The sequence below is a fragment of the Sminthopsis crassicaudata genome, chromosome 6, assembly GCF_048593235.1.
Source record: "Sminthopsis crassicaudata isolate SCR6 chromosome 6, ASM4859323v1, whole genome shotgun sequence".
Classification (NCBI taxonomy): domain Eukaryota; kingdom Metazoa; phylum Chordata; class Mammalia; order Dasyuromorphia; family Dasyuridae; genus Sminthopsis; species Sminthopsis crassicaudata.
The window spans coordinates 90,467,907-90,539,995 of record NC_133622.1 but is presented as its reverse complement, the minus strand read 5'-3'; positions in this window follow the sequence as shown (position 1 = coordinate 90,539,995).

Genomic DNA, 72,089 nt, shown 5'->3' with positions numbered 1-72,089 from the left:
TATTTCATGCTTTCTAGATTGTTTCTGCAGGAGATTCTATATCAGTCTTTTCATTGACTCTTTTTCTGTTTAATTGAATAGACCAAATAACTCATTTCTTCAATATCACGAAGACATTCCTATGTAGGCTTTAATAATCTGATCTACTCAGGTTTGATTTTCCCTCCAATCATGCTGAACACACTTTGAGTATATCTTCTCTTCTTGGGCAGCTCTTGTCCACAACTTTCTGTATCTCTCCATAAAGTGGTTCAACCTAATGTGCTGGAGTCCTTATATACATCTTTTGACATTTTGTCAACATCATTGGTACATGCAAAGTATCCACTATTATTTCTTGCTTTCCCTATATGACCATACTGCCTCTCTTTTTCTAGCCCTATATCTTTGTGGTAATATCCTTTTTACCCTTTCCTCTATGCAATTCTTTCTTGGAAATACATTGCAAGATACATGTGCAACATGCATCTCTCAATGACTTTTCTTTGACTCACAATTTTAATTCTTCAGAGACTCTGATATTATTTAACCCTAAATGGTATGCTGGCAAATGATTAATAGCCAATACTCCAAAAAAATAATGATGATGATTATGATACCCACAAAACACAGTTTTAAGTTTGATCTGCATTTTAACATATTCTTCATCACTTTCTCTTTTTTTTTCCTTTTTTGGGTTTTTTTTTTTTTTATTAAAGCTTTGTATTTGCAAAACATATGCATGAGCAATTTTTCAACATTGACCCTTGTAAAGCCTTCTGTTCCAAATTATCCTCTCCTTCCCCCCACCCCATTCCCCAGATGGTCCAATACATGTTAAATATGTTTAAATATATGTTATAACCAATATATGTATATAGATGTGTATGCATATATATATATATATACATATATATTTATTTATTTATACAGTTATCCTGCTGCACAAAAAAATGGATTAAGAAGAAAAAAAACTTGGAAAGAAAACAAAATGCAAGCAAATAACAACAGAAAGAGTGAGAGTGCTATGTTGTAGACTCCATCACTTTCTTACGTCTAGAAATCAAAAGAAAAATAAATCTAGCCCTGATTTGTAACACTTGCTGATTTCTGAGGAGCAAATACTCATACAGAATATTTAACAATTAATTGGAGAGTGATCTTGATTTGGCTCCAGTACATTCCCTCAATAAACCCTCTAGCTCTTCATTTTTTATAAGTGTGATAAATAATTAGCAATTATCTTATTGGGATTTTTTTCTGAAAATGCTTATTAGGAGCACTCAATATGAGACAGTCATGTGTCCCATGAAATGATTCTTTTGTTGCCATGAAATGAATAATCAAACCAACTCCTTTACTTACTTCCCCAAAGATCAATGGCTATCTTTTCAGTGACTTGTATCTTCCTTCTATCTTTTGGGTTCAGCAACAGCATCAATATTGTTATAATTCACTTCCTCCAGAAGCATACCCATTCATAGTCACTGAACAAGGATCCTACATTTAGAGTGACAAAATACATCTAAATGACATGAAAACTGTTATTAACATTCCCTGACCCCTTCCTACCACTCTGCTATAGTAACTGCCTAAATGAAAGGTGGTAGCATAGGGCTAAGAATCATTGGGTATTTTCTATGTTTCATTAATTACCAGTTCCAAATAAATGATCACCAAGTGGCCAAGCTACTAGTGATTATCTGATTATAAGAATAATCTATTGCTGTCTGTTCTCAAGGTCTTTCCAGAATATTAGAATTTGCTAAGGAAGGTAAGAGAAAGAAAGGAAAGGGGAAGGAAAAGAAGGATAAAATATTATTAAATGCCTACTGTTTGCCAGACACTGTGCTAAGTACTTCATAAATTTATCTCAATTAATTCTTGAGGGCAAGGACTGTTATTTTAATCTTTTTATCATTGGTCTTTTGCCCAATGTTTTGCATGTAGTACAAACTTAATATATCTGTTGATTTAAACTGGAGTGGATGATTCCGATCTATAAAATTTTCACAATATTCTAAATTAGTATTAATTGAAGATATCGACAACTGCATATGTTCCACAATTTTTTTTAAAAAGGCACTGAATTTTCTGGTTTCCAAAGTTTTATATTTACCTCATTCTCTATATCCTTTGACTGAATGAATGTTTGCCATTTCATGTGGTAGTTCTGACATTAGGTAGACAGAATCCTAATCAGTTATGTCTTCCATTCTTGGAGCCTTACATGACTTTTTCTTCTACTACTATAAAAAGAATTCTGTATCTATTCTTTGCATTTAATCACTTGCTATTCCTTTCCCAAGGAAACTTTCAACTTCAAAAGGTTCAATTTCATCCACCTTTATCTCCTCACTTATATTTCATATAAAGAAAGTAGAAATGGTGAACATAAAGATTCAAACCTAGTGAACAAGCAAATAGAATATAGGCAGGGAATCAATGAAACAGAGGTAAAAGGCATTAAGATGATCCCATATACCTCAAATAAGATGCAGTATTATGGGCAAGGGAAGGCTGGAGACAGGATGACAAAGAATGACAAAATAAGGACAAAAACTTTAATTTAAAAAGAAAAGAATCCATGAAAATAAAGAATATTGTTTGCTTAGAATAAATTACACTAAAAGGGTCTTGTAAGTAGTTTTCTCACTCCTTGAAAATGTTTTTAAAAATAAAATAAGATAGCCAGAGCAGGTTAATGTTCAGTACATCACATTAGAAATCAATCCATCAAAAAGCATTTATACAGTGATTTCAATGTTCCACAAACAAAGCTAAATCTGAGAATGCAAAGAAAAAACAAAAATAGGCCTTGCCCTCAGGAACTTACATTCTAAAAGGAGTAACATATGACACCATGTTTTTGGAAGATAACCTTAGTGGGAAAACCACTAATAGCTAAGAGCACCAACAAAAGGTGGCATCTGAATTGAGTCTTGAAGGTAGCTAGAGATACTAAGAGACAAAAGGGAAAAGGAAGAGCTTTGAAGACATTAATGAATGAATGAAGCATTTATTAAGCATTTATTATGCACAGAACTGAGTTAAGATCTACAGATATGAAGAGAAAAGCAAGACAGTCTCTGCTCTTAAGGCGCTTATATTCCAAGAGGTGAGAGACTACATGGAGCTCTAAATAAGATAGAAAAGCCCCAGGATGTGTTGCAAAGCCAATGGCAAGTCCTCTTATTTAGTATGACTCTCATTAAATCATAACAGTTTTGGATGTTGTACCATTTTGTACCATTTGACAGGGTGAAAAACTGGTGGCAAGAATTTACTTTTCTGGACCTTCAGTGGTTGTGGCTGTCGCACCTGCAGAAGCAATTGCCAGGCATAGTGATTGCATCCAAAGAGGATGACTGAGGTCACAGGCCATGAAGCAAAATCATTCCTAAGGTCCTTGAATCTAGGGATCTGGGCTGTTTCAATTCAAAATCTGAAGGGTCAGGGTGATCATGGTGGTGGTGATGGATTTTTCTAGCACATGCTGTCTTTTGCCTCTCTCAGAGTGCTCTGGTACTTCAGCTAGACTGGCTTACCTTTCCTATTAGCGTCAGTTTGTTGGCATTGGTAGGGATGACAGGCCTCTTCTCCCCAGGAATTGTTTCCCTGGATGATAACTCTGAAAGCTGAGCTGGAAAAACAGGACCAGTGGTCTTGGAGGTACCACCACTGCCAAGGCTCTTGTGCCTGATGATTAGTGGTAGTTGGTCAATTGGAGTTGTATAAGATGCTTGACACATGCTGCCTTTCCTCTCTCTCCCAGGATATTCTCCTGCTTCAGCCAGGCAGATTTGCCTGACACAGAGAATAGTTGGTACAAAGAAACCAAGATAGGAAATAGAGTTGGACATAAGGAAGAGCAAGAAAACCAATATAAACCATAAAGTGTATGGAAGGGAGTAATCTTTTAAAAAAAAGCTGAAAATAGTTATATTAAACTTAGAATGACAAATAAATAAGTTTATATTTCATCCCAGAGATAACACAGAGCCACTGAAATCTTATCGAGTAGGGAATAGGGACAACTACATAGTCAGACCTACACTCTAGTAGACTTTGAGATTAGGACATGGAGACTCTATCTTTTGTTTATTGCTATTTTGCTTTGTATAAGCTACTTCACTGCTCTAGGTCCCAATTTCCTTATCTGTAAATAAAAAGATTAGACTACAGGATTGCTAAGGTTTCATCCACTTCAAAAATGTGGTGATTCTCTAAGACAGGACGCCAGAAAGCAGATCTAAAGAAGAATAGCTTCCGAGTGAAAATGAGCTTGTGATTTTGTCTCAAGAAGATTGTGTCATTTTTTTACAGTTCAATTCCCCCTTCTCTATAAGACCTAATTTGGAGATATTTTCCCACAAGTCTATATCTCATGGAGTTTCAGGTTATGGTGGAAGAGTGAATTGAGAAAGGCCAGAGAATATTTCTTTCCATCTGGGCTCAAAGACTATATATCATAGTACAAAGCACATCTGTGTGATCTGCCAGGAGTTAGTTATATTTCCAAGATATCACAATAAGAATGATTCTCCTTTAGTAGTCACAAAAATTACCAACAAGTGGAGAGTAAACCAACAAGTGGAGAGTAAACATACCTTCTGGTCAGCAGACAAAAAAACAGTTAAAAACAATGCTATGAATCATATGACCGTCTAGTTGTACTTGTTTGCAGATGACATTGTGATGAACTCATAATCATAACTCATAAATAGCATGTATTAGTCAAAAAAGTTTGGTCTAACTACTCTCACAATTAGATGAATAATCTATAAAACTCATCCACTGTATGTACATATGTAAATATATATATATATAGAGAGAGAGAGAGAGATGTCTGTATACATATATATGAGTACATATAAAACATGAATACATATAAACACATATACAGACATATACAGACATATATCATTTTATTGAATTTTGCTTTATTGCACTTTGAAAATATCATGGGGTTTTTTTAGTTGTGATTGCTGCTGCTGTTTTGGGATTTTTTTGCAGATGGAAAGTTTTTAGCAAACCTGAATCAAGGAAATCTTTTGGCACTATTTTTTTCCAACAGCAAACTTCTTATATCATATTTCTATGTTTATTTTAATAATTCTCACAATATTTCACATCTTTTCAGTAATTTCATATCTGATTATTACATCGTTGTTTGGATTTAACTAATAAATATCACGTGGATTCTGACTGTTCCACTGTCCAACCGTTCCCTGTCTCTCTTCCTCTTTTTGGGCCTTCCTGTTCCCTGAGATGCAACATATTGAAATTAGGTCAGTTAATAGCCCTACAATGGCCTCTAAGTGTTCAAGTGAAATAAATAGTCATGATGATGCACTAAATTTCAGTGCTGTCTTATTTTAAGAAATTACCCCAGTCTCCCCAGCCTTCAGCAATCACCCCCTGATCAGTCAGCAGCTATCAATATCAATGCAAAACCTTCCATCAACAAAAATATTGACTTGATTAAGGTTCAGGTGGTTATGGGTATTTTTAGAAATAAAGTATTTTTAAATTGAGGCATGTACTTCTTAAGGCATAATACTATTGTATATATTTAGTAGTTTACAATATAACATAAAGATGCCTTTTAAACATACTGGGAAACCAAAAAGTTCATGTGAATCACTTTATTACTATATTTACCTTATTTCAGTAGTCTAGAACTGAACCCATAATATTTCTGAGATATGTACATGAATATGTACACATTGGATAAACACTGTAAATAGACAAGAAGTTAAGACCAGAACTGAAAAGGAAGTAAAAAGAAGGCTGATTGCTTCTGGGAAATTACAAAGTATTTTTTTAATGGCACTAAGTTTCTCCTCGGAACAAAAGTAATCTTTTTAAAACAATTTAAAACAATATTCTTCCAATGACTGATGTTGATGAATGGCTTTTAAAGAATGAAAATTGAAGATCATGCAAAAAGCAACTGGTATATGAGTAGGAAATCTGACTGAGCCATGGAACTTTACAAAAGAGGAATAATGCAGAAGAATCACTATAAAGGATGTCATCAGAAAGACAACAACTTTTTAAAAAATAAATTAATCATGTTACAGGAATGAGGACAATCTGATGGATATGCAGCAGATTCCATATAGCCACTTAATGTTAAAAGAATGCAAAGATACAGTTTTAATCTTATCTGATTAACTTCATGTGATGGAATTGAGAGGTCATCGATAAAAAATACAGAGGATGTTCAGTGGTCAGCATCATAGAAGATGGTGCCTATATCAATGAAAACACAATTTTATTGAAATTCAGAAGAATTTCATCAGAAGAATCATAATACAAGCCCAGGCAAGGGATTAATCACACATTTCATATGCTTTGTGGATAAATGTAAACCTTTACAAACACCTGCTGAGCTCCAACCTTTTCTAGACATCAATTCAAGCCCCAAATGGGGCTAATTTTGAGAAAAGGCATCAATAGAGACAACTCTGAAATACTGGGTAATTGAAGAATGTAGGTGGTTGAAGAGGTCAGGAGGGAAGACAGTGTAGGTTAACTGTCATTACTTGATGTTTAGGAATAAAGCTCATTATTTTAAGAGAATGAAAAAAAAATCATCTAAAGCCTTTAACTTGGAGCTCATGAATTAAAACTGGCAAGTTCAAATCAAGTCTCAGGGGTGTGGAGTGTGCCAAGTTTAATCTGGCACCTAACCACATCATTGCTCATCTATTCATAGAAGTGGAGACAAGATTTCTGAAGCTGGGCTTCGCCAGCAAGTACTACAGTGATCTATGTATGTGCCATAAATCAGTGATTCATTCCTCCAGATGCCAAAGTCTGTTTCCAAGGCCATGTTTACAGAAGAACATCAGTATTCACCAGAAGAGCCACCTTCATCTGAAGAAAACTTTAAATAGTCCAGGAGAAACTCACACATAGTCGTAACATAGCAGACAGTCAACTTTGAAGTACAAATGTGAAGGGGAAGTGAATGCTCAACGTATGCCTTCTTCTAAAACTCGGTGAAAAATGAAATGTAGAAGACAAGCTGGATCCCTGCCATGACACCCATTATAGTGTAGTCTGAGGCTCTGACCCTTCATGTTAGACTTACTGTGTTTTTGACACATTTAGTCAATTAAAACGGGTGAAGTGTAATTTGTTTTTCTTAAGTTTAATACAGCATGTCAATAGACGTTAACCAAAATTTATAGTAGGAACACTAAAGCTGCCACATGCACTTAAACAAATGAACACAATTTATCATGGTTGAAATAAAGAGAGCATCATGGGCATTTGACTTCATACTTCACATAAGCATGTTGCCAAATATAGGAAAGTGAGCTCCAGCTCAAACTTCCAATGGAAAAGGCATTTTAGTTCACATTAAATATTGGTGTGAAACATTTGGCTGGCATCCAAGCCTAAGAAGTGTTAATGTTGGCACTCCCACTGTGTACTTTTCCTGTAAATTGTTGTAGCATTTATTTGACATGGAATACCCAAAGGATTGATGAGCAAAGAAAGGAAGATTTTTTTATTGTGCCATATTACCTTTTTCAGTCATCTATACTAAGCCTTTCCATCTTCAAAGTCTAAACAAGTAGCCACCTGTACTCAGTCAGTGAAAGATATTTTTCATGAAACTATGGCTTGCCTTTTTTATAAACCTATAAAAGCACACATTCTCCATTTTATTAGTCAGCAAAGCAGTGGTGAATTTAATGCTGAAATTTATAAATGCAGCTCCTTTATGGAGAACTAAACTTGTTTGCCCAGTTTAAGTGTGTGCCACAAGAACAGTACATTTCATTTCATAATTTCTTCCCCAATTACAAAAGCAAAATTGACTGCAACTTTGTGTATATTTTAATTTAAAAAATCATATACTTAACACCCATATCATTTATATGACTAACTATAGACCACTAAGGATTTAAGAGAAATGCAATACCACTAAATAAAAATTTGTTCACCACAATTAAATGCTAGTACTTGAATTTGACATTCACTTTACTTATATTTTAGCCGTTTTCATCAATCACTGATATACATTATAAAAGAGCTAAAAAATGCAGAAGGGATGCTTCCATTAATTTCTTTGTTTAACAAATCTTGAAATTAAATAGAAAAAGCTAAGAAGAATAAATTTCCATTTCTATATTTTTTTCAGCTATAGGAATTGTTTAAAATTTGTATCTAAGCATAGAATTTACATGTGACCCTGTAAACCTGAGTAGGGAATGTAAGCAGAGAGTACTGGGGAAGAGGGACGGCAATAGAATTATTTTGTCATGAAAAAAAAATTTCAGTTGAGGATGACTCAACTGAATCACCTAAGAATCTAATCACCTTAGAATCACCTAATTTTTGTATGATTAATAAGTGTGATGTTTAAAAAGAAAAATAGATTGGCATATAAAATTTAATGTTGGTAATATTTGTATCAAAAGATATATGTGTTCAGTGTTATAGGTACAAAGATAACAAACTCTTCATGCCTTAGTATTTAAAAGATAGATAATAGATGAACAGCTCATGTCATATATTGGTATCTATAAGGTTATAAAAAGAATTAGAGAATCATAGGATTTGAACCTAAGAGGAACTTTGAAAATCATTTAGTTTCACCCTCTAATTTTAGATGAAGAAACTGAAGCTTCAAAAAAATGAAGTATCTTCTGGAAGAAGTAGCAGACCCTAAAGGGGTCAAAGAACCTAATCTACTGTCCTCTTTATTCTACTGATAATAGCTACACATGAAGAAAATTCACACATGAGAATGAGATACTGTGAAAGGAAAGAGGCAAATTGGAAGAGAAAGTAATTACACCAAGAAGAACATGGATTCCCCAAAGCAGCAAGGTATAAAAGAACTAACCACAATAATAAGCACATTTGAAAGGAACCTAATGATATTCTAGTGATCTGAAAAAAAGTTAATGTGATTTTCTAAGTGTCTAACTCTAGCTCTAGGAAGCAGATTAGCTGCTTATGACTAGCAATGTTTGCCTTCTCCAAAATGATACTTTCATTTAGAAAACTTTGCCTTTAAATTAACAGATTCTTTCTTTCTTAAATCTTTAGCTGTCCTTACCCAGAACTTTAGGGATCCACATTCTCCTCAGTTATCTAATAAGAAGTTGGTATAAATAAAAATAAGTGTTAAATCAATCCTATGCTAATTACCAGAGTGAGAAGGCTAAAAAATTCAGTTTTTTCAAAAGACAACATAAAGAGATGGCCAACTTAGTTTTAGTTGATTTTTGTCAGTAGTAAAGGCTACTTTCTGTATAGGGATCAAATGATATTTCAAAAGAATATTAAATAAATAGACAAGTGAAAACAAATTTTAGATACTCAAGCAGTCACTTTTTATCATATAGATATGTGGTGTCAAATTCAAATAGAAATGGATTCCTGAACAGAAAATTGACTTAGAAAACCACAAATTAACTTTATCAAAGTTGCATTGTATTTTTTTTTGTTTGTTTAAGCATTTTTTAATCTTATCCTAATCTCTATTTTAATCTGGTTCAGTCTATATTCTGGAGTTCGTTTTTGTTTTTTACATTCAATTCTTTTTTTTTTTAATTTTAATTTAATTAATTAAATTAATTTTTGCAAAAATTTTATGCTTTTCCCCTCCTTCCTCCTACCCCTTCCCTCAGATGGCAGGTTGACCAATACATGTTTAATATGTTAAAGTATAAGTTAATGTGTTCTGGAGTTTTGCAGTCCTCTGACATAAACTAGTTTTACCAATCTATGTATAACCAAGAAAATTCTTTACATTCTTTTTAATGGATCACTTTGCCTTCCAAAGCCTCATCTTTAGTTTTCAATTACTTGTGAGCTTTTCCACAAGTAAGGAACCAGACATAATAAAGTATCAAGAAGTGGGATATGGGTGTGTTAATTATTTTTAATAGGCTTAGAGAATAGTCATAGGATAATCATATAATATAATCATAAGATTGCAGATTTAGAATTGGAAAGGATCCTAGCTGATAGGACCTGAATATAGTAGCAGACTATTCTTGCTCAGACCCAAACCCAAACTTGCAGAGCTCAGACCCAAGCAATCAGACTTTGCCTTGGATCAGATTACTTTGGGAATATTAAAATCCTGATGACACTCAGGTTATTCTTGATATCTTGGAATAATATAATATTTAGTACTCCCAAGAAAGCAGCAATAGAACCAACTTAGATCTTTTCCCCAGAAATGCCATAAAATACAGCCCTAATGCTGTTTAAATTCAGGAAGTAGGCTGGAAAAATAAGCAAACAAAAAAGATTCTCGTCACAAGAAACTACTATGGTGGCAGAGAAGCTCAAGACACAAATCCAGAAAAAGAGAATGACTCCAAAGATACTATAGTCAAAACCTTAGAAATTAGCACAAATTGAGCAAAGTTTCAGCTAAAATCCCTGGGAAATAAGAACAAGAGGTTTTCCTTTTTTCTTAAGTTAATATGTTTTTGTAAATTAAGTGAAAGGACATAAAAAATTGGAAAAGAAATGAGAGCTATGGAAGAAAGAATTGGAAAAGGAATTAATACTTGAGACAATATGTGCAAAATATTGTTCAAACAACACCCTGATGAGTAGAATGAACCAAATAGAAGTCAATGAGTATGTGAACCAGTAAGAAATATTAAAATACAGCCAAAAGGCTGAAAATATAGCAGATAATGTAAAGTATTACAACAAAAAGAACTGATCTGAAAATCATATCAAGAAAAATGTAAGCATTAGTGAATTATCTGAATGACAATCACCAAAAAAGAGATTTTGTTTCAAGAAATCTTAAAACTGCCCATATCTCTTAGAATCGGAGGGCAAACAAAGAATTATCAAACGGTACATACCCATTGATTCAGCAGTATTTCTCCTGGCTTATGTCCCAAGAGATCTTAAAGAAGGGAAAGGTACCCACATGTGTAAAAATGTTTGTGGCAGCCCTTTTTATAGAGGCAAGAGATTGAAAACTGAGTGGATGCCCATTAGTTGGAGAATGGCTGAATGAGTTATGATATAGGAATATTATTGTTCTGTAAGAAACTATCAGCAAGATGATTTCAGAGAGGCCTGAAGAGACTTACATGAACTGATGCTAAGTGAAATGAGCAGAACCAGATCATTATACATGGCAATAGTAAGATTATAGGATGATCAATTCTGATGGACGTGGCTCTTCTCAACAATGAGATGATTCAGGGCAGTTCAATGGTCTTGTGATGAAGAGAGCTATCTACATCCAGAGAGAGAATTGTGGGAACTGAGTGTGGTTCACAACATAGTATATTCACTCTTTTGCTGTTGTTTGCTTGCATTTTATTTTCTTTCTCATTTTTTTCTAGTTTGATTTGATTTTTTTTGTGCAACAAGATAATTGTATAAATATGTATCCAGATATTGGATTTAACACATAGTTCTACCATGTTTAACACACATTGCACTACTTGCCATCTAGGGGCTGAGGTGGGGAAAGGGAAGTAAAAATTGTAACACAAGGTTTGGAAAACGTTAATGTTGAAGAATTATCCACGTATATGTTTCGACAAATAAAAATCTTTAATAAAGAAAAAAAAAAGAATAAGATGGAAAAGTACAAATAGAAAGGATCCATCAGTCACCTCCTGAAAGAAACCTCAAAACAAAAACTCCCATGAGTATCACAGCCTAATTCCAGTTTCCAGGTAAAAGAAAAATACTGCAAATAGCCAGCTAAGAACACTTCATATTCTAAATAAAACAAAGTATAATGTTATGGAGTTTAGAAGAGAGGAGGGAGAATGGACGTTTAATTAACTAGAGTACTTCCAAGAATTCCTGAGTAAAATATTAAATCTCTATAGAAACTTTAAAATGCAAACACAAGAGTGAAGAGACATATAAATGGTAAAAATGAATTAACAATGATAAAGGACAAACTATTTATGTGCAAACATAGGGAGATGAAATATATGCTACCTCTTAATCCTGTCATCATCAGGATTCATAAAGTCCAATCAGACAAAATCTGAGAGTGGTTTTGTTATGTTTTGATGATCTTAAAAGAAAAATGGAAAAAGAAGGAGAAAGAAATATACTGAAGAGATTGGGAAGGGAAAGATAGTTTAGGGAAATTATATTACATAATCAAAGCATGCAAATATACATCTATACAAACAAAGAGGATAAGATGGGAAGTAGCTGACATTTGAACCCTCTCTCATCTGAAATGATCAATAAAAGGAAGAATATGCACATACATTTGGGTGCAGAAATACTCTTCACTCAATAGGAAAATAGGAGAGAAAGGAGAGAAGGGATGAAAGGGATGAGGAGGAAACCCAAAGGAGAGTATATTAGCAAAAGGATTAGTAGTCAAAAGCAAAATAAACTCTAAAGATATACAAAAATATTTATACCTTTTTTGAATGGTCAAAAATAGGAATCTGCAGAGATTCCCATAAATTGGGGAATGGATAATCAAATTATGGTACACAAATGTGATGGAATAATATTATGCTGAACTCTTATTAACATAATAACCAATCACAATTCCAAAGGACTAATGACTAACTACTCATGCTACCCACCTCTCAATAGAAAGTTATAGGACTAACAATGCAGAATAAGACCAATATATTTTTTGATATGGCCAAAAATTTTACCTTTATACTTGTAGATAGATAGATAGATAGATAGATAGATAGATAGATAGATAGATAGATAGATAAATAGATAGATATAGATACACACACATATAATGGATTTTGCTCTTATATTTTCATTGGGAGAGGAAGATTGGGATGAGAAAATGGATTTTGCTGTTTAAAATAAATGTTTTTTCTTAAATAAAGAAAAAACTGGAAAGAATGTTAGAGATCATATCATCCAATTTCTTTGTTTTATAAATGAAGAAACTATGACTTGTCCATATTGGTAGTTAGTGCCAGAACCAGAACTGAAATGAAGAACTTTTGATTGCAAATCAACATTCTTTACACTGCCAAAGACTTCTGAATGTAGATATTTTGTGGATCACCAAAAATTGTACTAGTATAAGTGTGGGGGGGACAAAAGTTGGGAACAGGGAAGGAAAAACAAAGAAAGCAATGGATTGAGAGAGATTTTGCTATTCAACCAACTAATGGGATCCTGTATAGATGTAGTCATAAAGCATGAAGTAGTGCAAATTAAAAAACTGAAAATCCTTTGTATGTGACATTCTAATAACTTGGTCCCTCAGTTAAAAATTAGAGTTTGAATAGTTTTCCATGAAGAGACCTAATAAGCAAAGAACAGAACCACCTCAGAAAATGTTGAAATATGTGGGGGGTACAATCATGTTCATATTCCATCTTTTTTTTCATATTCTTTATAAGGAAAATGTCCACATAAGAAAGGGAGTCACTTTTCCTTTTTTAAAACTTTTTAAAGGAGAAATACTCCCTTTCCTCCCATTTCGTGCTATCATCTCTAATGGCAACTATAACTCACCAATGCCCATAAGACATGTTTTTCTTTTTATTTATAGATCATTAGGAAACTTAGCCTACTGCATTAATGTGTTACACTTACACTTTATGGCTTTCTGTCAGAAATATCTCTGATAACTAGTTTCCAGATCCACTTAGTCCATGTAAAACAAACCCCCTTTTATAGATGCATTTCTCTGTAATAAATTAACCTCTGGACTTATAGAAACCACCACGCAAAGGAAGAATAATTTGGTTGTGTATAGTTCTGAGAGCTTTATCAATGAAACCATCCATATTTTTGACACAATGGGAACTGTATCTTGAGTGATGTATTTGTGTGCTCTGGATTTTACCTTCTCATCCAAAGAATGATATTGAGACATTCACTTTGCAAGAATAGTAGTGAAGACTCTTCTAAAGAAGGAACACTTGAGATAAGACTTTGTTAGGAAATACATTTTTTTCCATTTTTTTCATGTTAAACATGTTAAAGTATATCTTAAATACAATATATGTATACATATTTATACAGTTCTCGTTATACAAGAAAAATCGAATTTAGAAAGGTAAAAATAATGTGGGGAGAAAAATAAAAATGCAAGCAGTCCACACTCATTTCCCAGTGTTAGGAATACATTTTAAGAAAATTTCTTTATTCAAAATGTGGCACTTTGGTATTTTTTACTGTGAATTCTCTACTTACTGCAATAGGCACTATATTAGATTATAGACAATAGGAAAAGAGAGAGATACATAGATATAACATGATAGATAAATAGACATTGAAAGATAGAAAGATAGATTGTAATGTTCTGGTTAGCTTTCTGAAGATCTTGGGATCAACCTTGATTTCAGCAGAATAATCACCACAAGAATAGTCAGGAATAAAGTCCAAAGTCTTTATTATATCTTTCACAGTCCATTATTATCTCCTTCACCTGGGAGTCCTCTGATGGTCCTCCAGAATAGGTCTTGGTTTCAGTGGAGAAATGCAGGAGTGCAGAAGGCAGGAAAACCACCAGGATGGTCACTATCTTGAAGTCTGTCTCTGGCTGAATTTATATACTCTATTATAATTACATCATTACAGTATACTGAGTACAAACCAATCATATCACTAGGGAACCATTATTTGTTGTAAGATTAAATCAATCATACTGAACTAGAGAACTCACATGCTAAACTAGATAATCATTGTCTTATCAATTCCACTAAGTTAACACCTTGTTGTAGTATAGTATTAAATCAATCATACTGAGTTCCTGCCCTTTACAATAGATAGATAGATAGATAGATAGATAGATAGATAGATAGATAGATAGATACTATATACATTTAATCATCCTAAAGGACAGAAGGTGATCTATAAGTCAGGTCAACATTCCTAATAGTATCATGCCACGCCAACTATGTTCATCTATGTTCATTTCCCTGATTTGTTTCTGATGGTAAAAACAAACAAACAAACAAACAAACAAACAAAAAACTTAAAAGATCTAATTGTGGCCAACTGAATAAGAGCATAGAAGATATGAAGATCAATATTTGGAAGTAAGACATCCAGTAGGGTATTGGGCCTCTCAGGACAAATTGTAACTTTTGAGATATGACCAAATCAAGGGGACAGATCTACTTAGACGATTTTAATGGGAATTCATTAGGTTAAGACTTATTGGCAATTTATTTAGTTGAGTACCTACTAAGGAGAACAGTGATATCAATTCCCCCCAAAACATCTAACAACAAGGAATTCACATTAATTGTAGAAACACTGTCTCATGATCTTCCTCTTGAGCAATTAAAAAAAAAAAAAAACATTTTTGTATTATCACCCAAAATAAGCAAATCTAACACAAGGAATGGTCACAGAATTAGAGAGAACCTAAGTACTGTCTTTCTAGCAACTTCATTCACTCAGTTAATGATCAAACTATAACTACATTTTTTCCATAGTCTAGTTCTCAGGAAAAGTACCAGAACTTGGAGTCAGAAGACTTAAGTATATTTCCTGGCTCTGACCCTTACTAGCTCACTGATCCTATGTAAGATACTTAAAGGTCTTTTCTTAAGAGATTGTTATAGATTAAAAAGGGAAGAAAAGTATTTTTGTGTAAGGGAGATTGCCCCATCTAATGATGGAGGATATCACCAACATTATCAATAAACATATCAATACCCAATATGAATATTAAAATATGTGTATGAAGGAATAATTTTTCCAGGAAAATTTTGACAACTTCTCAGGAAAAGTGATCTGTGGTATAGATATGAAGATTCAGAGCTCTTTGTTAACTTTGTGGAGCAACGATTCAAATTAATAAAAAAAATTGAAAAAATGTGAATATAAACAGTTTCAAAGACAACAACAACAAAAATTTTGTGATAGAGACTCCAGAGGTACAAAGCATGATGACATCAATTATTTTCCATATGTTCTTTTCTGCTAAATTCCTACAAATGTATATCTTCCTTGCATTGAGTTAATTGATAGTAGAGTACAATCTGGGTTATATCTTTATTGTGATTTTTATTATCTATGTATTTGCTTTAATATATTAGTATCTATAAAATTATTTCATTTATCTCATTACTAAGTAAATGCTTAGGTTTAAGATCTAAACATGACATTATTGTACATGGCTGGTTGTATAAATCTCACATACTGGTTGGATGCATTACTTTGTTATTGGCTGCTTATATAGATAAAAAAAACATATTGGATGGAGGCTCAAGAGTTAGATGATGAATAAAGGAAATATATTGCCCCTCAGTCTTTGAAAGTTTAAATGTAACTATATGGTAATGGTCCATCTCTGGAAATCTGCTAATTTGAGATCAGATATAAAGTAAAAAAGCCAAACCCAGTCTCTCACAAAATTAGAATCAATTGATTGTTATGTGTGTGACCATGAGCAAATGATTTAACCTTCTTGGATCTCAGTTTCCTCATCAGTAAAATGTGAAGAGTGATATCCATCTCACAGCTACAATGAGGATCAAATGCAAGCATAGCTTGCCTAAATGATAATAACCCTGGACAAGGAAGCAGGAGATTTTGTTTCTAATCTTAGCTCTATCATTAACTAGTAATTTTACACTTAGCAAATCACTTACCTTATCTAGATTTTACACTTCTCATTTGCAATATGGTAGAAGTATGCTGTAGGGGACAGGTTAGAGACAAGGGGAAGGGTTACATATTGTGATTTTCAGTGTCTTCTAACTCTTTAAAATTATTTTAGACATATCATTGATGCAAAATGTAATATTAGTGAATTGTCCCTGTGTATTAAGAAGATATGCTAATGTAAGGAAATATAAGAACCAGAGTAAGGAAAGCATGATGGGGAATCTTGTAATGAAGGTTAAAGAATGGAGAAACAGATATAGTTTTGTCATTGACCAACTTAACAGAAAGAAGAAAACTGAAGAGAGGTTTGAGAAACACCACAAATCTGGTTCAGAAGCATTACACAGAAATAAGTTTTGTTTCATTTGTATCATTATCAAGATATCTGCTAGATATCTCTCCCTCCCTTCCTCCCTTCTCCTTCTCTTTTTCTTTCTCTCTCTATCCCTCTCTCCCCCATTCTTCTCTCTTTCCCGTCTTTTGTCTTTAATCTCTTCTCTCTCTCTTTGATGAAAACACCACCCATATCCCTAAAAATATCTTGTTTCTTTTTCACAATTTGATTACCTTTAAAGATTTTTCTGAAGGTATAATTTATATCATTTTGAATATTTAGCATTGGGTTGTAGTTAGAATTGGGTTGTAATCAACCAGTTTGACAAGACTTGGTAAGTTCCCATTCACACTTATAACATAAGAACATACACATATATCTACATACAAACACACGTATATACACATATGCAAAGTAGTTAAATGCAATATAGCTTGAGAGGGAATATAATAATAGTTGAATGGATAAGAGAAGATAGTACTTGAACAACATCCTAACATGAAGGAAGAGGTAAGGAAGAGTATATCCTAAACATGGGTGATGGCCAATAATACAAAAGCATAGAGGACAGGAGTGTATGCATAAAGATGAGAGAAAGCTGGTTTAGCCAGATAACAGCATGCAGGAAGGGGAGTAAGGCTCATTGAAAGTGGAAAGTTAGGTGAGAACCAAATTGTATAAAACTTTAAATTCTAAACAAAAGAATTTGTCTTTTATTCTAGAGGCAATATAACTCACAGTTATTGATTGGGTAGTGAAGTCACATAATCAGATCTGTATGTAAGGAAAATTAGCAAAAGGGAGAAAGGAGACAGAGACAGAAACAGATACAGAGAAAGAGAGACAAAGAGAGAGAGAGAGAGAGAGAGAGAGAGAGAGAGAGAGAGAGAGAGAGAGAGAGAGAGAGAGAGAGAGAGAGAGAGAGAGAGAGAGGGAATGATACTCAATAACCAACATGCACAGAAGATAAAAAGAAGTGCAACTGATATAAGGATTAAGTCAAAAGCAGAGCTAAGTGCTGTGAGGGTCATATCCAAACTACTATAACTAAGAATGCACTGAGACTGTCAAGTAATCTTAAGGACAACAAAATGAGATTTTTATCTATAAAGGAAGAAAAAGCAGAATCAAATAAGGGACAGAATCATTGCTAAGAGTGGATAAGAAGATGATAACAGATAACTGAGAGAAGGCAAAAGTACTCAACTCATATATTAATTCTGTTTTGGTTTGGAAAAGATTTAACAAAAATTGGATTACAGGGAATTTCATAGTCAAGTGGGAAGGCATATATACATTATTATCTCATATCTTTCCTCCTATAATTTCCAATGAAAAATGATCAAAATAATTTCTAACATCCATATAGAGTTTTAAAGTTTACAAAGCACTTCACATGTCTCATTTAATTCTCAAAACAGCCCTGTGAAATATTATTACTCTTACTTTACACACATGAAAATCAGGGTTACACACTAAGCCCCAGAAAGGTAAATTGATTTATTCACAGTCACACAGTGACAGATACAAAATAGGAACTAGAATTTACATCTCCCAGATCCTATTCCAAAGCTCTTTCCACTGTGTCTGTTTTTGCAGAATGATCACCTAGCCATCCTGTTATTCTAGTTTTCAGAATTTGGCATGGATGAAGCCATCAACCAATAAACATTTATTTGGCATATTCTCTGTGCTAGACACCTTACTAGGAACTAGAGATACATATACACATTTTAACTATCCTGGCTTTCTAGTATTTGCATTCTAATCAAATCATGCTATTTTGTTAAGTTCGGGAAAATATTGCAAGTTACTTTCTCATTTACTAGAACATACTTTTTGACCACAAAAGGTAAAATGTTCTGCTGATTTCGAACAGGAATGTGGTATAGTAGAAGGAATGCTGGATATGTCATAAGAGAAACCAAACTTAAATACTGACTCTGATGTCTACTAATATAAATTTTGGAAATTTTTGGAAAAAAAAACTTTTTCTTTGAAAAATTAACTTCTCTGAATTTCAGTTTCCTCTCGAAGGATTTGAACAGAAATCTAAGGTCTAAGTCGAGAAATTTGTGATTTCTCCTTTTGCCTTCTTGAAGACTAAATAATTTAAAATAATGGAGAACTAGTCTGCAGATCAAAGATTCTAAAGCTTAGTTTTAGTATTATAATTTTCTAGAGCTACAGGCCTCCCAAACATATAGAAAGTGATGAATTAAGCAAAGCATCCTCATAGTTTCGCTTCAAATGTATTCCTCTTCAAAACTCAGCTTAAGCACCAGCTTGTAAGACCTTCCCAATCCCCCCATAGCCATTGCCTTCTCTTCAAAAAATTATCTTGCATTTATTTTTTATACTTTAGTATATGTGTATATTATCTTCTCTAATAGAATATAAGCTCTTTGAGGACTTTTTATTTTTTTAATATATCCCCAGTGTCTTGCTTATAATAGGTACTTGATAAATGTTGGTGGTATTTATTAATGGATTGATAAAAGAACTCATGCATAAATATCTTTAAAGATATTTTGGCAATCTACTCACACACACACACACACACACATGCTGTTGCATATAACATTAATCTCTTTATATTTTCCTTTTTGTACATTTTTTATTTCCAACCTTTTAAAATAAACTGTTTATACAATTATTTCAAATTTTGTTTTCCTAAAATATGAAAATGGCTAATTTGTCAGGTTCTTTGAATTGTCCTCATTTGTTTGTAGTTATCCCTACCCCCACCTCCCAACCAAGTGTGCTATTTATTTAACCATGATTTTAACTTGAAAGGCCTAATATGACAGTAATTGCCCATTGTCCCCTATATGATATTTGGCCAAACAAGCTACTTCCCTCAGAGTTTTAACTGAAGCCGTATGTGAGTACTGGAGACACAATCTTTAGTCACTTCTTACTAAATCATCCATAACTTGAGGTTGCTTTATACCTTCTTTTAGTTCAAATTATCCTATTTATTTGCATTGCTAGGAATACTGCTGTGGTTTTTTCCCCTGATAAGTTTATTCTTATTGTTGGGAAAGGGGTCCAAGAAAGGACAAGAGCAGTATATGTTTCCCATCTGACAAGAGAACTATGCCCACTTTTGTATTATTTAAGCAATAATGATCACAGCCCTGGGCATTTCCTGGGAATTAATGACTGACTGAGACACAAGCTGAAGGCCATTAACCTTAGCCAGTATTTAATTCTCCCAAAAAATCTGGGCAGAAATTATTATTTCTATTAAAAGATTAATAATATCATCATTACCATGCTGTACCCCAGAAAAATAAAAAGTAAAACACTTTGATAAATACTCTACTTTTTTCCTCCTTTCTAGATTTCTCTTTAATAGCTAATAATTTGTTGGTTGTATGCATTTTCCCATGAATGGAATGATCCAACTCCTTATAAAATTCTGAATAGTTTACTACTACACCAAACCCCATCACTAAGATGACAAGCATGTAACTAATGACTTCTTTTCTCTGTTCCCTTTCTCTTTTTGATGTCCTTTCTATGTCAGGCTCAAAATTAAATATCATAGACTAAATTTTCAATATGTTAGATAGCTGTCCTATTAAACCTGACACAGAGAGGACAAGTCCATTGTGAGGCAGTAATACAAAGGCTACGGAATGTATGTATCCACAGAAGGTGTAAATCTGCAAAAGCAGCATGTGGTAGGTCAACACCATATATGAATTATTGGAGAGCAGGTGGAGCCAACTAGGAACCTACAGAGTTTGCACTAATGATATTTTCCAAGGAATGCATGTAAAAGGGCTATTCCTCCTGGGAAGCTTAGCTAAAATGGATCTAAGGAAACTAGAATTCACACAATTTAATAAAATACATATGGGTGACCTGATTGAGGTAGCTTTGATGCTCTTGTTATAGAGACTGGCATCAGGAGAACCCTAACCCAAGTAACACCTCAAGAAGGTAAATGCTCTCCAATATCAGTAGCACATTGGCTCCTGCAAATCAAAATGCTGGAAATCAAAAGCTGGAGAAGGTACCCCAGGGTCTATTATGAAACCTTAATAAAGGCATTAATAAAATTTATTTTCAAAAAATAGGCAAAGAAATATACTTTTATCTATCCTGAAAATAGCCAATCTATATCCAAAACATCACTTTAAGAAAGCTGAACTTTAAACTCACAGAGAACCAAGAACATAAGATCATTAATCTATTGAATATGACACTTGAGGCTATCTTATTAAATTTTGTCATCTTCTACATGAGGGAACTGAAACCCTGAAACCCTGGGAGTTTAATCTACTTACCCAAAGTCACATAGTAAGCATTAGCAGTATTTGAATCCAGGTACTCTGGGGTCAGGGTCAGCTCTCCTTCCCCCATAGCACACTGCCTCCTTTATATTCTAGTATTTAAGCTTGTAAAAGAAGCACTGGGAAAGCTATATAAATTATTTCAATTTAATCATATACTACTGATAATGGTGAAATATTGTCTCTTTCAAAAGTATCTTATTTAGATAGACAAATCAGTCTTCCTGATGCAACAGCCTTACTCCATTAGACCCTTTCTCCTATTATTATAGCATTAATGCAGCTAAAACTAGAAGAAAAGCAGTTTATTAGAGATATTAAGGAAATATCTCTGATACAGCTCTAATATCCAAGATATATATAAAAGAGAGATACAAGTAGGTTAAAACAAGAGCCAGGCCCCTATGGATAAGTGATGACAAGATATGAACAGGAAGTTTTCTAAAAAGCAAATGCAAATTACTGACAAACACATTTTTAAATGTTCCAAAACTCACCTTTCAATCAGCAAATACATAAAAATAATAATATGTGAATGAGTGGTCAATATTGAAAGGAGTATAGAAAAATAAACACAGTTTTGAATTATAGATAGAGCTATGAATAAGTATAATTATTGTGGAAAGCAAATTGAAATTATGAAAATTAAGGGTCTAAAATGTCCCAAAGTCCATTAGTAGGCATATACCCCCCAAAAAAAATCTTCCTATTCACCTAAATATTTCAAAAGCGCTTTTTGTAGTAGCAAAGAACTGGAAACAAAACTGATTAAGGAATAACTAAATAACCGTATTAGTAAATGTTTAACAATAGATTCTTGTGAAGAAGTATGCACAGCACACTTTTAAGTTTAATCTGTATTACTAACATATTCTCCATCACATTATCAAGAATAGACAATCATCAAACAATAAGTCAAGAAAGATTTGCAGCATTTGATGATTTCTAAGGTATAAAAGTGCACACTGAAAATTTAACAACAGGATCTCATGAACCAGTACAAGGTGGCTCTAGTACAACGTGAGTACATGAAAGTAATTAATTACCATGGTATAAGGGAGAGCTAGATAATACAGCAGATAGACTGCCAAGCTTGGAGTCAAGAAGACTTACCTTCATGAATTCCAATTCAGCTTCAGCTGCTGCCTAGCTATGTGACACTGGTCAAGTCTCTTAATCCTGTTTGCCTCACTTACTTTCTCATCAGTAAAATGAGCTGGAGAAGGAAATGAAAAACCACTCTAATGTTTGCCAAGAAAGCATCAATGAAGTCACAAAGAGTTGGACACAACAGAAACAGAATAAGGAGCGTCAAGATAATAATATACATGACTACAATAATATAAATAAAAAAGAATAACCACCACAAAATAATCAAAAGTGGATACTGAAAAATTAAAAAGAATGAGCATGGCCCTAAAGAGACATGAAAATACTCCCATAATCCTTTGCAGATATGGGAGGTCCAAAGTTGTGGAATATTGCCTAAATGTTTAGACTTTTTCAATTAACTTACCAGTTTTACTAATTTTTCTCTTCTTGTTCCTTTTTATTTAAAATTATGATTTTTTTACATGGGATGGCTCTCTGGGAGGGAGGGAGAGTTTTTAGGGCAAAGTTTAAGGACATAAAAAGGACGCCAATAAAAAATGTATTTTTTTAAAATTCTCCCAATCACTACTAACTAAAGAAATACAAAGTAAAACACTGAAATTTTGTCTTTTTTAGCTAGGCAAATCTACATATAGATTTATTTATAGATAAATTTATAGCTTTATAGGTTAATAAAGATGATAAAAGTAAAAAATGTTAGAGGTATTATGGAAAGAGAAAGAAACAAATCCATCAATGCTGGATTTGTGATGACTCAGTTATTCGGAAAAGAAGTTACTAAATTGTGTGCATACCTTTTGATCCAAACAAATTTACAGAGGCATATACCTCAAAGAGACCAAAGAAAGTGGGAAAAGGTCCATGTATAAAATATTTACAACACTTTAGTGTCCATCAACTGGGCAATATCTAAACAACTTGGGATATATTAATGTACTAATGTAAATAAGAAAAGTGAATAAGAAAAATTCAGATAAATTTAGAAAAACTTATGAAATGATACAGTAGGAAATAAGCAGAATCAGGACAATTTATACAAAGACCACAATAAGGTAAAGAAAAGCAACATAGCATCTATTGGCTAATAGGCAGTATCAGTGCAGAATAGTAATAATGTAGAATAAATCATACATACAATAGAGGGCTAATGCATTGATATGTCTCAATTAACTTATTTGCTGCAAAGGATGGGCGCTTTTGTGAGGAAGAAATATTGAAAAGTGAGTGATTTTAAAAAAAAAGGAAAGAGAATAAATAAAACATTAAACAAAAGCACAAATGAGATTTAAGCAGTTCTGCCTTCTCTCAACCATCCATTATCATCACCCTAATCCTCCCAAATAGTATTCCTATTCTTTCTTTGATTCTCTCCTTTCCCCTTTTAAACTATTTTAAAACACACACACACACACACACACACACACACACACACACACACACACACACACACACTTTTTTTTTCTGCTGTCCTTAAAGTTCTGTGAGAGTCTGAACTTATTTATAGTATAATGGGAAGCCATTTGTTGTTCCTATTGGAGAGATTTGCTTTCTCTTTTACTCCCAAGCTCTAGATTCTCTCCATAGCTTGTTTTCCCCATCCCACTGGAAATTCCCCATTTCCTTTTAAATTCAGCCACATTAATAAATAACTTGGACTTCATCTAAGTAATAAGACTGAAAATAATTTACTTAGAATAACAAGTGTCATGGAGCTATGAGAGGTAGAGTTGCACAATAGACAAATTGCTGACCTCAAAGACAAGCAGATATGGTTTCAATATTCACCTCCGACACATACCACTCAGGGCAGCTTATTTAACTTATTTAACTGCCCATTGTTCTGACTAACTCTTTACAGGACAGAACATTTGCTGATGTGTGATAGGGGAATTTCCTCACCCGAGATTCTTATACCACTAAAATAATAGCTCTGAACCAAAAACACAAATAATTACAATAATCTGAAGCCATAGATTTAGACTCTGGCTTCTTTTTTTTTTTTTTTTTTTTTTTTTTTTTTTTTTTTTTGAATTTTGCTTCCTCTGGGCCTTTCTATTCCTTTGATTTTTTTTTTTTTTTTACATTATAGTTATAGGATCTAGCTTGCTGAGTAGCCATAGGCAGTTTTTTCCCTCCCCTTTCCTGAGTCCCTATATTCTGGCATCTGTCACTCCCTAATTATATAAATTAGCACATGGAAGAGGGAACGGGAGAGCATTAACCCAGACCGCTAGAGCAACACACACAGGAAATGAACTGGGCACTGGGTGAATAAAGTATTATTTCTTGTTAAACCTTATACATAAAAGAATAACGTAAGCAGAATGTCTTAGGGATAGTCAGGGCTAAAGCCAATATATACTTGGGATGCTGGTCTAATAGCAGTGAGCATTTATGACTCTAACTGCCTGCTGGATATTTTTAGAAATGCTCTAAGAAAATGGGTTATACTTTGTTGACAATCCAACTTGTTACTAGATAAGTACTTTTCAACACTCTAATTATGCTTGTTACATACTTTTGAAATACACTGAAGTTAAGAGTCAAGAAACAAAATAGAAATAAGTCTACAATCCTTTTTCAGAAGTGCAGTTATGTGAAGTATATGTGTCAATCAGTATATTCAACAACCCCAGCTATTTATCTGTATCATATACCTTTGAAGCAGAGAGATTTAGGGGAGGGACTGAAATTGACCACCCTGACCTCCTTTTTAAAAAAGAAAAGAGAAAAAAAGAGTTCTAAATAGGACTAAAAAACACAAAAAAGCTACTGCCTAAACAGGAAAAAGGGACAGCTACAAGAACTGAGCATAAAATCAAATATTTGCTTAGAGACCTGGTATCAGGAAATCTGTTGATCTTATAATATTGCAGGTGCTGTCTCATCTGCCATATGATGCACAATATTACATCTGATTCCATTCTGATTTAATCGATATCAAGTAATTGAAAAAAGATTCTGTGGGAGAAGGAAAAGGAGAAAGAAGTATAGAGAGAAGGAGAAAGAGGAGGAGGAGGAGGAAGAAGAAAAAGGAAGAGGAGGAAGGAGAAGGAGAAAGGAAGAGGAAAAAGAAGTAGGAGAAAGAGGAAGAGGAGAAGATCATGATGACAACAATGATGACAACGATGATGAAAATGACATTGATGACAACAATGACTTTGCTTGGACTTGTCCTAGAAAGAATGAGCCTCATCTCAAATTTGCAGAAATCAGCGAACATCCAGCCAGGCTCCCCAACAGCCATTTCAAAGTATCCCTCAAAAAAGGATTTAAAAAGTCCAAAATTATACTTCATTATATTTCTATCACCATATTCTAAGTGTCTAACTAATGGCCAAAGGCAACCAAGGGCATGACCATAAATGTTCATTCCATAGAAAGAGCCAAACTTGATAATCATTTGTGTCCTAGGCAAACTGGAAGTATAACTATATGAGCTACTTATTGTATATCATAGATTTTTAGTCTTCTTATAAGCTTTATTTTGATGGTACTCAAATGACTCGATGATCCCATTGATTTGGATGGTCCTTCTAACAATGTAATTTTCAACCCATCTATGCTTACTATGGTATGTGCCTCCTTTCCATGATCATTCAATAAGTTGTGGGTCCTTCACACTGAATCCTAGAATATTGCAGTGGAACACTATGCTATCCTTCATTTTTGTAATGTGACAAGCCCATATGTTCTTATCATACATTTTTCTCATTTAGCTTTTAATTATCTTGACTTATAATACAATAAAAATTTCATGAGCAGCAGAATTTTCAAGCATTTAAAGTAGGCATTTGATAATTCTTTTTAAAGTAATTGTAATAATAGTATTTCCCTTCAAGGAAGCCCTCCTCCTTGGTTTCATTGACCACAAGAGTTAGGCAAGCTCCTCATGAGCCTTTTCCCTGAAACATGAACTTGGAAAAGGAAGGAAACAAAAGATAGGGTACATAGAAGGAAGTGTCCTGGTGTGTTTTAACTAATGGAGGAGTGAACTACAGCAAACACGTTGCAGGATATGGTATCCTGAGTGAAAGAAACAATCATTATAAGTATTCTCAGATCATTCTATGTCATGGTTTACTTAAAGCCAAGAACTAGAGCTCAGATAAATTCAGACCCAATAGACTGAATAACAGCTTTCCATTATCGCCACTAAGAGGAGATAGGGAACTGAAAGTTTCCTCATTCCCATCTGTCCAAATGCTAAGCAAAAGTTTTCTCACTTGTTTGTAAGTTTTCCCCCAAGAGGTTTCTTCTCCATCCATCAACACCTTGTCAGTTATAGGATATAGCACACATTTGCATGTAGAGCAGAAAATTATTCTAATACCTGTTTCCCTCTTGTAACATACATTACTGTTGTAGCTTAAATATTTTTAAAGTTAAATTGAGGATTGTTGCATGTATATGGATAAAAGCCAAAGAACTAGCATTTAAATGTGATACTTTCTTGCTTAGAGATTTGACATCAGAAGATCTATTGATATTGTGTTACAATATCTAAATATTGTAAGAGTTCTTATTTATAAGAAAGATTTCTTGTTTATTATAGGATACAAAGTATCTGATAGTCAGAGCTTTGGATATCAAAAGAGAGAAAGAGGAGAGAATCCATAATTTGGTATTTGGGACCTAAGCAATATAAGGTTCTCCAGTTCAAAATGGCAAGCTTATTATATCTACTAAAGCAATGAACTGAAAAAAATCTCAAAATTCGGAATTCAAGCAGTTTCAGACTCTCTTCATCTATTTATCCAAATTACCAATTAGAAGAGCACTTAAGGATTGAATTTCCATCAAGTGAATCTTATGGGGAATTAATGATAGCCTTTGTACTGATCCTAGTGGAAGGAAAGAACAGAAAAAAAAATCTCAAAAGATAATTACTTCCAGCTCTGAAAAAACATAAAAAATAGCTTCTGTTACCTTACAGGTCATCCTAGTAGAAATAGCAATGTAATTTGCCACTATTCAGGTGCCCTGGATTTTACTCCTGACCAGTTCCTCCACAAATGACTTTTTAAAAGTCATTGAGAAACGTTATCCTCTGTGGATCTCTATGTCTTCATCTGTAAAATTAGGAGATTGGAACAAATAATTTCTAAAGCCTCTCTCAGATTTGAAATGCTAAGATTCTATGAAAATCTCCACACAGAAAAAATCAAAGAGGCAAAGAATACTCCTTTTCCATGTTCTATAGGATGGACACTGCATAGAATTCATCCATTAGTTCAAAGATATTAGCCAGTCATTACAAATAGAGAATAGGCTGGTTCAAGAATTAAACAAAATGAAGAAAGTAGCCTGAATTACTGTGTGGAAATAATACAGCTCTATAAATGATTCCAAACTTTCCCCAGAAACAAGGGACTATCTTTATAATGTCAATGTTCATATATATATATATATATATATATATATATATATATATATATATATATATATATATATATATATATGTGTGTGTGTGTGTGTGTGTGTGTGTGTATGTGTGTATATATATACATTATATTTTATAATATATAATTATGTTACTTATATAAACATATTATATTTTATAACATATCATTATATTATATGTATACATATATATTATATTATATTATATTATATTATATTATATTATATTATATTATATTATATTATATTATATTATATTAAACATAAAACTATCACTATGAGTCATAGACGCAACTCTGAAAAACAAAATTGGAGATCACTTAACCACAGGGGAATGTGGTAGGCATTAACAGGCTGTTACATATTACAAAGCAGAATTACATAGGGGAAATGGCATAACTCTACCACCAAAGCAATATCTATCTGGAGGAAAAATATAATCTAGTCATATAACCGAAATGAGAGATAACCAATGGATGGGAGGGTACATGTTCCAGTAGAGTCTATGAGATGTCATCAGTACCATTAGAAGGAATGTCGATATTATTAAGATCAGAGATCTATTAACTATTGGAATATGAGAAAGGAAGGCAGTTAAATAGTGGCTATTATGTTCTAGGCACTGGCTTAAATGCTTTTTACAAAGATATCACAAGCTTAGAATACAAGCTGAGTTATATTCTAAGATAATACTGGCATGCTATAATTCAAGTAGCTAATGTCTTTAATCACAAACCTCCTGAATTCTGCAAGGACTCTATCTTCTGGGCAGGTTTCCAAAGTTATTCAAAATACAAATGATATAGAGGTCAAAAAAGCTGAATTATCAAATTATGTGAAATCATACTTCACTGCTTTATCTTAACTTTGAGTTCTTCAACTGGGAGCAATCCCAGTTTCACAAAATTGGAAAGGCTACAGGTATGATGCAAGTGATATCCAGGGATATGCTGGTAAATGATTAACAAACAACTCTCTGAGGTGGGGAGAGAGATAATGTTCGTCACGCTTTTGTTTTAATTTGCATTATTAATATATTCTCCACCACTTTCTTTTCTAGACAATCAACAAAACAACAAGTCAAGCTCTGATCTATAGCATTTACTGATTTTCCAAGGTATAAATGTGTATGTTGAAAATTTAGTAATTGACTCTGGCAAACTAGTACAAGTTGGCTTCTACTAAGTTTGGATGTGTCTGTCATTAGAGGAACAGCTTTACTAAGTCCAGAGAGCCTCAGCAGCAGATGCTAGACCAATGACTGAATGAATTTGTGTTGCCATATCAACACAATGAAACCATGTACTAGGAGTAGAAGTCTACATATGTAGAAGGAATATTCGTATTATTGAAGTCTTTTGAAGTTTACAAGAAGCATATAGCAATATATATTGACATCAAAATTTGTCACAGCAAAATACATACAAAAAATTAACCAAACATCACATTTGATTAAATGATAGAATTATCATATACAAATGGGACAACCACTTTAAAATGATTTGTGGGAAATAGGTCATCCCATTGTATCATAATCTTATGTGATATGCAAAATGAATTATTTTATACTTTATATATGCTTTTCATATTCATAAAATACAGTTGGTTGAGAGAGATGATAGTGGAGAGAAATGCTGATACAAATTCTGTGACCTTGGACAAGTCACTTAATTTCTTTTTGTTTCAGTTTTCCCATTTGTAGAATAGGAATAATTATAGCCTTTACCTCCCAGAATTGTTGTGAGGATCTAATGAGATAATAATGATAAAGCACATAGTACATTACCTGGCACATAGTAGGAGCTATATAAATAAAAGCTAGCTGATATTATTTGAGCATGGCCAAGTTATTTGATGATTATTGCCCTTGGACAAATCGCTAAGGTCTCTAAAAAGAGGAAGGACTCATATTAAAGAAAACAGTTCATTATTGATGGTAATGGTTAAAATGAAAGCTTCTTACTAAAGATACTCATTTTCATATATACTTTAACAGTTCTGATAAGATAGTCCAAGTTGTTCTAATCACTTTTTCTTTTTATGCATCTTAATAAATAGTAACTAATAGTTAAAGTCCTATGCCTGTTCCTCTTCTGATCCTTTTAGGTCTTTGCTATAATTTTGCTAGTATAAACAGTTTAAAATCCATTATCAGACTGATAGTTTTTCTACTATCTACTGTTCTTTCTATCTATCTACTATTCTATAGTAGTACTATAGTACTATCTACTATTCTACTAATACCACTGGTCCGAGTTCCATTCCTGACACCATTATGCATGTGGTATTTTCTGAGTACAAAACAGTTGTTGGTCTGCATTTGCAGAAGACATTTCCATACATGGATTTCCCAATACTTATGATCTCTGCTTCCCCTAAAAATATTATTATCTTCTTTCCAATTTTAAACTACATTTTAAGAAAGCATGTTCCATATATTTTTCCAGTTTTTCAAATAAAAAAAAACCAGATTGTACAATAGAACATTCCAAAGTCCAAATTATTTGTTTAAATAATTTTAACACTCACTTTAACTTATGGTATAATTCCAAATCTCTGGTTCCATCTATTGATGATTCAATTTTCACTGGACTGGACTTCATCCAAGATCCCTTTGACTAAGATTCTAAGACTCAAACATAATAATTAGAGTTGATTAGCAAGACAATTCAGCATAATAAAGTATTGGACTTGAGTTTGGAAAATTTGTGTTCAAAATTCCATCACTGATACCTGTTACCTTTATGACACTGTATTATCTTGGGCAAGTCACATTCCTTGTGTCTTTTTCCTATCTATAAGCGGATATGAGAATTATATCTATATGAGATTTACACATCCTAAATCATAGAGTTATTATGACTTTCAAGTGAGGTAATGTATGTTCAGCATTTTGTAAAACAGCTCTATGATTATTAGTTATTAGTGTAAGCTAGGTGAAAGACACTATGACTTGATGTATCATCCAATAGCACTCCAGTAAAAAGGTGAAAGTAGAACCCTCACCTCTGGCATCCCTGACTATGATAAGTTTCCAAGGTAGTATCAATAATGAATTCATGATTAGTTCATTTCAGTCCACATTTGAGTCTAAGCTTGTGCTGAGTGAGGTAATATTTCAAAAGTTAAGCTGTACAATGGAATTTATTAGACTTCCTGAAGTCACTGGTGCAATTATTTTTGCTGTTCACATATTAGGCCCTGTCTCAAGAGAAAACACTGATGCTTCTCATATAATACTCTCCCTCCCAAAGTTGGAAAGTCTGTCATCTTTCTCAATATACTCACTTCGTTAAATAGTTTACAGCTTGCAAGGGGGTCACAAAGTCTGAGTAACAAAATGACTGTCCTGACAGATTTAAACAATAAAACCACCAGATTGTTACATAAATGTTTTTCTCAGAGACTGTTTCTGAAACACATACTAAATGCAAATATTGAAACACCTGCATGCCAAATACAATTCCTTTAACAGATGTTAATCCTCCTGCATCTCACTGGTGGATTTAGATCACATAAATGTAACTTACCCCCATCAGGCCTCCTTGGAAAAACAACCAATCACCTTTCCATAGCTTGACAAAGAAACTTATTCCTTAAATTTATAATTTCATTTTTTATGCTTGATAATAAAGATATTTTAAAGATAAACAAAAATATGATGAGTGAGCAGGAAACTCAAATGCAGCCTTTAGTGTATTTTATAGAGCATTAAGGCAGTCATCTATCTTTTCTTTGGAAAGCTTACAAAGAATAGTAAGTTTAGGAAATATTTTATTTTTCTCTGGGGGCTTGAGAATTGATGTGAAATTGGACTGCTTTCTCTAGTCCATTCCTAATCAGCCCAAGTCAGTCCAGAGTAGTCAACACTTCCATGATGAGTACCCCAGCTCATAGTAAAGGCTTCCGGCATCTCCAAGAATCTTCCCTTACTTTTGGCATCTCTAAACTCTTACACTGAGGGGTCTTTTAAATTCTCTTTTGATTACAGCTTACTTTTTCCAGAGAAACCAGACTTCAGGGTTAGCTATTTGCCTCTGAACTAATCAAGATATAGACATAAGAATTCTCAAGCAAATAGATAGATATGTAGGTAGGTATAGATAAATATTTCCATTTGGGAAAAAATAAAGAATCTAAAAAATTCAGTCCAGATTATTGCCTGACTTTGTGACTATATTGATGCATCACACTCATTTTCAATTCAATTTAATTCAGTGAGCATTTTTAAAGAATTTATTATGTTTCTAACAATATTATAGTCATAGGACATTGTTATAGGCACCCTTTTTTCAGAAGAAAAACAAAGTGACTAATCACTAGTCATTTTCAATATAATCAGTTGACATTTGACCACATTTGATTGTTTTTCCAACCCAATATATAGATACAAGTACATAGTCAATAAATGAAAACTGTCACTAATAAGGAATGATTTGATTATGTAAAATGTAAATGTTTTTGCACAAATAAATCTGATAAAGTGAAGATATAAAAGCAATGCCCAACTGAGGAAAATCTTCCCAACAAGTTTCTCTGAGAAAGGTCATATTTTCAGGAAATACAAGAAACTGAAATTTATTAGAATAAGAGCCATTCCCCAATTGGCAAAGACTCAACTTAAACAAAAAGAATAGGTAGTTCTAAAGGAAAGAAATCCAGACTAACTATAGCTACATTTTAAAAGCTTCAAATCATCACTACTTAGAAATTAAAGCAATTCTGAAATTTTACTTTATCCCCATCAGATTGACAAGGTTGGAAGGGGTCTGGGGAAAACAGATATGCTGATACACTGTTAGTGGACCTGTGAATTAGTACAACCATTCTGGAAAGCTATTTGGAACTATATACAAAGTTGCTAAACAGCACATGTTCTGTGATTCTGATATACCACTGCTAAGCCTATGCCCCAGATATTAAAAAGGCTCTTTATGTCCAAAAAAAGGTAACATTTATTTTTAGTTATTAAAAAATATAAATTAAATGGATGACAATATATTTAGAAATCACTGAATAATGTGTTGTATATAAATATGATAGATTTCCATTGTTCTATAAGACAAAGAAATGGGCAATTTCAAAGAAGCAAGGAAAAAGACATGAGTTGCTATGCCAGCTTGAACATCTCTCATTCTCCAAACTAGAAATGAATTGGATAAAAGCTATTATTAAATTCAATGAAATTGTTTCTGGCAGAAGAAAAAATAGAAAAGAAGACAAGAAAGGGAAAAGAAGTAAGAAAGAGAGAGAGATGAAATGACTTATATGAACTCATATTGAGTAAAGCAAGCAGAATCCAAAGGATTTGTACTATGTAATGTTGGTATTATAAAAAAAAGCCAAAAAAATTAGAAAACATTTATAAATTGATGAAGAATGAAATGAGAACAATAAGGAGAAAGATGTATATAAAAACATTGTACGAGCAATGTAAGATTTATACAGCAACATTATAGAAACACTTTGAAAGCTATAGTTGGTGGTAGATGGTTGTTATCCTTTGTTCTTGAAGAGAACCAACATAATCTTACTATATCGGGTTCAATGGACAGTATGTCTGACTATGACTGATCAGACCAGTACTAGCTCAAAAGGTACTCCCATAAGGTACAAAAAATCCACAAGAACATTTGGAGTAGAGATGTCTCTAAATTTATGAATCTCACAATTCTTTTGAACTCCTTCAATTCTGCTTTGGTCACAGATGCAGGCATGCTATTCTGGGTGTTCCTTTGCCAGTATCTCTCATGTCATATAATCAATTCCAAAGTTCATCAGGGAAACCTTAAATATGTTCTTGTATCGCTTCTTTGAATTCTTGGTTTGTGTGAGTTGTCTGTAAAATAGTCTTTTAGGAGATGTACATTTGGCATTCAAACAAGCATTCAAACAACATAGCCAGCCCATCACAGTTGCACTCTCTGCAGTAAAGTCCGAATGCTTGGCAGTTTAGAACCTCAGTGTCTAGTATCTTATCTTGTAAGATGATCTTCAGAATATTTGTAAGACAATTTAGATAGAAACAATTTCCTAGCATGGTGCTGGTATGCTATCCAACTTTCACAAACATACAACAATGAGATCAGCACAATGGTTCTGTAGACCTACAGTTTAGTAGGCAATCTAATATCTCTTCTCTCCCATACTTTCCTTCAGAGACTCCCAAACACCAAGCTAGTTCTAGCAATGTGTTGATAACTTCTTCATCTGTGTGTACAGCACTGGATAGAAGGTTACCAAGGTAAGTAAACATTCAATAGTTTTTCATTTGTTGCAACTAATGGTTCCACATATGGACAACATGGTGATAGAGAACCTGGATTTTCATGGTATTAATTGTTAGTCCAAAATTAGCACAAGCAACAGAGAATCAATCTATATTTTGCTTCATCTAACCATCAGAGATTGCACTGAATTCATAATCATCTGTGAATAAAAAAGTCATCCACCACCTCTCCCTTCACTTTAGTCTTGACTTATAGACTTTCAAGTTTAATCATCAGTGTATGAGCTAATCTTGATGATGTTACTTTTGTCCTCATTGAAGGCATCTGACAACATGAATACATGTTAAAAATCATGGTAGGGGCAGCTTTATGACATGGTAAGTAGACCACCTGCCCTAGAGTCAGGAGGATCTGTATTCAAACCCAGCCTCAACATGTGACAATTACATGTGACAATTACTAGCTGTGTAACTCTGAGCAATTAACAACCTCAACTGCCTCATAAAAATAAAAAAGTAAAGTAAAACATAAAAAGTGTGGGAGCAAGCATACACTCCTGCTTCATTCACTCCACTGGTGAGTGGAAAGGCATAAGAGCATTATCCATTATCCATAATCCATGAAAGCATCCCATCATCAAACTGACATGCAATACTAATGAACTTTCAAACAAATTTTGAAATAATTTTCCATAAGCCTTCATGACTGACTATTAATAGCTTTGGTTAGATTTATGAACAATGTATAGTTGTTAGGCATCAAACACCATTTGGGCTTTCAATTAGATCCAGGTGAAGGATTACTCTATTAAAGAGGATTCTGGCAAAAATCTTGCCAGCACTAACAGAAAGAGACACCATCATAACCACCACCATGGTTGTCACAGGACAATGGAGGTATCCTTGAACTTTTGAGAGATAACATCCTCTTGCCATAGTTTCAGACAATTTTTGTGTGAGCAATAGGCCCATTGCCTTATAAATCTCAGCTGAAATAAAAATCAGTATCAGGTACTTTACTACATGAGATAAACTGAATGGCATTCAAAAAGTCATCTTCAGTTAAAAGCTTGATTGGAGAGAAACTGATTTTAGCATGTGGTCAGTGGCTTCAGGATTGATTGATGATTATCTTCAGAATCATGTCCTTATCATTAAGATGTCCCCATCAGAACTGAGCATTCAAGAAGCTCTGAATGTCTTTGGCTCATAAATAGCCTTCAGGGCATCATAAAAGCATTTGGATTGTTACTATCAACCTAAAACTAAATTTCATCTGCTCTCTATTTGACCCAAGAATCCTGCATCTCTCTAAGCTTTGTTTGTCCTTCACTTTTTTCCTAACAAATATTTATTGAATATTATGGGTAAACTAGGTTGTAGATTTATTGAAAGGAAGGGGAATAGAAAGTTAATAAAGTAACTTTTGCTCTCATATCTTTTTAATAGCTGCTTTTTATTTTCAAAATACATGCAAAGATAGTTTTCAACATTGATCCTTGGAAAACTTCGTGTTCTCTCTGCTTTCTCCTCACTCCCATCCCTTAGACAATATAGGTTAACCATGTGCAATTCTTATAAACATATTTCTACATTTATCATCCTGCAAAAAAAAATCCTTTCAGAAAGGGGGAGAAAGAGAAAGGAAAAAAACAAGCAAACAACAAAAAAGTGAAAATATTATGTTGTCATCCACATTCAGTCCCCATAGTCCTCTTTCTGGACACAGATGGTTCTGCCCATCACAAATCTATTGGAATTTATCCTTTACTTTTGATAGTTAAATTCTGATTTCTTAGAGATGAATGAATTACCCCATGTATTCTTGTTCTGTCAATCAGAAGTTTTTGAAATTCACCACACTAATCCTGATGTTTGTGAGTATTTGGGCCCAGATAAGTAAATTTAGTACTGTATACCAAATCTCTGAAAGCAACCTGCTCCTTTTCTGTTCCACTATTGCCAGTTAGTGTTGGCTCAGCTTTCCCTCCAAATAAACAAGTCGTTTCTGCTGCAAGAAACATTCTGATGTGATATTCTGGTAGTCATCTTGCCTTGGGTCTACAGATTTTATTGAATGTAATATTTAACTTAGAGAGGATAAGTCTCTGATCAGTCTAGCATTCTATACCACACTTTGCCTTCCTCACTCTATATTCTGTTTATCTCTTCTCCTTACATTGAAATTATTTATTAAATGACAATGTTTTCTACAGTGGTACATCCACAAATTTTTATTTGCATTTAGTAAATGGATGACAGTGCTGATGAAGAAAAGATCATCTTTTTTCTAATAGTAAGTGGCCATTGCTGTTGATGCAGTAAGCAAGCAAGGGTTGGAAAGCAGACAATTTTAGGGGACCTTTTCTAGGAGGTGAGCAGTACAATCCTTCAAAAAATATTATTCAGACATCTAGTAGACTATCAAATCCCCCTGCTGCTACAGCACCGTGAGAAGATGATTTTGAGGTCTGAGCCACCTGTACACAAGATTGGTCATCCACATCTGCTACTTCATCACTTGCCTTTTGCCACAGAACTTTGAAGTACATAAAAATGGCAGAAAAGGTTGGGTGATATCCATTCATCTATGCATAAATTAGATTTAAATGAAGCAGAGTTGCACAAAGGCATTGGCCTCATTTCTGCAATCATCAAAGACCAGAAGCAAGACAAAAGTCAAGACAACTGGTGACTGTTCACAATGTAGTGACTGGCCTTCATTTCTTCATTGTCTAGCCATGTCTAGGCACTCCACAGTGCCTACTTCAGCCACCTTCATTGCCATGGGAATAAATTATTCTCATGCACCCAATCCCCAGGAAAGTCTTCATATGCTTGGGGTAGACATTTACCTAACTAACCAATGGAGATAAGATCCCTCAGTTGCCCTCAAACTGGTTTAGCTTGTGATGAAACAGCCAAAAAGGGAATTTGTTTTGCTTGATTATGCATATTTGTCATATTTTCTCCTTTTTTCAATGGGTTTGGGATAGCAGAGAGAATTGATTTCTGTTCATTAAAAAAAAAAATTTAAATAGTAGAAAGATTAAAAGGATGCTACCAATGTGGAATGTTGCATGCACTTTCATGTGAGGTAATTGAGTTCTGCTTACCATTTTGCCTTGTTGCAAAAAGACCTCTCATAGTGTGGGCAATATTTATGATCTAAAAGCAAACTGCATCGATAAAACCTGTTTTAAAAGAAGAAATAATGGAATAATAATGAAAACAAAAATATCACATGCACAATTTCTAGAACATTAAGTGCTTAATAAATACTTGTTGACTTTTTTATCATTTTTTATCATTTCACCCAATGATAATACTGAATATGACATATCTGACTTTCAAAATTATATGAGCTGCTAGTTTTTAAATTCCAGATGTGATCTTTTCTATTTAAATGGCCATTGTAGAAAAAGAAATTATTATTTTTTCCCTGAGGCTGGGGTTAAGTGACGTGCCCAGGGTCACACAGCTAGGAAGTGTTAAGTGTCTGAGATCAGATTTGAACTCGGGTCCTCGTGAATTCAAGGCTGGTGCTCTATCTACTGTGCCACCTAGCTGCCCCAAAAGAAATTATTTAAAAGCATATATATCAAAGATAAAGTCATGTAACCCATTTTTAACCAGAATAGTGCATAAAGGTACTTTTACAGTTGGGGGGGGGGCGGGGAATAAGACATGTCTGTTCACATGTAATTATTCTCCAAAATTCCTTATCTCTGTTAAGTATACTAGTTCACAACCTCAGGTTCACCCTTAATTACTCTCTCTCCCAGTCTCCTCATAATCAATCAACTAGCAAGTTTTGTCAATTCCATATCCTCCTATCTTTCTTCTGCTCTCTATTCATATAGCTATACCCCTAGTTAAAATTCATATCACCTTTCCCTTGGGCGATTATAATAGCCTCCTAAATGATAAAATGTAGTTCTATTAGGGTCATTCCCCTAATCAAAAATTATCACCAGATCCCTCTTTTCTTTAGGATAAAAAACAAAATCTTGAGCCTGGCAGTTAAGGTTCTACATTCTCTGGTTCCCGAATATTTTTCCAGATATGTTTCATTTTACTCCTCTTCACATTCTCTACCTTTGGGTCAAATTGACCTGAACTCAGCATTCTATTTCCAGGCTCTATACCTATGCAACCTGAGTCTCTTATATCTGAAATACAGTCTTCATATTTTTATCTTTTAGAACTTAGCTTTTGGAAATTGTCAGCTCAGGTACAAGTTCTTACAAGAAACTTTTCTTGATTTTGTTGATTGATATTTTCACATTTCTGAAATTGCTATGTTGTACATGTTGTACTATACATCCTTTTCCCTCACTTTCTCATATGGCTTCCTTGAAAACAGAAAGTATTCTATTTTTGTCTTTTTATCTTTGGTTTGCAGCATGGTGCTTTAAACACAGTAGACCTTTAATAAATGCTTTTGAAATTGATTTGAATTAAATATAAATATCATCAGGTCAATGGTATTTGGGAACAAAAGTCTCTTTTGTTTATTTGTTTACATATATATGCATATATATGCATATAAATATATATTTATATACAACAAGAAAGTGAAATAGGAAAACATGGGTCTAAGTGAACAAAATGCAATCATTCACTCATTCAACAAATTTATATTTGTATTTTCAGGACCAACACAATGTAAGCACAAAGTAAACAATATTTTTTTAAATTTATCAATGACATTCAGTATACTGAATATTCAGTAAGCCAGTCAGTCAATAAATATTTCAAAAGAAGGCAAAAAATAGCCCCTAATCTCACAGCACTTTAGGATGTTGCCCTCAGAATCCCTGCCATCTACCTATCCTTCCCCACCACAAACACACACACACATACACACACACACAAACACTCATCCTACATCGGATTTGATTATCGACTGCTCTATAGAACTGGATAACCTTCTGTCTAATGAGCATATTTTTGAATCTAATTGGAGTCTCCTTTAGTTAAATGGAAACAATTCAATGCAATTAAGTCAAATTTAATAATTATTCTTTAATTACAAGGACATGAGTGAGCAAGAAAAGAATGAATAAATCTGCAATATTATTCCAAAGAAGCTGGAGTATCTGAGGAATCCTGACACTTTAAAGATATGAAATCATTTAAAAAGAAAAAAAAACACTTCATTCACATTCTTTGCTAAAGAATTCTGTTCCTTCAGTGGATGGCATCTGACAAGTTGAAAACTATATCATTGTTGTGGTACTTAACTGGCTGCATTCCTTTATTGCTGCCCTGCTCTCTCTCACATTCTGACAGTTCAATCAATTAACAAGTATATATTGAATAGCTACTAGATATCTGGCACTGAAATGGGTAGAAAATTAGTATAAAACATGATCCCTGCCCTCGAGGACCTTACAATCTTGTTGGAGAACAAGTCATACACATAGAAAACAATGTGAGAACAAGAAAATAGAGAGCTAATAATAACCTGTGTTAGAATTTACAGAGCTGTGAGAGATATAGTTGAGAGAGGAAAAAATAAATGTGGAGAAGAATTCCCAGGATGTAAAAACTCAGAATGGATGGAGGCAGCTGGATATGAGCTGATTTTTTTGGGGGGAAAAAAAAGGAAAAAGGCATTCTAAGCCATAGAAACAAAGTTATGGAAGTTGGCTAAAATGTGTAAGGGATCCCTTATATGTAAGGGATAAATTGACTAGCTAATGGTTGCTAATCAATTTTTCACTTTTCAGGAACAATCCTTGAACAGTTTTTATATCTATAGTATGAATCAATGTATTATATCAATTAAGAAAGGTTTTTTTGTTGTTGTTGTTTTTTACTTTTGCTATTATCTTCAAATACCATACTGTACCTGTTCAAAATAAAAAATTTTAAAAACACCCTTTTAACAAAGAAACAGGTAAAACAAACTAACAGATTAATGATGACTATACCTGTAATGTAACACCTCTATTAAGAGTTTAGAGAAAGCAACCAAGAAGCAATCAAAATGAATGTACATATTTTATAACTTCGTATGGCAACTAAGTCTTCCAAAGTGGGTGTCATGCCCTTACTCAAAAACGTCCATTGATTCCCTATCAACTTCAGAACTATATATAAAATTCTCTATTTAGCATCCTCAAAAACACACCTTTCTTGTTATACTTCATTTCCTCCTCCCTCATATACTCTTTAATCCAATGACATTGACTTTTTTGTTGTTCCTTGAACAAGACACTCCATCTGGGTGTCTCCCATTTCTGAAATACTCTCATCTCCTGACTTTATTCAAGTCTCAGCCAAAATCTTGTCTTCTATAGGAAGCCTTTCACAGTCCCCCTTGATTCTAGTGCCTTCCTCAGGTGATTTATACACACACACACACACACACACACACACACACACACACACACACACATATGTATGTATGCATTCCACAAGTAGATTGTGAGGAAAAGATTAGGAATTAATCAGAAACTAAACAATTTAATTCAAAACATAGGTAGCAATAAAAAGAATGATTCATAGAAATAATTGGAAATTTCATCAAAGAAATGATCACAATGGAACATTTTATCAAAACTTTTGGGAAGCAGTTAAAACAATCTTTAAGGGCAGAAATTTATATCCCTAAATACTTTTATCCATTAAAGAGAGGGAAACAGATCAATTAATTGAGTACACAATTAAATAAAGAAAATACTGGAAAAGCAACAAATCAAAAAAAAAAAAACCTAACTAAACATCAAATTAGAAATTCTGCAAATAAAAGATTAACAACATGAAAAGCAAACAAAGAATTGATTTTAAAGAACTAGTTGTTTTTTAATCAATAAGACATCAATAGCTAGCTAAACTGATTTTTTCAAAAAGAGGGAAACCACTCTCAATATCACAAGAGAAAAAGAAGAGTTCCTTTAATAATTAAAAATAAAAGAACTATCTGAAGCTACTTTGACTATTTCTATGCCAATAAAAGTAATAGCAGATTAAAAACTTAAATATTAACAAAAATATAAAACACTCAGATTAATAGAACAAGAAAAAATAATTTTAATAGCACAATTTCATCAACAGAAATTAAACAAGCCATAAATGTTCTTTCAAAAGTAAGATAGGAGGGGAGAGAAGTAGACTCAGATGGATTACAATTTTATCAACAATTCAAAGAACAATTAATTTCACTATTATATAAACTTACAAGAATAGAGAAAAAAGGTATCTATGAAATTACTTCTATGATACAAATATGGTCTTGATACCTAAATCAGGAAAGATAAACCAGAGCAAAAAGTCAATATCTGTAATGAATATAAATTCAAAAATATTAAATAAAATATTAGCAAATAAGTTACAACATACTAAAAACATTATATATTATGACAAATTTGGATTTAAACCAAGAATTCAAGTTTGGTTTAGTATAAGAAAAAGCACATATAATAGGCTATATTAACAACAAAAATTATATTTAAAAAACTACATCCTTATGTCAATAAGGCATAAGTAAGTTGAGTAAGTTCTGTGCAGACTTCTATACTTATTTCTATTTTTTAATATAAAAAAGAATAGAAATAAGTTTATCTTCTCTTAATATGAAAAATATCATGTATCAAAAGCCAATATAATACATAATGAGGAAAAGTTAAAGACCTTTCCAAAAAGATCAGGGATAAAACAGAAATGTCCATCAGCTATGACCCCCCCCCCAAAAAAAAAAAAAAAGAAAAAGAAATTGAAGCAATGAGGAATGATCATAGAAAAAGAAGAAACAAAACAACTCCATTTTGCAAATGATATAATGATTTAATTAGATACTCCTCAAAAGCCAACTAAAAAACTAGCTGAAATAATAGCTTCAGCAAAGTTGCAGGATATACTTACCTATAAGTTACTAAATTCTATGTATATTACCAACAAATCACATCGAGAAAAAAGAGAAAAATTCCATTCCAAAATACTCCAGACAATATAAAATATTTGGGTGTTTAGCTACCAGGACACAAATAGAAAATATATAAGATGTTTTTTAAAGAAAAAAAAAAAGGCAGACCTTAATATTGAGGAAAATAATAATTTTTCATAATTTGAATATACCTATATTATTAAAATGATGGTACTACCTAAACAAATTTACTTATTTAATGACATGTCAATCAAACTACTAAAAGATTACTTTATGAGAGACAACTAGATGGCATAGTGAATAGAGTATATTGAGGTCAGTGTACTCTGAAATATCCTTAAGTAAGCAGGACCTGAGTTCATATCCAGTCTCAGACCTTAACACTAGTATTGTGACCCTAGACAAGTTACTTAACCCCAATTGCTTCACCAAAAAAAAAAAAACTTTATGGAGATAGAAAAAAATTCATCTAAAGTTATCAAAATATCAAATGAAAAAGAAAGTAGGAAAGAAAGAGACAAAGTAGTATCAGATATCAAACTATATCCCTATGAAGTAATAATCACTACTAGCATTTGATTCCTGTTAAAAGAATTTTAAAAGTCAAACAGTAAAACAGATTAAGCATACAACATAATGAAGTTGTTGAACATAGTAGTAGTAAATCTGAATGTTTGCAATAATAATCCACCATTTTATAAAAACCACCTGGGAGAAACGTAAGGTTCTTCAAAATTTAGTAGACCAACATTTCACAACATATAATCTCTAAATGAATATATGATGGAGATATAGAAGGCCATATCATCAAAAAATTAAAAGAACAAAGGAAAAAACACCTTTTACAACTACAGAAAAAAATTAATGAATAAATAAGGAATAGAAAGAATCCCAGAATATAAGATAACCAGTTTTGTTTTTATGAAGTTGAAACATTTTTGCACAAACAAAATTAGTGCAGTTAAAATTATAAGAAAAGCAATTAACTGGAAAATTATTTGCAGGTTTTCTGTTAAAGTTTTGATATCAAAGATGTACAAGGAAATAATTCAAATATATATGAATAAAAGCCATTCCTAGTAGATAGGTCAAAGATTATGAACATACAGTCCTCAAAGAAGGACTCCAAACTATCAACATCATATGAAAATAAAAGTTCCAAATTATTAATCATTAGAGAAATGTGAAGTAAAACAAAAAATCAATTTAGTATGTATAAAGCACTGAGGTAGGTGGGTGCTAATGGTACAAATTGAAAGAATTAAAAAATACCTACTCTCAGGAAGCTTACATACTTATGAGATATTAGAAATTTGTCTCACTATCAGTTCTCTAGAATTAAGAATGGTTATTGTAACAATCTGAATTCTAACATATTTTACTATTGTTTTGTTTTCCTTGACATTATTGTAGTCATATTCTATATTGTTTTCTTGGTTCTATTTATTTTTCTTTATATCAGTTCACATAATTCTTTCCAATTTTCTCAGAAGTCTTCATATTTCCCATTTCTTGAAATTGGGGATGGGTACAAAAACTATGATTTCCTTGGTATACAGAATTCCCTGAGTAAAGGAATTATTTTTTGCAGACAACACCTTTTTTGGCAACTTTCAATCTAATGAATGTTACCCAGAGCACTAAGATATTGAAACTTTTTGCCTAGCATCACATAGGTCATTGTATTTCACGATACAATTTTCCATTAAATTTTCCATGTCACAATCTAGCCACTTTCCCAACTGATCAACATCTACTTTTCTTTCAATTTTTGCTATCACAATGAGTATTACAATGAATAATTTGTCACATATATTATCTCTCTTTCTGTCATTGATATTTTTAGGATATATATTTAGTAAAGTTCATGATACAAATAGCTGAATAATTTTCCATAATTTCAATTTGTTTTGCATTATTGTTGGAATTATTGTATTATTATTATTATCTTAAATCCCCCAGGAGCATGGTAATTCAGGTAAATAATTTGTTGTATAGCTATTAAACCAGGCACTTGGAGAAAAGAATTAATCTTTTCAAATTGCTATATGTAATACATGAATAGATCATTTAACCCTTCTAACTAATGTGTTAGGTTGCAATAAAAGAGGGCAAAGTAAAGGCCTTCAACATTACAGTGGTCTATGATAAGGATAAAAAGTAGGCCTGTGATTTCAGCAATTCAGAATTTTCTCAGCAAGAAGAAATTCCCTCTATTAATGCAGGTCGGCATCTGCTCTGCAATTTATAGTCCTAGAATGTTGATTAAGGAGACCAAGAGATTAAGTGATTTACCCAGGATCACATGTATCAGAAATGAAACTTGAATTCATGTTTTGCAGACTCAAAGTCCAGCTTATCTGTTATGCCAAGTGGCTTTCATTCTGTTCTAACTTTACCCTAAATCTTACAGAACAATTTTAGAGATTGAGAAGGAACAATAGACATGAACTTCATATGGCTGACAAAATAGTAACCTGAAAAAAAAATAAGAGAAGCTCCCTAAGTGACTAACACTTCTAAAGAGAATTTTTCACTCTAAAATCTAACTTATCATGTTTTTCTCCTCCCAGACATAATGTAATAGATCAAGGAGCTATGATTTCCTCAATGTGCATTTCCTTCCACCAATGTAACCTCTCTGAATTGAGAAAACCTTAGAGTATGATCTTTCAACAGTTCGCAGTCATAAAATTCATCAATGGCATGAACTTCCCTCACCTTGGAAAAGACTTTCCAGCTTGCTAATACCTTCCAGAGTTCACTCCACTGTCACAATCTTAGAGAACTCACAATAAAGTCTTGAAATAACAGGCTAATCAAACAAAACTTTGGAAGAATGTCTCCCTTAGGTTAAATCAAAATGGACTTAAGAGATTCTTTTGAGTATTTATGCACATTCTCCCTTACTATTCCCACCCCATCCCTACTAAGAAATGAGAAATAAGGAGAGTTTAATTAAATCTGTGAGTACCAACGGATGTGACTTCTCTGACACAGTTGTCTACATATTCAGCAGTTGAGGAGCAAAGCACATTGGGATCAGGATGGGAGAACTGAGCCAAAATACAACAATTTTCCTCCCTCTTCTCTATAATTCACAATAAGATTTCATGACCTCAGGACCATACAGCCGGGAAGTGCCTTCCAGATTGTGTCTAGAGACCATAGTGACTGGATCTACATAAAAGCATGGAAGATATACAGAACTTACTTATAAATCACTTCAAAACACTTGGACTAATGGCATCAAATCAGTAAAATGTGTTCTTTTTAGAACTGCACTTTTCACCTCGAAGGGCCTTTAGAAAGACTATCTAACATCCATTGACACAAAGTACCCTATAGTTTAATTAAATGGAAATAATTCAGTTGGTGAATGGCCACCAGACGATTGGAGGATGTCTTCCAAATGCCATTCTTCCAATAGAAATATTCAACTCCATAAAATAACAATCATTTTTTTCAGCACCATAAATCAGGCTAACATATTTGTTTCCAGAAGGATGAACACCTTCCAAACCTAAATCATTTCAACACAGTACAGCTGTCTGGAACAAGAGAGGGATTTCTCTGTTTGTTATAAGAAAGCACATTTCAAGTCACAGACGAGGGGCAAGATTTACAACTTTCTATTTAGGTATCATGGGAGAAGGAGAAAGAAGAGAAGGAAGAAGTTGACAATGCCTTGAAAAATCAGTTTTTGTTCTTTCTAGTTAAAAGATCAGATGCAATAGCTAGTCAAGTGAAGTCAGACAAACAAATTTAGGAAATGAAAAAGAGGTAAAACAAAGGACAATATGGATCTCCCAAAGGTGAAAAATGTATCAATACAGATCCTTCATCAAAATGCTTTGCCTCCACAAAAAGGGGATAAAAATATGCTTTATGTTTTAAGTCAGAACACTTTGAGGAATCACTACAATGTCAATATCACTTTTGCCCTTTATGATAATTTTAATTTTAAATAATTTTAAGCCTAAATTACTCATAGGAATGCACTGTGTTTTCTCTCTGCCTAAGTGATTCTTTGATTGCAGTTAGTTCTTTATTGAGTTGCATTTTTTCAGAATTCCAGCTTATAATTTAGAACATTCTCCATCATCACTGAATAACTTATTAAAGGTTACTTTATCCTCTTTTTATTTATGCTCCTCAAATAAAACCCTGTCTTTGGAATTTGGCATGCTGCCTGATTTGATATCTTCCTGACTTTCTGACTCCCATCAGGCAAATGACAAAGGCCATTGAGCCTAGAGTATAAGTGTCTATCACTAGGTTCTTAGCTTAGCATTAGCTAAGCATCTTGAATGTTCAAAAATGTCATGAAGTGAATTATTGCAATTCAGTCTTTCACTTTTTCATACATAGTCAACAGGTTTTCAGCTAAAGTCTCCCCAAAAGATATAGACATAAAGAGGAGAATACACTTTCAAGTGTGCTCTCTTCTTGAAAGAAAATCCAATAGAATGGTTGGGTAAATTATGGTATGTGAAGGTTATGGAATATTATTGCTCTGTAAGAAATGACCAGCAGGAGGAATACAGAGAGGCTTGGAGAGACTTACATCAACTGATGCTGAGTGAAATGAACAGAACCAGAAGATCGCTGTACACTTCAACAACAATGCTATATGAAGATGTATTCTGATGGAAAAGTGGATATCTTCAACATAAAGAAGATCCAACTCACTTCCAGTTGATCAATGATGGACAGAAACAACTACACCCAGAGAAGGAACACTGGGAAGCGAATGTAAATTGTTAGCACTACTGTCTATCTACCCAGGTTACTTATACCTTCGGAATCTAATACTTAATATGCAACAAGAAAATGGTATTTACACACATATATTGTATCTAGGTTTTATTGTAACACATGTAAAATGTATGGGATTGCCTGTCATCGGAGGGAGGGAGTGGAGGGAGGGGGGGATAATTTGGAAAAATGAATACAAGGGATAATATTATTTAAAAAATTACTCATGCATATATACTGTGAAAAAAAATTCTAAATAAAAAAAGAAAGAAAATCCAATATAGTAGTTGTTATTCAGTCATGTCTGACTCTTCATGATCACATTGGGAGTTTTCTTGCCAAAGATACTGGAGTTATTTACCATTTCCTTTTCCAGTAGATCCATTTTGTACTTCACAAACCCAAAGATGATTATGTAAATGCTAGGTTTTACTATTATTTCAATAGGATTTTGATACTATTTGCTATCATTTCAACAAAAGTAACAGCTAACATTTATATCATGTCTTCTATGTGCCAGTCACTATTCTAGGCACTTTATAAATATTATTTGATTCTTAGAATGGAGGTAAATGCTATTATTATCCCCATTTTACAGTTGAGGAAAATGAGACAGAGTTAAAGTGACTTGCCCACAAGGACACATAGCCAATAAGTATCTGACTGTATATAAACTCAAGGCTTCATGACATCAAGTCCAATGTTCTGTCTACTGATCTACCTAGTTGTAATCACTACCTTTGACCACTGGCTCAGACTTCTCTCTTTAATAAAGATCCTTACTTTTGCTAATAAATATCAATCTAAATTCAGCCAGTCACATTTCAAAAATTCTCATTGGGTCTTGTGCTGATAGGTGATTCTGGACAACGGTGAGAAAGCAGTCTGTGTTTTAGGGACAAATTCATTTTCTCCTTGGCCTCTTTATATATAATTCAGTTATTCAAACTTCGGGTCTTTTTGAGATATGCTTTCATATTGAACAGGGCTTTCTCTTTATATTTTACTATCTGCTTAAGACCCTTCGGATCTTTCACTTTGCTAAGTCTCAGTGGAACAGACAATCACATCTCTTAAGACTATGAAGTTGCAGAATAGATAGCAATGTGATTTGGTGGAGAAAATGGTCTTGCTGGAAATTTACCAAGCCCCACCAATCACAGATTCAGCCCCAAAAAGAAGTTTTGACTATATACAAATGGAGACAATGGAAAGCCATCTTACAATAAACTTCTACTGCTATGTTGTTGTTGTTGTTTTTTGACATCAACCCTAAACCTGTCTCTTTTCAACTATCATCCATACCTAGTTCTTCTCTCTAAAACCAAATTATTTCACTTGTTGTTATTGATATTGACTATATTCCCAGTATACAATAGGCTCAAAAGCTGCTATTTGATTGATTGATTGATTGATTTTCCAATAGCTTATTCTGAACTTTAGCATAGTTCACATTCTTCTTTAACACCATACTACTCTTCAGAACTAGTCCTCATTTACTCTCCCTTGCTTCTATTCTCTATAAATATCTTATTTCTCAAGATTATTTTATTTATAGCTTACATCAACTTTTTGGTTAATCAAATTCCTTTGCTTTATGTTTTTTCTCTTTGGTACTTCTCTTATTTGCTTTCTCCTAAAATAGAAAAAAAATAGTGAGTAACTTCTCTGAAAAGGAAGAAGAGAATGCACACAGTAGAGAGTAGGGGAGAGTGACTCATTCTCTTATCATAATAGATGACATCTATACAGAATACAAAGCATTTTATATAATTGAGCTCATTTGATGCTTATAATAATCTAAATTGGGGAGGGAAAGGGTATTATTATGCCTTTTTTGCAGATGAGGAAACTGAGGCTTACAAAGATAATGTGATTTTTTTCCAAAGTAACAAAAGAGGAAAGGAAGCTTCTTTTGGGCAAAATCCTAATAGAGCTAGGAATCAAACCAAAGTCTTTGGTTTCCTTAACTGTAAAGTGAAGTGGCTGGACTATATGGTCTCTAAAGGTCTTTCAAGATCTAGATTTAATATGGTATGATCCTAATAGTCCATGACCTCAAATCCAATCATTGTTCTAATGTATTTTAGTTCCATAACATTTAATCTACAAGGCCCTTTTTCTTTGCTGCCAAATCAGGCAGGGTCTGGGTTGGGTATTTGACCTCGAAGTTGGTATGAAATGTCAATAAGTCAGGACGAAGGATTGGGACCCCAAGATTTAAATGTCCAAGTGACAGAGAACCTTATTTTATGAAGATTCCTTTTAACTCTAATATAAGAGCACAAAACCCATTCAAAGACTTATTTATTTTTCAATTTTAAACATAAACAATAACAACAGAAAACCATGTCCAAGAGATTTCCCTCAAAGAGAAATTTCCTTCTGGAAAGACTGAAGATTTTTCTTTTTGTAGCACAGGTGGCTCTTTTTTTCAGATATGAGAAAGGCAAGCAGTGACTAACATGAAACACAAGCTGTCGTCCTTTAAAGTCATTCTCTTCAGCTAGAAAAGGCAAAGTTCCAAACACTGAATATTGCAATACAGGATAATAAACTATCCCTTGCAGATGTATAATTGTCTTTCTCCATGCTTAAAATAAATGCTTCACTCACTTTCTGAGCCTGCTCCCCATACATGAGAGGATATGGCCAAATGGCCATATGTGGTAGAAGAAAACTTCAATATGTGGCTTCCTCTAACATTCAGTCCCCAATTAGAGCATGTTCCGGCAAAGTCAAGGGGAGAAATAGAGTCATGATTCAATAATTACATTAGCCATTTCCCTTAGATATTAGATATTATCTCACATCAGATTTTTATTTTGATGAAAGGTCACCCACACTTGTCAGTGTTGTAAGAGACACAAATTAAAGATAAGGAGAACCTCTTAATTCCCAAATCAGAGTTACTAAGCAATTAAGAGGGGTCGGGGGGGGAAGGGAAAGAAAAGGAAAAAGGAGAGGGGGAGGAAGAGAGGGGAAAGAGAGAGAAAAAGAGAGAGAGAGAGAGAGAGAGAGAGAGAGAGAGAGAGAGAGAGAGAGAGAGAGAGAGAGAGAGAGAGAGAGAGAAATTCGAGACTCCTGTTAATTTACCAATCTTTGATATCAGTACTGTACTCCTCCCCTAGTCCCCATCTCTCCAAAACTGCCATATCTTGACTCCATAGCTAGCCTGTGCCATGCCATCTACCCCTTTCTATCCAGTGTAAACTAAGCTAGTCCCTTTCTATCCAGTCTAAACTAAACTTGCCCTAGTGACTCCAAATCTAGTCTCCCAAGATAGAGAGGTTGCCGCCCCCACTGCTATTAGTTTTAACATGGAGGGAGCAGGAGAAGTATATGGAGCAATTAGGTTGTTGATGATGATGACTAGGACTAGTATTTATATAGAACTTTAAAGTTTTTTACAATAGCATCTCATTTTATCACAATAACCCTAAGAGACAGGTGTTGTTTTTTATGCCCATTTTACAGGTGAAGAAAGTTAAAGCAGACAGATTATAATAGACTTACTCAGAATTTATTCAGTCATTTTTTCCATCATGGCCCACTCTTAGTGATCCTATTTGGGGTTTCTTTGGCAGATTCTAAAATGGTTTGTATTTCCTTCTCCAGCTCATTTGACAGATGAGGAAACTGAGTAAAACAGCTTTAAGTAACTTATCTAAAGTCATGCAATGATTAATTATCTGAAGCCAGATTTGAACTCAGGAAGATGGATCTTCCTCACTCCAGGACCAGTATCCTATCTACTGTGCCACCTAGCTTCCCCTAAAAAAGATTTTTGTTATCGTTCAGTTATGCCCAAATCTTTATTACCCCCCTTTGGGGTTTTCTCAGTAAAGATATTAAAGTGATTTGTTTGCCATTTCTTTCTCCAGTGGATTAAGGCAAGAATGTTAAATAAATAGTCTAATTTGAACTAAGATTTGAACTAAAATCTTACTAACTACAGGTCCAGTGCTCTATCCATTATACCATCTACCGATCTCCTTGTTCAGAGTTACACAACTAGTAACTATTGAACACAGGTCTTCTTGACTTCAAATTAGGAAGCTCTATTCATTAGACTACCTCATTGCCTCTAGAATCATTTACTGGTTGTGATAAGAAAGAGAAAATGAAAAAGAAAAATTTACTATAAAATAAACCAACAGTTGAGAAATTAGCATAATAATGAAGACTGCTTTAAAATTATGTGCAAAAATATTTTATATTATACTATATGATACTTTGTAATATATTAAAGTACTTTGAAGACCTTAAAATACTATAAAAAGTCAACTCTCACTAATATATAATATACTATATTCATGTAAATAAATATATTTCTGTAAGAAAATATTGCTGAGATATCATTTTTACATTATTCTATTGAGTATTGATATGTAAAATATGATTTATACATCAGTAATAATAGCTGACATTAAATAGTATTTTAAAGCCTAAAAATTTCTTTATATACATTATAACATTTAGTCCTTATATCAGTCCTAAAGGTATCTACTGCAGGTGTTTATTGCACCTCATTTAATGGGTAATATTGATATGGGCTGTCTATATTTTAGAAAAGCATTTGAAAAAGTCTCAAAAAATATCCTCGTAGACAATTTGCCTCAATTTTTGGATACATTTGTCAGTGACTTTAAAGAAAGTTAATGTGTTACGCTTGTGAAATTTCTGGATAACACAAAGCTGAGACAAAAAGACCAATCATCTGCCTAATTGTAAAACAAATCCCAGATAGAAGTTATAACAGAACAGAAAACTGCCAGCTCACAAAAGTTTTCATTCCTTGCTGAAGAGTTTGCAAAGGAATTCTGAACACATCATCTCATGATTCTCACAACAGCTCTGTGAGGTACCTATTACAAGTGCTTATTTTATCAACCTGCCATTTTGAAGCAAGAAACAGATTCAGAGAAATTAAATAACATATCCAAAGCATTTTGTGAAAATTAAATAATGTTTTAGCTCTCCAAAGCATTATCAGATTTGTCCATATGTGTGTGTACATATATAAACATATGCACATGTATACATATGTATGCATATGTGTGTTTAATTACACTTGTGTGTATAAATATTCTATACATGTATGTTGCTCAATCATTCAGTTTTGTCCATTTTTCTGAGACCCCCACATTTTTTTTTATTTTGTTTTTTGCAAAAATACCCAAGTGGTTTGCCATTTCCTTCTCCAATGGATTGACAGAGATTAAGACAGGTTCACACAACTAGTGTCTGAGTCTGAATTTGAATTCAACTCTTCCTAACTCCAGCCCCAGTATTCTATTCACAGTCATCCAGCTGCCTCATATATCCATATCCATATGTATATATAGAATATATGCATATACAGACATACATATATTTTCCAAATAAATTCTCATAGAATGTTAGATTAAAAACTAACCTTTCTTAATAAGAAATAAATTTCAGCACCTAACAGCCATACAATGTTCCTTCAGTCCAGAGTCAATGCTAGACTTTTTGTTTTCAAGCTAAGTACTTCTTTACTCTGTGGCAAGTTTGCCAAAGGCGATATTCATAGAGGTTTCAACATAGAAAAAAGACCCATATTACATCAGACCTCATAAAATATTGAAAATGGAGGAGTGGTTTTCTCACTTCTGGCATTCCGGATGTGTATCAGACACAGACATGCTCTATGTAATCCCTGGTCTGAAATAACTGGAATGATTTCCATCCAAGGTCTCAAATTATTTCTCAATCAGGATAACCCTCACAAAGCTGAATTGCCTCTTAGTACTGTTTAATAAATCATTTTTTTAAATGGACACATGTAAACTAGCCCCACAAAATGATTTGTTAATCAGAACTTTGGTGAGCAAGTTTAACCACCTGGACCTCTGTGCAGCAAACTCCAACTGGAAACCATGCAGTTCACACTCATAGATAGCTATAAATGTTTTAGTTTCAAAAGAATAAATGTTTTCACATTATCTCCATCCTGATAGGAAAATCCCTTCAGCTCAAAGCTTATTCCCATTTCTAGGCCATTTTTTTTCCCACTTAAATAGAAAACATGTCACTAAGTGCTCCTTCAAATATTTCTGAATTAAATTCCAAGATGGGTGGCAACTGCTAGAACTTGGAAATCTTTAAAGAAAGGAATTTTTTTCTTATCAAACCACAATTGTAAACTTTGAAATATGCTCACAAAAATAAGCTTTTGATTGAGATAGACATTCTATCTTGTCCCAATTGGGCTTTCACCCAGCCTAAAAGATCTTAAAATCGCTATATCTATCTATCATCTAACTCCCTCTTTTCCCCCTTTCCTTCTATAAGGGAACCAAAATGAATCCTATCCCTGTGGCTGTGGCTTCTCCCTTTTAAATTGTAAAATGATGTGCAGTGGCACCCCAGAACCATTAAATATATCAACTCACAGAACTGCAGAAACAATTTGATGAAATTCCAGATAAGCAGAGTAGGCATATATGGCCACATCACCAAAATGAGAAAAGAGTCATACAATTAGGAAATTTAAGAAGGTTTACTTTCTCACTTCCACTTCACAGAATCCTGAGTTTCTTTCAAGCTCAGCCCTAGTCACCTACTCCACAGGAACAGAGCCTTCCCTACCCTGAAATCATCTTGTTTCTTTTGTTTTATCTTTTCTTCTTTCTCCTTCCTTTTTTCTCATTTTCTTTTTTTCTTCTATCTTGCTTTCTCTTTTCTTTTTCAGACTTGACCTCCATATCTCTTCTAGGATGAGGTCTAGCATCCATTCACAGTCCCTATAGAATGACCACTATCCTTGGAAGTTTTAACCTGTTCCATTTTTCTAACCTAGCCTATTTCACCTTTCCTTAGACAGCCTAGTGACCCCCTGTACCAATGGGGGCTAAACATATTGGGGCTTGGTACAGACATAGCCCCTACCACATTGGCTTCACCCTTACTCCCAGGCTCAAATAATTCTCCAGTCTCAGCTTCTGCAGTTTTAGAGTCTCTAGGTATGCATCCACCACCACCCCAAATGCCATGTCTTTACTTGGTATTATGTTACAGGGGCCTGGTTGATTTGATGGATCCCAATCCCTCTATTTGATGAGATCACAGGTCTAGATATTAATGATACTGAATGCCTTCCCACGAAGCCTGAAATAGCTAGTAGTACTACTGAGGGACATGCGTGCAGCTAGATGGACAGAATAAACTCTTCTGATTGGTTCCCAAGGACAGATATTGTCTCTTCCTGATTGTCTGAGTGAAGGCCCGGGGACAGTCTCTCACCAAAGGAACCACCTTCTGTGTAACACAATGAAAGTTTTATTCTTACAAGGTTTTGCAAAGGTGAATATGGAAAAATATTTTTTATGTATTTGGAAAAATAAAATGCTATTTTAAATTTTAAAAATTTACCAGTTTAAAAAAAAAGAAAACTTTTAAAATCTAAAAAATGTTTTGTTCTTCCCTCTTGGTTTTTTCAGGACTTTTCTTTTTTGCTTCCAGACAAAAGTACAAGAAAGAAGAGATTTCTCCTCCACATTAGTATCACAACACAGTTCCAAACACTGGGACCATTCAGAAGAGCTCCCTTCCAATTAAGACATGAGTCCTTAGCAAGGGGCCAAGTGACCATAACCAAGTTGGAATGTGTCCTATTCTAGCAAAAGTCAAATCAATCAATCAATCAACTATGTATTAAGCACTTACTATGTACCATAAACTATTCTAACTACTAGGAATAGAAGAACAAAGAATAAAATAATCCTTGCAATGAGTTCACATTTTAATGGATGGGGGAAACAAGTATTAATTAAAATATATGCCACGAAAATAAAGTTTAAATATGTCAATATTTATTAACCCACACACACATGGTAACTAATTGACAGAGTGGATAGAATACTAAGCACGAGAGTCAGAAAATCCTGTGTTCAAATATAGCTTCAGATACCTATGTACTGTGTGACCCTGGACAAGTCACTTAACTTGTTTACCCCAGTTTCCTTATTTGTAATATCTACCTTCTAATGTTATTTTGAGGATCAAGAATATGTTTGTAAAATGCTTATCACAGTATTATTATTAAATGCCAGCTATTATTATTATTAATGTATATTATATGCATGTATATTTATGTGTATACATTTACAAAGTAGTTAATTACAAGGTAATCTGGAAAGAATATTAATAGCATCTGGAAGGAAGGAAGGAATCAAGAAAAGCTTTATTTAGAAGTTCATGCTTCGATTATACCTTAAAGGTAGAAAAGAACTTTATGAGGCAAGAAAAAAGAAGAGAATGGATTCCTGGGATAGGGGAATGACCTGTGCAAAGACCCAAAGACAGATGATGAAGTGCATAGCCTCTAATTTTATTAAATAAACTGGAGGATCTAGGCGACCTACTAGATCAATCAGAGGACTTCCTAAATATTCTTGTTATATTTCTATGTCTACTTTTGGAGTTTTTTGAGAAGGAAAAATTTTGGTTTTGTCTTTGTATTTCAAATGCCAAGAACAAACCTGGCATGCAGTGAAAACTTAATAAATTGATTAATTTATTGGTCCCATTTATCACTGATAAATTTTCAGGGATCCATCTTGTCAGCTCCTTGTAGCTATTGGGTGCTTGATAAAAGTTGGACAAATTTTAATTTGCCATGTTTCTATAGAAATAATATTAGAGATAGTCAAAAGAAGCCGATACAGAAGAACTGGAAATTGGGGAGTGAACATCAGTTGGGGAATAGCTGATCAAATCAAAATATAATGATGTACACCAACAAAATCCAACAGCAAGAGATACAAAGAGAAATTCCATTCAAAATAACTGTTGATAGCATAAAATATTTGGGAATCTCTCTGCCAAAGGAAAATCAGGAACTATATGAGCAAAACTACAAAATACTTTCCACACAAATAAAGTCAGATTTAAACAATTGGAAAAATATTAAGTGCTCTTGGATAATCTGAGTGAATATAATAAAGATGACAATACTCCCTAAACTAATCTATTTATTTAGTGCTATACCAATCAGACCCCCAAGAAACTATTTTAATGATCTGGGAAAAATAACAACAAAATTCATATGGAAGAACAAAATGTCAAGAATTTCAAGGGAACTAATGGGGAAAAAAAATCAAATGAAGGTAGCCTAGATGTATCTGATCTATTGGCTAAGAAATAGATTAGTTGATCAGTAGAATGGGTTAGGTTCACAGAACAAAATAGTCAATAACTATAGCAATCTAGTGTTTGACAAATACAAAGATCCCAATTTTTGGGATAAGAATTCACTATTTGACAAAAACTGCTGGGAAAACTGGAAATTAATATAGCATAAACTAGGCATGGACCCACACTTAACACTATCCACCAAGATAAGATCAAAATGGGTCCATGATTTAGGCATAAAGAACGAGATCATAAATAAATTAGAGGAACATAGGATAGTCTACCTCTCAGACCTGTGGAGGAGGAAGGAATTTGTGACCAAAGGAGAACTAGAGATCATTATTGATCACAAAATAGAAAATTTTGATTATATCAAATTAAAAACCTTTTGTACAAATAAAACTAAATGCAGACAAGATTAGAAGGGAAGCAACAAACTAGGAAAATATTTTTACAGGTAAAGGTTCTGATAAAGACCTCATTTCCAAAATATATAGAGAATTGACTCTAACTTATAAGAAATCAAGCCATTCTCCAATTGATAAATGGTCAAAAGATATAAAAAGACAATTTTCAATTGATGAAATTGAAACTATTTCTACTCCAGCCAAAAAGAAAAAAGAAACTATTTCTACTCATATGAAAGGGTGTTCCAAATCACTATTGATCAGATAAATGTAAATTAAGACATCTCTGAGATGACAAAATGACAAGATGACAAGAAAAGGTAATGATGAATGTTTGAGGGGATGTGAGAAAATTGGGACACTGATGCATTATTGGTAGAGTTGTGAACGGATCCAGATATTCTGGAGAGCAATTTGGAATTGTGCTCAAAAAGTTATCAAACTATGTATATATACCCTTTGGTCCAGCAGTGTTACTACGGGGCTTATATCCCAAAGAGATATTAAAGAAGGGAAAGGGACCTGTATGTGCCAAAATGTTTCTGGCAGCCCTTTTTTGTAGTGGCTAGAAACTGGAAATTGAATAGATGCCCATCAATTGGAAAATAGTTGGGTAAATTATGGTATATGAATGTTATGGAATATTATTGTTCTGTAAGAAATGGCCAGCAGGATGAATAAAGAGAGGCTTGGAGAGACGTACACCAACTGATGCTGGGTGAAATGAACAGAATTAGGAGATCGTTATACACTTCAACAACAATACTGTATGAGGATATATTCTGATGGAAGTGGATATCTTCAACATAGAGAAGAGCTAATCCAATTTCAAGTGATCAATGATGGACAGAATCAGCTACACCCAGAGAAGGAAGACTGGGAAATGAATGTGGACTACTTGCATTTTTTGTTTTCTTCCTAGGTTATTTTTACCTTCTGAATCCAATTTTTCTTGTGCAACAAGAGAACTGTACGGATCTACACACATATATTGTATCTAAGATATACTTTAACATGCAACATGTATGAGACTGCCTGCCATCTAGGGGAGGGAGGGAAAGGAAAAGCTGGAACAGAAGTGAGTGCAAGGGACAATGTTGCAAAAATTACCCAAGTATATGTTCTGTCAATAAAAAGTTGTAATAAAAAAATAAATGAAAAAATAAAAAAGATATAGTAATGGAATGGAATGCTTTTGGGATAAATGAAAAGTTAAAAAAGTTGGTATCAGAGAAAGCTGGGGAGACTTATATGAACTGATGTAATGAATGAAGTAAACAGAAGCAAGAAAACAACTTGTGCAATAACAGCATTGTAAGGACAAACAATTTTAAAAGACTTAACTCTAATCAATTCAAGGTCCAGTCATGATTTCAGAGGACCAGTAATGAAGAATACTATCCATTTCCTAATAAAGGGAATAATGGACCCATCACAAAATGAAACTTCTTTGGCATAAACAGTGAATTTATTTTGTTTGACTGTAAATATTTCTTGTGGGAGAAGAGAGTTATTATTTTTCTTTTTGATGAGGGAGACAGAATCATTTTTTGGTTCATTGAAAAAAATTAATTAAAAAAAGAAGTAGTTAACACTTTTGTAACTCTGATCTTAAAGATACCCTATGTGCCCTGAAGGCAGGTGAACTCAAGTAAAATAAAAAGCAGGTGTACATCACATTATTACAAAATACCAGACAGCCCACCATCATTTCAACTTCCATCCTAGTTCATATAAGTGTTAAATGTCATTCATGCTGGGGTTTTATGGACTTTACACCTAACGATTGCAGATGGCACTAAAAACAGATCCATGGGTCTGCTATGGTTTAAGCAGGTCTCTTATGTTACACAATTTCACAGCATATATTCAGAGAGGAGACTAGTGTTACTTACAAATCCACAGCCAAAGGAAAGAACTTGTACTTGATGTGGAATGTATACATGAAGAGAAGGGATCAGACAAGAATTATGAGTGAGGTTTCTTTTTAGATTTCCACTTCACCATCAATAGCCAATATTGATGAAGGCTTCCATCAATCATGGCAAAAGTTCTGCAACCCACGTCCAAGAAAAATAATTAGAAAGAAGGCAGGGCAGGTAAGACTAGAGCATACTCTGGAGCACTAGATGGAAGAGGCTAATCAATGAGATCTCAAATAAACTCAATCATTTGAATATAAGACCATGTGCTGGAACTCTGTCTTCCCAGAAATCAGCCGGAGTCAGGATCACCAAAAGTCTTTATTCTTGGTCTCTTGAAGTCACCGTCAGGAGATTAGATCTAGTAATCTCCACACCACCTTCCTCTCTCAACCTCCAGGAGAGAATGCCTCAATTTCCTCCTCCTACTCCCCCCCCAACACGTCACTTCCCCCTCTTTGTCCCACCAATCAAGTCAGCAAAGAACAGCTGGGGAGGGTCAACCTTCAAACAAGTTAATAGAGAACTGTCCAATTGGCAATTAGTCTCACATGCTCCATTATCCAAGTGCATTTGCTCACTTCTAGCCCTTTACAACCATGTTCTGAAGAATAGATTTGTTAAATTAAAATTTTCCCAAATTTTCCTCCCTTTTTTCTATTTTAAAAGGTTATAGCACTGGCCCTGGAGTCGAGGTCCTGACTTCAAATTCATCCTCAGATACTTAACATTAGCTGTGTGACCCTGGGCAAGTCACTTAACCCCAATTGCCACACACACACACACACACACACACACACACACCCCTTAATAAACAAATATATAAATTAGATGGTAAATCTGACCTTAAGCTTTCCTAGAAGTAGATAATAGGATCATATTTTTTAAAGTTCAAAGGATCCTACAGGTTACATAAAACTCAAACCTTCATGTTGTGATGTAGAAACTAAAACATAAAGAAGAAAGAAAAGAAATAAGTATTTATTAAGCACCAACTTTTTCTTAGCCACTGTGCTTAGTACATTTACAGATATTAGCTAATTTGACACTCACAAAAACCTTGGGAAGAAGATGCTGTTATTGTCATTTCAGAGTTGAAAAGCTAAGACAAACAGAGGTAAGAGACTTGTCCAGTGTCAACACTATTAAGTGTCTGAGACTGGATTTGAACTTGAGTCTACTTGCTCTATCCACTATAACCTACAGTTTAAAAAGGTGGTCATTAGTACTAATGACTTACCTCAAGCAACATAGGTGATAAGCCTAGTATTTAGTTTGTGTTTTTTGTTTTTACATTTTTGTAACTTTACAAATCAAATGGACATTTGCATATACAAAACATAGCAGAACAAAACTGTACATGAATGCTAGGTCTTTGTTATATGTAACTTGCTTTTCTCTTCTAGTATAAAATAATATCAATATATAACTTTAAAAGTTGTCTGCCTTGTCTGTTCTTCCATCTTTTCTTTTCCTTCCATAAAAAAGTTACTTCTATGAACCTCTTTCCTTTTTTCCCCTTTTTTCTTTTCTTTTCTTTTTTCTTTTTTTTTAAATCTCTATTTTACCTTGACTCCACCTACATTGGGAAGAGAAAAAGGAACAGAAAGGAAGAAGGAAAAAGAAAAGGAAAGGAAAGGAAAGGAGAAAGGAAAGGAAAGGAAAGGAGAAAGGAAAGGAAAGGAAAGGAAAGGAAAGGAGAAAGGAAAGGAAAGGAAAGGAAAGGAAAGGAAAGGAAAGGAAAGGAAAGGAAAGGAAAGGAAAGGAAAGGAAAGGAAAGGAAAGGAAAGGAAAGGAAAGGAAAGGAAAGGAAAGGAAAGGAAAGGAAAGGAAAGGAAAGGAAAGGAAAGGAAAGGAAAGGAAAGGAAAGGAAAGGAAAGGAAAGGAAAGGAAAGGAAAGGAAAGGAAAGGAAAGGAAAGGAAAGGAAAGGAAAGGAAAGGAAAGGAAAGGAAAGGAAAGGAAAGGAAAGGAAAGGAAAGGAAAGGAAAGGAAAGGAAAGGAAAGGAAAGGAAAGGAAAGGAGAAGGAAAGGAAAGGAAAGAAAGGAAAGGAAAGGAAAAGGAAAGGAAAGGAAAGGAAAGGAAGGAAAAGGATAAGAAAAGGAAAGGAAAGGAAGGAAAAGGAAAGGAAAGGAAAGGAAAGGAAAGGAAAGGAAAGGAAAGGAAAAGGAAAGGAAAGGAAAGGAAAGGAAAGGAAAGGAAAGGATGTTGTTGTTCACTTTCTATGCTACTATCCTATAGTAGAAACTACTGGAAAAAATTTCTTAAATAAATCTTAGATTGGTTCATTTCTAGAGTCTCTCAAAAAGGCATTAACAGTATTTTCTATAAAGGAACTCAGTGCACAAAATTGCTATCAGTTATGGGAGAATTATTTGTCTTTTCTCAAACACATAACAAATATTTAAAATTCAAAAGACTCATAGATATGAACTGGCAATTACTTAATGCACAAAATAGTAATCCATCACTCATATTTTCTAAAAGATAGGCAGGATACCCAGGAGATCTGTGGACCTGTTGAAAATATTTCATTTTCACCTCAATCTGCATTGAGCACAAAAATTCAAGCTCCAATCTTCTTGCCAGCTACCGAATGGTATTCATATTCCTCAAGGTATTATTTTCCTCTGAGAAGGGAGTAATTTCATGAAGCACCCACAACTAAACAAAAGGCTCTCAATTCAAGAACTCTGGCTATCTTGAATACAGTGAGCCTGGAAAGACACATCTCTCAGGATCATTGATCAGTGGCCTGTACTCAAGGAAAGAAATATAAAACAGAAAAAGCATCTAGTAACTTGATATCCAGTTTCAAGCTCACCTAGAGCTTCTCACTAACACACACTTGGAATTACTATTGCTGTTGTTAGGGAAAGGGAAAAGGAAAACATTGTCATCCTGCTAGGAAATCCAAAGGAGAATTGGGAGAGTCCCAAGTAATGAGAGAGAAAAAAGAGAGAAAGAGAGGGGGGGTTCTTCTTCTTTTACAGCATGCTGTGTGAGCAATTCTTTCTCTGTCATCTTTCATTTTGAAATAACAGCTTCCCTACTCTCCATGAGAAAAACTAAGTGAAAAATCAGGAATACTAGTCACAAATGTCCTTAAGCAAGAAATAAGACCACATATAATCCATTAGAAGAAGCCAGCGCATAAGTCTATCTTCACAATACTTTGTGGACCAAATCTTCTACTACGTAGAAAGATATGAAACTAAATATACTCTTAACTTAATGATACTACTAATTATAATTCACTTCCAAGAAACCGAAACAGATAGAAAAACACCAAATAGAACACATTATTTCTAACAAGTCCATGCCCAGTTCTGGACTTGAGAAAGACTATGGTGGGGAAGGATACAGAAGTAAAGATGCTACCTGGGACTAATTGACATCTTCATCACTCAACCTGGGCACTGACCTTTCACAGGAATTATAAACTGAAATTGCTCCAATCATAATTTTCTGTTCTTCCATCTTTGTCTGTCTCATTCCTCTTCAAACTATCCTCCACACTATGAATTCTATCCCTTCTATCTATCACTATTACTATTCTTGAAATCTATTACCAAAGCTCTAGCTTTACTTTCCTCCTTTGAATTCTTTGCCTTCCTTATCCATTCATCCACACACTGCCAATGTCTAAATCTAGTTCCTAATGTCAAGCCGATTAAATGTTTCTAGAGAAAGCTAATGAACTACTTTGGCTGAGTCCACAATAAATTCAAGTAATCTAATCTCAAATAGTTTTGTTGCTGCACTATAGTTATTTTATTATTTCTTGATTTAAGTTGATCACATTCTTCAGAATGGTGACTACAAATCTCTTTTCTTCCCAAGATCCCTATATCAAGTCAACTTCTCTTTTTAAACAGATGATATCCACCTATTTCACTGAAAAAAATAGCAGCCATTGAACATAAAATGTCTTGCTTTCCCTAGTCCATACTTCAAAATCATTCTGCTTCATCATCTATCATCCCTGCCATAACTCCAGTCTCAAAGGATAAAATGGTCCTTCTTACCAAAGCTAATTTTTCTTCTTATGCCCTTGATCTCATCTCTCCTTTCTTTGGGAGTGCACTCTACTGAACAGTCTCTCTTTCATATTAAATTTCTCTCTTAAAAACCCTTCAGTTTGCTCTACCATCTTCTCAAGCATAGAAAAAATACTAGAGCAAGAGCACCTGTATTTAAATCCTCCCTCTGATACTTATCACTTTTTATTAAAGTTTTTTTTTTTATTTTCAAAACATGTGCATGGGATATCTTCAACATGGAGAAGAGCTAATCCAATTCCAATTGATCAATGATGGACAGAATCAGCTACATCCAGAAAAGGAACACTGGGAAATGAGTGTAAACTGCTAGCATTTTTTGGTTTTGTTTTGTTTTGTTTCTCTTCCCAGATTATTTTTACCTTGCGAATACAATCCTTCCTTTGCAACAACAACAACAAAATTCGGTTCTGCACATATATATTGTACCTAGGATATACTATAAGATATTTAATATGTATGGGAATGCCTGCCATCTAGGGGAGGGGGTGGAGGGAAGGAGGGGAAAAACTTGGAACAGAAGGGAGTACAAGAGATAATGTTGTAAAAAAAAATTATCTATGCATATGTACTATCAAAGAAAATGTTATAATTATAAAAATTAATAAAAAACAAAATAAAAAAAACATTTGCATGGATAATTTTTCAGTGATAACTGTTGCATAACTTTATGTTCTAATTTTTCCCTCCCTTCCCCCTATCCCCTCCCCTAGATGGCAAGTAATTCAATTACTTGTTTAACATGTTAAAAACATGTTACCATGTTAAACATGGTAAAGATACATATTAAATCCAATATGTACATACATACATATGCATACAATTATCTTGCTGCACAAAACAAAAAATCAAACCAAAAAGGGAAAAAAAGAGAAAGAAAATAAAGTGCAAGCGGACCAAAAAAAAAAAAAAAAACGAAAATGTTATGTTGTGAACCACATTCAGTTCCCACAGTCTTCTCTCTGGATGTAGATGTCTGTCTTTATCACAAGATCATTGGAACTGGTCTGAATCATCTCATTGTTGAAAAGAGCCATGTCCATCAGGATTGATCATCATATAATCTTTCCATTACCATGTACAATGATAACCTGGTTCACCTCATTTCACTTAATATCAGTTCATGTAAGTATCTCCATATTTCTCCAAAATCATCCTGATAATAATTTCTTATAAAACAATAATAATTCCATAATATTTATATACTACAACTTATTCAGCTGTTCTACAACTAATGGGCATCCACTCAGTTTCCAGTTTCTTGCCACTACAAAAAGGGCTACTACAAACATTTTTGCTCATGTGGGTTCCTTTCCCTCCTTTAAGATCTCTTTGGGATACATACCCCATAGAAACACTGCTAAATGAGAGTATGCACATTTTGATAGCCCTTTGGGCATAGTTCCAAATTGCTCTCCAGAATGGTTGAATCAGTTCACAACTCCAACAATATATTAGTGTCCCAGTTTTCCCAAATCCCCTCCAACATTCATCATTATTTTTTCCTGTAATCCTAGCCAATCTGAGAGGTGTGTAGTAAGAAGTATCTCAGAGTTATCTTATTTTGCCTTTCTCTAATGATAGCGATTAAGAGCACCTTTTCATATGACTAGAAATGGTTTTAATTTCTTCATCTGAAAATTGTTCATATTCTTTGGCCATTTATCAACTGGAGAATAGCTTGAATTCATATAAATTTGAGTCAATTCTCTATATATTTAGGAAATGAGGCCTTTATCAGAACCTTTGAATGTAAAAAATGTTTATTGCTTCACTTCTAATCTTGTCTGCATTAGTTTTGTTTGTGATACTTATTATCTATATGAGCTTCTCTGGACTCATTTTCCTCATCTTAAATGAGGGAGTTGAACCAAATTGTTCCTGATATCGCTATCAATGTGTAGTTCATGATGTATTTTATTATTCATGCACTTGCATTAATATAAAAGTATCAATTAAATATTTTGCTTTCTTGTTAAATAAATGATTATGTGTAAGATTTTGAAGTATTGGTATCATTACTAATTGTTTAAATAGAAATGTATCAATGAAAGCTCATAATATATTATAATGAGAAAGAGGATTATATTTCTTTTCAAGAAGGTTCCTAAGATCCTGAGAGAATTTGATTGTCATGTTGGTGATAATGTATTCCCAATGTCGTCTGGGAATTCAATTTTGCCAGTAATGAGACAGGTTGCAATAGAGTCAGAAAATAGGTATCCATATACCAAGATGAGAAATAAGAGCCATCCCAGTGTGGATAAAGACATACCTCATGCACTTATTACATAGATTGTATTATACTTAAAATTTCTGAAGGCTCTCTGTCATTTTGAAATTACAGCCTCCCCAACCTCCATGAGAAAGACTAAGAAAATAATTAGGAACCACTAGTCATAAATATCCTTTAGCAAGAAGTCAGACCAAATATAACCTACTAGAAAAAGCCATAGCATAATAAGTCTATCACAATACTTCTTGTACTAAACTTACTACATAAAAAGTAATGAAATTAAACATGTTCCTTATTTGAGAAATAGGACTGTGACCCCTTCCATTTTGAACTTTACCTGAAATATAGTGGGCACTTAAATGGCTATTGAATGAACTTTAACTCTTTGTGAAATGCTTTTTAATGATAATTATGTTGACAGTGATGTTCTTTCTATTGTAACAGACAATCAGTATTGTTCACCTTCTTAAAAAAAAGAAAAAGTCACACCAATACATTTTCTTCCACAAGACCACTAAAAAGTATTCTTTATGGCAATAAAAATTTCAAATACATACAGAATAAATTGGAGTTAATCAATAAGGAAGGGGAATTTTATATTCATTGAAGCATTTCAAGAAACCTACATGGTAAATACTATAGATATTCTTGTCACCATTTTACAAGTAAAGAAACTAAGGCTCAAAGAGGGTAACTAATTTTCCAGAGATCACATAACTAGTCATGGAGGTCTTTCTGATTCCAAGTCCAGCACTATATTGTCTCTGCCACTTCCACAGCATAGCCAAGCACCAACTCAGTCAAATCCAGTTATGAAAACAAATTGATATAAACACTTCAACTAATGTCCAATAGAAATATAAACTATTCAGCTTGATTGAAAAAGCTTAAGCATTAAATGATAAGCCTCTTTTTAGAAATATTAACAATTATAATTTTTTTCTTTAAATTCTTTTAAGTAGGAAGTAGCCTGCAGTATTTCTCACTGGGAGAAGGCCCACACCAAGTTCTCTGTGATAAATAGATCGTGAGGATTTATGCAAAGTGTCTATCAATGATCTTGAATGTCTCATAGTCATTTCATCGGATCTCTAAGAATGTATACTGACTGAAGTAAGCCTGTCTGTTAGATACACTCCATTTTAAATCACCATCCCAATACAGTTCTGGTGTCAGGAAGTTACTTCTGTATTTCAACATCTTCATCAGACCACATAGAGCTCCTCAGCTCAACAGCTGATCAAAATCTCCCACCACTTTTTCAGACATATCTTCCATTCTCTTCTCCACATCCATCCTTGCATTCTTGAATGGTTTTGTTTCCTTATATGAAGTTATAGTTATGACTCTGATTAACCCTCTCATTACCTATTTCTCTGTACCAACAGAAATGGCCATAGCAAATTCACTCCAAATAAGCTTAGGATACCAAGGGAAAGTGGCCAAGTACGTAAAGGTCCAGAGGTTGGTTTTAATTTGGAAACATACCTCCAAAGTTCAATTGCTTATCCAATCCTTATCCATACTTGGAGATCTCATTAGAGTGGCCCAGAGATGTGATGACAGGAAGGAATTAAGGCTCTGCCAGGCACCAGTGAAAACCAGCTGTCCAAACCCTCCCTAACTGCCTAATTGCTTTGATGGCAAAAGTGAAGTGTGTGAGAGACTTTGAAACAATAGAATCAGAAGTCCCAAAGAAGTTATTCAAGATAGGTTCTAGGATAGGAATTCCCAGGGTACTTATGGGACAGATCTCTTGGGATCTCTTGGGTCCATAAGAGAACATCTTTTTTACAATAAAATAATTATAACAACACATTTTGCAGCATCAAAGAACTGGAAACAAATAGATGCCCATCAATTGGGGAATGAGTAAGCAAGTCATGTTATGTAAAAGTGACATAATCCTATTGACCTATTAAAAAAAACATGAATATGAAGAATAAAAAAATTTGAAGGTAAAGTTGTGAACTGATACAAAATAAGCTGGACAAAAAATATACACAAAAATCTTAACAATCTAAATGGAAAGAATTTTAAAAAATCAAAATTGAACATTGCACAATTATAATGATCAAGCTTGGTCCCAAAGAAGACCTAATGAAAAAGAGAAGAAACATTCATTTCTATTTTTAATTTTTTAATTCCAAATTCTAACCCTTCCTTCATTCTCTCTCCCTGCCTGAGGCAATAAGAAAAATCATTTTATGGAAGGAAGGAAGGAAGGAAGGAAGGAAGGAAGGAAGGAAGGAAGGAAGGAAGGAAGGAAGGAAGGAAGGAAGGAAGGAAGGAAGGAAGGAAGGAAGGAAGGGGAGAGGGAGGGAGGAAAGGAAAGACGAGAGAGAGAGAGAGAGAGAGAGAGAGAGAGAGAGAGAGAGAGAGAGAGAAGTATGCCTTCAGTCTGTATTCAGATACCATCAGTTCTTTCTCAGGAAACAGAGCATTTTTCATGATAAGTCAGGATTGTCTTCCATCATTGTTTTCCTGAGAATAATTAAGTCATACACTGTCATTCATTGTACAATATTATTATTACTGTGTTCAATGTTCTCCTGGTTCTGGTTACTTCACTTTGCATCATTTCAGGTCTTTCCATATATTTCTGAATCATATTACTCATCATTTTTCATAGCACAGCAATATTTTATTACAATTATATATCACAACTTGTTCAGTCATTTCCCAACTCATGGGCATCCCTGCAATTTCCAATTCTTAGCCACTGCAAAAAGAACTGCTAAAATATTTTATACAAATAACTCATTTTCCCTTTTATGATCTATTTAAGATACAGACCTAATAATGATATTGCTAAAGCAAAGGGTATGCACAGTTTGATTGAGCATAATTATAAATTACTCCCCAGAATGGTTGGATTAATCCAACAATGGCACATTAATGTCCCAGCTTTCCCACAATCCCTCCAACATTTATCATTTTTGTTTTCTATTATATTAATCAATCTGATAAGTGTGAGGTAGTACCTCAGGGTTTCTTAATTTGGATTACAACAATTAATAGCAATTTAGAGTACTTTTTCACATGACTATAGATAGCTTTGATTTCTTCTTCTGAAAACTGCATGTTCATAACCTGTGACAATTTATCAATTGGGGAATGGCTTGGATTCTTATATATTTAACTTAGTTCTCTATATATTTGTCAGTAATACTTTTTGCTGAGGCAATTGGGATTACATGATTTGCCCAGGGTCACACAGCTAGGATGTATTAAGTGTCTGAGAACAGATTTGAACTTAGGTCCTCCTGACTTCAAGGTTGGTACTCTATCCACTTCACCATCCAGCTGCCCCCTAAGTAATGTTTTGTTTTGTTTTTAAGTTTCCTAGTTTTCTGCTTTCCTTCTAATTTTAGTTGCATTGATTTTATTTACATAAAAATTAATATTATTAATTTGTATTTTATAATGCTCTATATAGTTTGGTTGGTCCTTTATCTTATCCATAGATCTACAGCTCTCCTAATTTGCTTATTTCTAAATCATGTATTCATTTTGATGAGTTGCTCTATACTTAGTTTCAAATACTGTTTTCTAGTTTTCCCAGAAGTTTTTTAATCACATAATGAGTTTTATTCCTAAGGCTTGGATCTTTGGTTTTGTCAAATATTAAATTACTAAGGTCAATTACCATGCGGTATTATGTATCTAATCTGTTCCATTTATCCACCACTTTATTTCTTAGTCAGTATCAGATTATTTTGATGATCACCACTTTATAATATAGTTTAATATCTAGTACAGCTAGGAGAAATCTAGGAAAACATGTTTAAAAATATAGAACCAAGACAATAATTTTCTATAGTGTCAGTATCATAGACAAATAATTTTGAAAGACTTAGAAACTCTGAATAGCATATTGACCAGGTTCCAGAGAATTAATGATGGAATTAATGATGGATAATCTCCTGATAGAGAGATGAGAGACCTGGGGTGTAGAATGGAAATATGGAATGAGACATATAATTATATATCACATACATACATATATCACATACATATATACACATATATACATTATTAGGCATGACCAATACAGAGGTTCCTCCCCTTGATTAAATATTTTTAAACATTAGTTCTGTTTTTTTTCATTTATTCTCAATTAGGGAGGAATGGGAAGAAGAGAGGGCTGGTTGCAAAAAATTAATTTTTTTTAAAAAACAAATGTGTATACTTTTTTTAAAAACAAGCTATATATAGCAGATACACATTTTCATATTCAGTCCTCTTTTTCTGTCCTTTGTATATGAAAAATTTTGTATTTGCTAATGATTCTTAAGTTCACAATTTTACAAATTAGTTTAAAAGAAAAAGACCACTCAGCCTAGAGCTCAAATCCCACATCTGCCCTTTTTAGCAGTTGAGACATTTCTTTTTCCTTTCTTTTCAAAAGTAGGAGATTTGTGACATGGAACATTATCTAATTGCCAGTCTTGTTTAGTTTTTTTTAACAGAGATAGTACACTAAGAAAGAAAGGGAAGATATTTATATTTGAAAATAAAGGCAATATAGAAACAAAAAGTATCAATAATTTTGACAGCTATATGCGCCTTTGATCATAAAAAGGGAAAAAAGGATCTATATGTGCAAAAATGTTTGTAGCAGTCCTTCTTGTAGTGGCAAGAAACTGGAAAACTGAGTAGATGCCTATCAGAGAATGGCGGAATAAGTTAGAGAATGGTATATGAATGTTATGGAATATTATTGTTCTATAAGAAATGATCAGCAGGATGATTTCAGAGAGATTTGCAGAGACTTACATGAACTGATGCTAAGTGAAGTGAGTAGAACCAGGAGTTCATTGTACACAACAACAGAAAGATTATATGATGATTAGTTCTGATGGACATGGCTCTTTTCAATGGCAAGATGATTCCGGCCAGTGATGAAGAGCCATCTGCACAGAGAGAGAAAGAGGACTGTGGAAACTGAGTATGGATCACTACATAGTATTTTCACTTTTTATTGTTGTTTGCTTTCTCATTTTTTTCCTTTTTGATCTGATTTTTCTTGTGCAGCATGATAATTGTGGAAATATGTATAACAGAATTGCATATGTTTAACATATATTGGATAACTTGCCTTCTAGGAGAGAGGGTGGGAGGAAGGGAAAGAGGGAAAAATTTGGAACACAAGGTTTTACAAGGGTGAATGTTGAAAATTATCCATACATATGTTTTAAAAATAAAAAGCTTTAATAAAAATTTTTTTTAAAATTTTTTAAAAGAAGTTTGCATAAGTGGAAGTTTCCCCACCCCAATGAAATATAGGTCCCTAATGACCCTCCTTTAAGAAGTAAGTCCCTTAAAAGCCTGAAAGAATGAGTATCCCTCCCGAAGGACCCCTTTTGCTCCCATAAAATATTTTTTTCTTTCTCTGGCTCTCACTGACTCTCATTGCATTCCCTAGCAATGCAGGGTATAGGAAAGCAATTATCTTCAAAAGCATATGGAGCCTCCCAAAGTGACTAGAGATCTGAAAAGATAATAATAATTCTTCCCTTTCAATGAAAGGGAACTTTTTCCATTGAGTTAAATACACTATCTTCCTCCTTCCCTATGTTTATCTTCCATTCTCTTTGTGTTTCCTATTTCATTTTTTTAAATTTTTCTACCCCTTGATCTTTTCATTTTTCCTTTTCCTTTTCTCCTCCTCCCCATCTCACTTCCTCCTACCTTAGTGATCAGACAAAGCAGTTACCAGAGTTCCTTCTTTTATTCCTTCCCTTCCCTCCCCATCCTTCCTGACCAGCTGATTCCTGGGAAGAATCGGATAACTTATCAATAGGCTTAGGTTATTCTGTAGGAATATTTGCCAGCCTAGGAAACAGCCTCTCTTTGAAGGATAACAGATCAGAATTTGTGACTCCATCAGGGATGGCCAGATTTGTTTTTTGTTTTCTTCTTGTTCATAAGTAAATTTAAGTCACTTTCCATTAAATAAGCAGCTTCAGTATTTCCTGTTTTCAAGGAAACAGATTCACTAACAAGTTAACAAGACCTATATAGATAATTCTCTTCTAATTTGTCCTATTCTATCTCTGTTTTTTTATGATTCCTCTCAATTTGGTCCTGAGGCTTTCAAAGTGTCCTCATTTGAACAAGTCACATGTTTAAACATGCCCTTCTGTATTAGCTTCCCTTCTAGGTGAATATGAATTTTAATTAATCTTATAAATTTTTAATCTTAATTTCTAAAATAACCATGACTTCAAGTCCCTCAAAGTCCCTCCATTCTAGAGGATTCTATTTATATCATTGTCAAACTTGAAATTCTGGTTTAATAATGAAGAAAGCAATGAGAAGTATAAAAGTCAAAAACCATAGGACTCAAAACTCTTAATTACTTTTGAAGATTTTTAACAGTCTAGGTGGCATTACAGATAGAGCACTAGATTTAGCATCAAGACAGCCTGAGTTTGAATCCAACCTCAGACACTTAACACTTGTTTGCCTCGGTTTCCTTATTTGTAAACTAAGAATAATATTATAGGACCTACCTGCCAAAATTGTTGTGAGGATCAAATCAAATAATCATAAAATACTTGGTACAGTATCTTGCGCATACTAAGTGCTATATAAATGTTAGATAGTAGCCGTAATAGCAACAACGGCAAGAACAACAGCAGCAGGAGCATTCTAAAGTTGTGCTTGTAATGGTGTTTCAAATCTAAAATCCCAGTTCTTGGGGAAGACTGTTGGATCCTTTGAGCTGCACTGAGGCTAATGGAAAAGAAAAAAAAGGGAAGAAAGAGAAAAAAAATGAAAAAGGAAGGGAGGAAAGAAGAAACAAAGGAGGAAGAAAAAAGCCAAAATAAAATAAGGAGAAGAAAGAAAAGATAGATGCTATTAAGTCATTTTCTCAAAACTTTTTGTGACCTCTTTTGGGGTTTTCTTGGCAAAGATACCGGAGTGGTTCGTCATTTCCTTCTTGAATTTATTTTACAGATAAGAAACTGAGGTAGACAGAATTAAGTGATTTGTCCAAGGTAACATAGGTAGGAAATATCTGAGGCCAGATTTGAATTTAGGTCTTCCTTATTCCAGATTCAGCCTCTATCCAATGTGCCACCCACCTTCTGATGATAGACAGATGATTAGAGATAGATAGATAGCTTTCCAAGTCCTCTGTACTTCAAAGTCTCCAAATAGAGAATATCTGTGAGTTGCCAAATATAAAATTAGAAGTATAAAATGGGGGAAAACGTTTTATCTGTGTGCATGTATTCTAAATATTGTATATTCAACAATGGCTTGTTTCATAGTTATCTTTACATACAGTAATGATCTCTTCAGGCCTCTTTAATAAGAAGTCATTGCAGTGGACCAGAAACATTATTTTTATTTGGAAAAGAGGAAGAAAAAAAAAACTTCTGCATAAAATGAACAGCTTTAGCAAATGTTTCTAATCATTTTCTTTCAGTACCAAACCACCAAACAATCATTTTATTTACTACATTTTGCTTAGGCACATAAATCAAAGGATAATAACAAGCATAATGTCAAAGAAACTTTTTGACACTTCATACATTTAAGCAAACTTTGTCGATAAACAGTTTAGATGAAGTTCTAGTTTGAAATGCTGTTCCCAAGAGGCCTGTGGGTTCATAAATTGTTATCATACTTACCTCTGTCATTATTGGTTCGTGATGGACTCTGGGCAGCTACAGTCATTACCAA